The sequence below is a fragment of the Anas platyrhynchos genome, chromosome 35 (genome assembly GCF_047663525.1).
Source record: "Anas platyrhynchos isolate ZD024472 breed Pekin duck chromosome 35, IASCAAS_PekinDuck_T2T, whole genome shotgun sequence".
NCBI lineage: Eukaryota > Metazoa > Chordata > Aves > Anseriformes > Anatidae > Anas > Anas platyrhynchos.
Window position 1 is genome coordinate 204,705 of NC_092623.1, and position 72,089 is coordinate 276,793.

The 72,089-nt window shown below is 44.0% G+C and overlaps 2 protein-coding genes across 4 annotated transcripts; both read right to left on the bottom strand.

Annotated features, from left to right (window-relative positions):
• Window positions 1–13,940: 13,940 nt before the first annotated feature.
• Window positions 13,941–30,123, bottom strand: LOC119714482 (coiled-coil domain-containing protein 138-like). 3 transcript variants are annotated; one of them, XM_072032037.1, is made up of 6 exons: window positions 29,186–30,123; window positions 28,559–28,670; window positions 22,243–27,605; window positions 20,917–21,072; window positions 19,992–20,108; window positions 13,941–19,057 (listed from the first exon to the last, which is right to left on the bottom strand). In XM_072032037.1, exons 3-6 carry the CDS (start codon window positions 22,345–22,347, stop codon window positions 18,833–18,835), a joined length of 603 nt encoding a protein of 200 aa, XP_071888138.1. In that variant the 5' UTR covers window positions 22,348–27,605; window positions 28,559–28,670; window positions 29,186–30,123; the 3' UTR covers window positions 13,941–18,832. The 3 variants fall into 3 exon arrangements, with proteins under 3 accessions (XP_071888138.1, XP_071888139.1, XP_071888137.1); XM_072032038.1 differs by lacking the exon at window positions 29,186–30,123 and having other exon boundaries at window positions 22,243–26,561; window positions 27,430–27,605; window positions 28,559–28,924; XM_072032036.1 differs by lacking the exon at window positions 29,186–30,123 and having other exon boundaries at window positions 28,559–28,926.
• A 148-nt stretch (window positions 30,124–30,271) lies between these two features.
• On the bottom strand, window positions 30,272–35,820 carry LOC140000929 (peptidyl-prolyl cis-trans isomerase-like). Its single transcript, XM_072032039.1, has 2 exons — window positions 35,524–35,820; window positions 30,272–30,845 (listed from the first exon to the last, which is right to left on the bottom strand). Exons 1-2 carry the CDS (start codon window positions 35,596–35,598, stop codon window positions 30,525–30,527), a joined length of 396 nt encoding a protein of 131 aa, XP_071888140.1. The 5' UTR covers window positions 35,599–35,820; the 3' UTR covers window positions 30,272–30,524.
• Between the last annotated feature and the right edge of the window lie 36,269 nt (window positions 35,821–72,089).

Here is a 72,089-nt window from a genome sequence, read left to right on the forward strand (position 1 = left end):
GAACAGTCTTGGGCAGAGTGACCACGAAATGGTGGAGTTCACTATTCTTGGCGGGGCCAGGAAGGGAACCAGTAAAACCACTGTATTGGACTTCCGGAGGGCTGACTTTGGGCTGCTCAGGACACTGGTTAGTGGAGTCCCATGGGAGGCGGTTCTGAAGGGCAGAGGGGTCCAGGAAGGCTGGGCGCTCTTTAAGAGGCAAATCCTAATGGCGCAGGAGCGGTCTATTCCCATGCGCCCAAAGATGAGCCAGCGGGGAAGAAGACCAGCCTGGCTCAACAGAGAATTGTGGCTTGAGCTAAGGAGAAAAAAGAGGGTTTATAATCTTTGGAAAATTGGGCAGGCCACTAAGGAGGACTATAAGGATGTAGCGAGGCTGTGCAGGGACAAGATTAGGAAGGCCAAAGCTCATCTGGAGCTCAATCTGGCTACTGCTGTTAAAGATAACAAAAAACGCTTTTATAAATACATCAACACCAAAAGGAGGAGTAGGGAGAATCTCCATCCTTTACTGGATGCGGGGGGAAACTTAGTTACAAGAGATGAGGAAAAGGCGGAGGTGCTTAATGCCTTCTTTGCCTCAGTCTTTAGCGGCAAAACCGGTTGCTCTCTGGATACCCAGTACCCAGAACTGGTGGAAGGGGACGGGGAGCAGGATGTGGCCCTCACCATCCACGAAGAACTAGTTGGTGACCTGCTACGGCACTTGGATGTGCACAAATCGATGGGGCCGGATGGGATCCACCCGAGGGTACTGAGAGAACTGGCAGAGGAGCTGGCCAAGCCCCTAACCATCATTTATCAGCAGTCCTGGCTATCCGGGGAGGTCCCAGCTGACTGGCGGCTAGCAAATGTGACGCCCATCTACAAGAAGGGCCGGAGGGCAGACCCGGGGAACTACAGGCCGGTCAGTTTGACCTCAGTACCAGGGAAGCTCATGGAGCAGATCCTCTTGGGAGTCATCATGCAGCACTTGAAGGGCAAGCAGGCGATCAGGCCCAGCCAGCATGGGTTTATGGAAGGCAGGTCCTGCTTGACGAACCTGATCTCCTTCTACGACAAAGTGACGCGCTGGATGGACGAGGGAAAGGCTGTGGATGTGGTCTACCTTGACTTCAGCAAGGCTTTTGACACCGTCTCCCACAGCATTCTCCTCAAGAAACTGGCTGCTCTTGGCTTGGACTGGCGCACGCTTCGTTGGGTTAGAAACTGGCTGGATAGCCGGGCCCAAAGAGTTGTGGTAAATGGAGCCAAGTCCAGTTGGAGGCCAGTCACTAGTGGCATCCCCCAGGGCTCGGTGCTGGGGCCGGTCCTCTTTAACATCTTCATCAATGATCTGGATGATGGCATTGAGTGCACCCTCAGTAAGTTTGCAGATGACACCAAGCTAGCTGCGTGTGTCGATCTGCTCGAGGGTAGGAAGGCTCTGCAGGAGGATCTGGATAGGCTGCACCGATGGGCTGAGGTCAACTGTATGAAGTTCAACAAGGCCAAGTGCCGGGTCCTGCACCTGGGGCGCAATAACCCCAAGCAGAGCTACAGGCTGGGAGAGGAATGGTTGGAGAGCTGCCAGGCAGAGAAGGACCTGGGAGTGATGGTGGACAGTCGGCTGAATATGAGCCAGCAGTGTGCTCAGGTGGCCAAGAAGGCCAACGGCATCCTGGCTTGTATCAGAAACACTGTGACCAGCAGGGCTAGGGAGGTGATCGTCCCCCTGTACTCGGCTCTGGTGAGGCCGCACCTCGAGTACTGTGTTCAGTTTTGGGCCCCTCGCTACAAGAAGGACATCGAGGTGCTTGAGCGGGTCCAAAGAAGGGCGACGAAGCTGGTGAGGGGCCTGGAGAGCAAGTCCTATGAGGAGCGGCTGAAGGAGCTGGGCTTGTTCAGCCTAGAGAAGAGGAGGCTCAGGGGTGACCTTATTGCTATGTATAAGTACATTAAAGGAGGCTGTAGAGAGGTGGGGGTTGGCCTGTTCTCTCATGTGCCTGGTGACAGGACGAGGGGGAATGGGCTAAAGTTGCGCCAGGGGAGTTTTAGGTTAGATGTTAGGAAGAATTTCTTTACTGAAAGGGTTGTGAGGCACTGGAACGGGCTGCCCAGGGAGGTGGTGGAGTCACCATCCCTGGAAGTCTTCAAAAGACGTTTAGATGTAGAGCTTAAGGATATGGTTTAGTGGGGACTGTTAGTGTTAGGTTAGAGGTTGGACTCGATGATCTTGAGGTCTCTTCCAACCTAGAAATTCTGTGAAATTCTGTGAAATAGGACCTCAGTATTGTGACCTCAGCATTGTGACCTCAGCTATAGGACCTCAGCAATAAGGCCTCAGCATTTTGACCTCAGCAACAGGACCTCAGCATTGTGACCTCAGCATTGTGACCTCAGCATTGTGACCTCAGCAATAGGACCTCAGCAATAGGACCTCAGCAATAGGACCTCAGCATTGTGACCTCAGCAATAGGACCTCAGAACTGTGACCTCTGCATTGTGACCTCAGCAATAGGACCTCAGTCTTGCGACCTCAGCAATAGGACCTCAGCATAGTGATCTCAGCATTGTGACCTCAGTAATTGGACCTCAGCATGGAGACCTCAGCATGGAGACCTCAGCATGGAGACCTCAGCATTGTGACCTCAGCAATAGGACCTCAGCATTGTGACCTCAGCAACAGGACCTCAGCAACAGGACCTCAGCAATAAGACCTCCGCATTGTGACCTCAGCATTGTGACCTCAGCATTGTGACCTCAGCAATAGGACCTCAGCAATAGGACCTCAGCAATAGGACCTCAGCATTGTGACCTCAGCATTGTGACCTCAGCATTGTGACCTCAGCATTGTGACCTCAGCATTGTGACCTCAGCATTGTGACCTCATCAATAGGACCTCAGCAATAAGACCTCAGCAATAGGACCTCAGCAATAGGACCTCAGTATTGTGACCTCAGCTATAGGACCTCAGCAATAAGGCCTCAGCATTTTGACCTCAGCAATAGGACCTCAGCAATAGGACCTCAGCATTGTGACCTCAGCATTGTGACCTCAGCATTGTGACCTCAGCATTGTGACCTCAGCATTGTGACCTCAGCATTGTGACCTCAGCATTGTGACCTCAGCAATAGGACCTCAGCAATAGGACCTCAGCATTGTGACCTCAGCATTGTGACCTCAGCATTGTGACCTCAGCATTGTGACCTCAGCATTGTGACCTCAGCATTGTGACCTCAGCATTGTGACCTCAGCATTGTGACCTCAGCATTGTGACCTCAGCATTGTGACCTCAGCAATAGGACCTCAGCATTGTGACCTCAGCATTGTGACCTCAGCAATAGGACCTCAGCAATAGGACCTCAGCAATAGGACCTCAGCAATAGGACCTCAGCATTGTGACCTCAGCATTGTGACCTCAGCAATAGGACCTCAGCAATAGGACCTCAGCAATAGGACCTCAGCATTGTGACCTCAGCATTGTGACCTCAGCATTGTGACCTCAGCATTGTGACCTCAGCATTGTGACCTCCGCATTGTGACCTCCGCATTGTGACCTCCGCATTGTGACCTCCGCATTGTGACCTCCGCATTGTGACCTCCGCATTGTGACCTCCGCATTGTGACCTCCGCATTGTGACCTCCGCATTGTGACCTCCGCATTGTGACCTCCGCATTGTGACCTCAGCATTGTGACCTCAGCAATAGGACCTCAGCAATAGGACCTCAGCAATAGGACCTCAGCAACAGGACATCAACAATAGGACCTCAGCATTGTGACCTCAGCATTGTGACCTCAGCATTGTGACCTCAGCAATAGGACCTCAGCAATAGGACCTCAGCAATAGGACCTCAGCAATAGGACCTCAGCAATAGGACCTCAGCAATAGGACCTCAGCAATAGGACCTCAGAACTGTGACCTCTGCATTGTGACCTCAGCAATAGGACCTCAGTCTTGCGACCTCAGCAATAGGACCTCAGCATAGTGATCTCAGCATTGTGACCTCAGTAATTGGACCTCAGCATTGAGACCTCAGCATTGAGACCTCAGCATTGAGACCTCAGCATTGTGACCTCAGCATTGTGACCTCAGCAATAGGACCTCAGCAATAGGACCTCAGCATTGTGACCTCAGCAATAGGACCTCAGCAACAGGACCTCAGCAATAAGACCTCCGCATTGTGACCTCAGCAATAGGACCTCAGCAATAGGACCTCAGCAATAGGACCTCAGCATTGTGACCTCAGCATTGTGACCTCAGCATTGTGACCTCAGCATTGTGACCTCAGCATTGTGACCTCATCAATAGGACCTCAGCAATAAGACCTCAGCAATAGGACCTCAGCATTGTGACCTCAGTATTGTGACCTCAGCTATAGGACCTCAGCATTTTGACCTCAGCATTTTGACCTCAGCAATAGGACCTCAGCAATAGGACCTCAGCAATAGGACCTCAGCATCGTGACCTCAGCAATAGGACCTCAGCAATAGGACCTCAGCGACAGGACATCAACAATAGGACCTCAGCATTGTGACCTCAGCATTGTGACCTCAGCATTGTGACCTCAGAACTGTGACCTCTGCATTGTGACCTCAGCAATAGGACCTCAGCATTGTGACCTCAGCATTGTGACCTCAGCATTGTGACCTCAGCATTGTGACCTCAGCAATAAGACCTCCGCATTGTGACCTCAGCAATAGGACCTCAGCAATAGGACCTCAGCATTGTGACCTCAGCATTGTGACCTCAGCAATAGGACCTCAGCAATAGGACCTCAGCAATAGGACCTCAGCATTGTGACCTCAGCATTGTGACCTCAGCATTGTGACCTCAGCATTGTGACCTCAGCATTGTGACCTCAGCATTGTGACCTCAGCAATAGGACCTCAGCAATAGGACCTCAGCCTTGTGACCTCAGCAATAGGACCTCAGCCTTGTGACCTCAGCATTGTGACCTCAGCATTGTGACCTCAGCATTGTGACCTCAGCATTGTGACCTCAGCATTGTGACCTCAGCATTGTGACCTCAGCAATAGGACCTCAGCAATAGGACCTCAGCAATAGGACCTCAGAATAGTGACCTCTGCATTGTGACCTCTGCATTGTGACCTCTGCATTGTGACCTCAGCTATAGGACCTCAGCATTGTGACCTCAGCAATAAGGCCTCAGCATTTTGACCTCAGCATTTTGACCTCAGCAATAGGACCTCAGCAATAGGACCTCAGCAATAGGACCTCAGCATCGTGATCTCAGCATTGTGACCTCAGCAACAGGACCTCAGCAACAGGACCTCGGCAACAGGACCTCGGCAACAGGACCTCGGCAACAGGACCTCGGCAACAGGACCTCGGCAATAGGACCTCGGCAATAGGACCTCGGCAATAGGACCTCGGCAATAGGACCTCGGCAATAGGACCTCAGTGTTTTAAATATCTCAGGATTCAAATTAGGATTAAATAAAAAAATAGGATTTATTAAAATAATATAAAGAAATAGAGGTAAGCCATCAGCGCTGCGTGCACCGGGAGTCTGCTCCACCAGGACGCACACCAGTTACATCAAGCAGCTGATTTTTATGCGCCTAGACTAATACATATTCATTACTACTTCTAAAAAAAAATAGATTATTATAATTAGGTTCCAGGGTCCAGTCCCTCCTACTGGAGCATGCGCATCAGTCTCCTCTGGGGGTCTCTAGGGGTCTTTCATGCTGAAGGCTTGTAGTCTTCCTCTCACCCTTTGTACTTACTCGGCACTATTCCAAGTTTATGGAACACTCTCTGTACACTCTCCACAGGTCTTGTCTCCCAACCGTCCTTCAGCTTCTTTTTTCTTCCTCTTAATCTCTTGGCCCCCCTGGCCAGATACCAAGGATCCTCATAGTATCCCATAACAGTCACTAGTTGTTATCAGTTGTTCTGAAACTCCCAGACATCAAACACAAACAGCTTTCTTATTTGACGCTTCACGAGTAATTAAAACTTTCTTCCCCAGCCATTCACAGACACATCTATAGCAGTGTTAAGTTAATCTCGAAGAAGACAGGAAAAAAAGGCTGTAACTGTTAGAAATAGAAGTCCGGAATAACAAAAGCAAACAGGTTCATACATTTAGGGAGTGTTTTCTGAAGACGTGATAAATTGACTGGAATGAGGGGGAGACTGGGATACACTGCATCTGTGGTTCAAGAATTAAATTGCCAGTGCAGGGCCCAGAGGCAGACAGGATTCAAACAGAATTGTTCTTTATGGACACGAATTTATGGACACGAATTGGAATTGTTAAAACATTCCTCACAATCCCTTATCTTCTTTTTAATATCCCCAATTCGTGTCTCTTCTGTTATTAATATTTGGATTTCATCAGTTTGTTCTTGGAGGGTCCAATCCTTAAGCATCATAATTGACATATTCCCTTCCTTTTTTAATGAAGTTATTACCAATGTACTATTTATCACCCGGTGTATTGATAATGTAAAACAAGGTATCATACAAGGTACAAATAATAACGTCATTACACCACATAACAATAAAAATAACACTCTTTTAACCCATGGTCCACCAGGCAGCCATGAAAATAAATCCCATTCCATATCCTTCCAGGTTTGTGTTTGCTCGCTCACCTCCCCCCCTCTCCTTCTCTGGGAGGGGAGAGAGAAATGGGAAAGTGAAGCCTGTGAGTTGAGATAACAAGAAAATAATAATAATAATAACAATAATAATGATGATAATATTACTACTAGTAATAATGTATACGAAACAAGTGTTGCACAATGCAATTGCTCACCACCTGCTGTCCGATGCCCAACCCAACCCCGAGCAGTCCGGCCCTCCTCCCAGCCTGCCTGCTGGCAGGACAGTGAGAAGCTGAATTTGGCTTGGTCCTTGGCTTGGTGTAAGCACTGCTCTGTAACAATTAAAAACAATTAAAACATCAGCATATTATTAACATTCTTCTCATCCTAAACCAGAACATAACATTCTATCAGCTACTAGGAAGAAACACCCTTTTTATCAATCTTTAAACAGCAATTACTAAAGCTAAATTTTCCACAGACTTCTCCTTCTTGTGCTAGTAAATAATCCAAAGCTAGGCAATTTTGATACAAAGCAGTTCTCATCATTTATAACTATTTCTATTACAGCTAATAACCTAATTATTCTATTAAGTATATATACTGGGGTCCTATAGTCCCACGATCTGTCTTCTGCCCACGTATCTGGATCATAATAGGCAAACACCTTCAGGGTTGATTCAGGCTTGTGTTACCGTTCGGCCTGTCAGGGTGATCCAGCTCCTGGAAAACGAATCACAAATTTATATAGGTTAAAATAAAGGTTCTTATGTTATTTTCTCAGGACAACCTGACCTTAGTGTGGGAGAAGTCCAGTCGAGGCCCTCTCACTCGGCAGTCAATACCCATAGGGGTTGCCTCCCTCGGTAGACCATACACACCACAGTGGAGGGTCCTGCCCTGGTCTTGCCTTCTCCCTTTCCTCACTTCAAGCTTGTCCCCTTTATTTGGCATCCTTAATTCATGCAGAGCCTCGTTGCCAGAATATTAGTTCTTCCTTAGCTTGAGTTTCAGTTTCCCAGGAGCGGACTCAACCCTCCAAGTTTCAGTAGTTACTGGTCCTTTTATTCTGGATGCATGGGTCCCTTTCTGCGGTTCTCACAGCTGTTTCAGTAGTCAGTAAAACAAGGTACAGTCCCTCACATCGAGGGTTCAGTGATTCTTCCCTCCCGTGGCTGCTTGTTGAAACACTTTCTTTTTTATCTTCTGACAAGTTAAATAACAGTTATCTAATTTGCTTTGCCGTATGGCCCTTTCCAGGTTCCTGTAGCAGGATTCATCTGATAGCCTTTCAGGTTGATACAGATTTGACTACAGATACCAGGGTTTTGGCATTCATCACTAACTCCACAGTTTCCCAGCTGGACAGTCACATTCATTTTTGTTGCATTCCTTCAGGGGCTCATCACCCCAGTCCTTGCAGTCTCTCTGTTGGTTACACGCTTTATTGATATCTATGCACACAAAGTCAGATTCAGTACACATCTTCTTCACACAAGCACTCTCATCACTGCCATCTGAGCAGTCTTCACATTTTACTCTAGCACCGTTGGCAACAGTGCACAGTCAGGCGAAGGCGAGCAGCAGGCAGAGCACCCAGCACCCCGCACCGTCACCTGTGTCACTTATACTACTCCTATTACCCATGCTGTTAGTGTCAGTGGCATCCTCCTTTTCTTTTTGCCACTGACCATTCACCACAAATGGATGAGACACATGATTACTAGTTAGGAAAGAGAGTGGAACGTCTGCTATACGGCTGCAGGCAGTGCCAGCTGCAACCTTAGGTTTGTGAAAGAGCCTGCCGGTGGTCATTTGGCAGTGTAATCTGCGTCTCTGCACTCCTGCCCTGCAATAGAGCTAAGTCGTCATTAGTAATAGTTATAACACCGATCTGGGGACGAATAGTCTTTTTTTGCATTGCAAGATAAACCTTTTATAAAAAGAATGCCAGAGTGAAGCAGCACAGCCGCTGCTGCCGCTGCCTCCATGGTTATGTCAGACAGGCTGCAGGGTCCTGATGTCCGCCCCTCTGCTCTGTGCCGACTCGCCTCACAGTGAGGTCGGCTACCGGTGTCCACTGACGCCTCTGGTCTCCCGTAGCAACTCGATCTCGGATGTTCCGCAATTACTTCAATTTCCCCGCGTTTTGCAGCTTCTGTCAGGTCTATTCTGTGTCTCTCAGAGCCGTCCGTGGCTCCGCAGCGTCTCTCAGGGCTCTCTCCGTCCAGCGGTAGTCCCTCCGTAGTGTCTCGGGTCTCCCAGCACTGCTCTGGTCTCGGCCTGTTCAGGTCTCAGCGAGTCCAGGTCTCGGCCTGTGCGGGCCTCATATGTTGCAGGAAGCATGTCATGTCATGCTCCTGCCTTTTTCTTGTCACAGTCAAAACATTTAAGAGCAAAAATAGGATACACAAGATACACAAGATACACCGGGCCCATATATTAGGCACCACCACTCAAAACTTGGATAAAACAGCACTTCTTCTCAGTCTGTCAAGCACTTCGTTCGTCTCTGCCCACTCCCCTTGCGGAGAGTACGGAACAACGGATCGGAACTCTGCACTCGCTTTGCAGCAACGCTGCGTCTCACTCACACAGCACCATCGCACACGGAGGCCTCCAGCACATCTCATTCATACCACAGGAATATAATTTAGAATGATAACCAACCAAACAAGTATTGTCTCTGACTGTGTTCTTCGTGAAGTGACTTGTAACACTTTGTTTCAAACCCTTACATTTACACAAATACTTTCAACACAAAATACATACATAAAAACACATACAATTATTAACACTCCAGTTAGTATCCCTCCAGCAGCCGAAAACATACCGTTTGTCTGCAGTTTCAGGAGTTTCTTTGCTCCTGCGGTGAGCAGCTGAGAGTGGAGTCCCCTCCGAGCAAAAACGCTCAGGGTGCACCTAGGGGCGTCCACGCTGCAGCCGATCCCGCAGCCGAGCAGAGTGTCTCCTGCCTGGCTCACCAAAATGACTCTCAGAAAGCTGACTCCACAATCAGTAGGATTGTAAAGTAGGTATGTTTACTCAGTGCCGTGCAGCACGGGGCGGGTAGTCCCCCCCAAAGTCGTGCAGGCCTAACGTTGCTTTAGTAAAAAGTTACATATACATAAACATTCCTATACACACACATAACCTGTCCCTTTGTGAACACTCCTCCTTATCTTAGACCCCTTGGTTAAAGTCTGAACCATGAGGTTGTTTTTGATCTGGTTCTCGGGGTCCGAGAGGCTCCTGTTATCTGGTGGTATAAGCGCAGCACAGGCACAAATGGAGCACATATTCATTCTTAATCAATTGCTCTCTAATTTCTAATTCCAATGTTTCAGCTTGCTCTTTTCTGGATCCACGGGTATTCTACTATTAGTGTTCAAAGCCTGACAGACCCCGTCCTCCGTGGATCAAAATACAGGGGGTCTTAAGGGTTCTTTTGGTCATTCTGTCATAAAATACTGGATCATTTTTAATTTACTCTTTAATTTTCTGGGGCCCCTATTGTTCCAATTTCTAATCATTATTCATATTGGACTTTTTGGTCATATATCTGGTAATTTGCTCCCTTTCTGGTCCTTGGTCTTCGATTTTATCTGACCCATCCGGGAATTTTACTAGTGGCAATTCCCACAGCCCTTGGTTGCCCAGTGAGAGTGTCTTGCAGGGGGTTTAGGACCTATCACCCACCCACGTATCCCTCTTCTCACCAGTCCAGCCCCCCCGACAGGAGATTAGAACCAGTGAGAAAACAAAAAGACCTCCACGCTGACTTTAGAAGTCTCAGTTACACTCTCACACACAAAAACTGGCAACCGTACCCTTACCCAACCGGACGGTATCTTACGAATCAGTCGTCTTCGTCCAGACTCCAATCGGACGGTATCCACCAGCGTCTCTGCTGTCTTCGTCTGGGATCGAACCAGACGGTATCCAAACGACTGTCGTCTTCATCCGGTTCGATTCCGGGCACCGGAATCCAACCGAACGGTATCCAAACGACTCTGTCGTCTTCGTCCGGATCTTCGCGCGCAGAATTACGGGCGAAAAACAGCCGGCAACAAGGGAGCTCAAAAAAAATCAAATTCTTTGCTTACCTTTATTCAGGTTCAGGATGGCATTAGTCCCGATCTGACTCAAACAGGAGCCACCAAATGGTGGGGCGCCTCTCCTAGATTAAATCAGAATTCAGGAACTATAACCATCCCGGACGAGCCCCCAAATTGTTATAAATGGCTCAGGATTCAAATTAGGATTAAATAAAAAAAATAGGATTTATTAAAAGAATATAAAGGAATAGAGGTAAGCAAACAGCGCTGGCTGCACCGGGAGTCTCTGCTCCACCAGGATGCACACCAGTTACATCAAGCAGCTGATTTTTATGCGCCTAGACTAATACATATTCATTACTACTTCTAAAAAAATAGATTATTATAATTAGCTTCCGGGGTCCAGTTCCTCCTACTGGAGCATGCGCATCAGTCTCCTCTGGGGGTCTCTAGGGGTCTTTCATGCTGAAGGCTCGTAGTCTTCCTCTCACCCTTTGTACTTACTCGGCACTATTCCAAGTTTATGGAACACTCTCTGTACACTCTCCACAGGTCTTGTCTCCCAACCGTCCTTCAGCTTCTTTTTTCTTCCTCTTAATCTCTTGGCCCCCCTGGCCAGATACCAAGGATCTCATAACAGTCACCAGCAGTCACCAGTTATTATCAGTTGTTCTGAAACTCCCAAACAGGTTGACGACTCACGAGCAATTAAAACATTCTTTCCCAGCTATTTACAGTCATCTACATAACATCTATAGCAGTGTTAAATCAATCTCCAAGAAGACAGAAAAAAAACCTGTAACTGTTAGAACTAGAAGTCAGGAATAACAAAAGCAAACAGGTTCATAAATTTAAGGAGTGTTTTCTGAAGACGTGATAAATTGACTGGAATGAGGGGGAGACTGGGACACACTGCATCTGTGGTTCAAGAACTAAATTGCCAGTGCAGGGCCCAGAGGCAGACAGGATTCAAACAGAATTATTCTTTATGGACACGAATTTATGGACACGAATTGGAATTGTTAAAACATTCCTCACATCAAGAACTATGCTTTCTCTTGACTAAATGGTATTTACATGTAGTACAGTGGAAGATCAAGGAAAACCTGTAAAAGGATTTCCCCAGTGAGAAGCAAGATTTCAGAAACAGGACGTGTACAGAAAATCCACAATAACATCGAGGCAAATACAGTAATGAACTACTACAAAACCAAGGATAAAAAAATTAAAGAATATTTCAAGGTTCATTTCTTAAGATTTATGGCACCACCTGTGAGGTTGCCTTTTAATTAAACAAATTAAAAAATCTGGATTTCTGAGTACACTTTTAGTTTATTTCCGATGAAAAATATGATTTAAATTAGAGTATTTTACAGGAAGTTTTTTGTTGTTTTTTTTTCCCCCAGAGTTCAATTTTGTTCCTAAGAAAAATCAAACAAAACCCTCAGTTTTGTAAATAACTAACTCTAATGTAAGCAACAGTTTAGTGTAAATACCTGCTTTTATAAATGAAACAATCCCATTAAATAATGCACATCAACGGAACTCAGCAGCATTCTACCACTGACATGCTGAAGCTCTTTGTTATAATAAATTAGTAACCAGTAAGCAACAGAAACCTATTCTGTAAAGGTTAACATTCCCCCAAAGTCTTAAATGGCTCAAGACTTTAAACCGTGTGTTGTTTTTTTGTTTTGTTTGTTTGTTTTGATAGAGATGAAAATTGACAAAACTGAAATTTAAGTCACATACAAAACAATTTTCAGAGGACATTTTTACCAAGTAACTCAGTAAAACTGAAGGTCGGGGGAAGAAAAGAAGGGTTTTCTTCTAAGCATTCTCGTCATCTAAATAAATGAGGAATATATGTTCTTTAGGCTAGTTATTTTTTAGTTCATATTCTGAACTACACAGATATATAGGCAAATTGAGAGATTCATCTTACATATCTGTGACAAACATTTTAAACATAATTGCTAACAATGAAAGTCCAGCATTATTTGTATTGGAGCAAACGAACGTCAAAACAGAGATGAGCTTTTAAAAAAAGAGAAAGGTCCCCAAGTTCAGTGATCTAATGGCAATTAACAGAAAAATGGTAGTAAAGGATTACTTTATTTCGGAGAGTTTCTGTAATATAAAACAAATCCTTTCCAAAATCGAAATGTCTAGCTCGCGATTCTGAAGCAATGCAGCCAAAGTATGGAAAAAGCGTTCATTACTGCAGTCTTCCAGGAAAATCTTTAAGTAAACTGTAAAAGAAAATAGTTAAAAAGTTTAATCACAGCACTTGGCTCATGGAAAACTAAATCATTGATTTATAGCTTTTGAGGGTTTTATATGCGCCTCATGCTGTGCAACCATGAGAACAATGTACTAACTGGGTATATTCTAGGCATGTGACGCAAAAATCAGGTAAAACCGCGAACAAAACTCACCCAAGTTCCTAAGAATTCTGATATTACCAGCACTTGTGGTATTAAAACAAGGCCTATTCCCTTGAGAACAAAGGAAAACAGGACACTGAGCAATTTTAAACTCAGATAAAAAAATCTCATCTTCAACATGTTTATTCAATGCTCCTTTTCTTATGATGACATGAGGAGAACACTAAGCTATGCTAAAAAAACTGACAAGGAAATATTTTAAGCTGCTGCAAAATGACGTACGGAAATAGTACATGTAGACACTGATGACTAGACAGCTTTTCATTATCAAAACTGTCACCGTACCGTTTCAAGACAGGCAGAATCGTAATTGAGAGGTCAGAGTTGGATAAGAACACCTGAATATCAAAACAATTCCTGTAAAATGCTGGATAATTTTTAAACATGGCCATATAGTATAATCTTTTCTATTTATCCTGCTCCCCAAAACTTAGTCAATTCAGAATAAAGTAAAATCTGTTCCCTTGTGTTATTTCACTCTTGATTCTAATAGTACAGGCTGATTTAGAGCAACACCATAAAGAACATAAGTACCGATTTAATAGGTCACAGAACTGAACACATTTGTTAGGAATCCAACAAAACAAGTCACTATTCACTGCACTCTGCCCTTAGCGTATAAACACACTTGGTATGCCCCAGGATATAGTTACTTCGAATATGCCATTAAATTAATAGTTATTGTAATATTATTCTACTTTTACTGTAGAAGAAGGAGGTCCTACAATTTATTCCTATAAATATCTAAAAATGCCTTAAATTCCTTTTTGTAGGTGTAAACAAATACCATATTCTGCTTACTTGGGCATTTCTTTGCTGGCTTGTTCTTACTGGTCTCAATAATACTGTATTATTTTATTATTAAAAATACCGGTCTTAAGGTATCTTAAGAAAACTTTATTAATATATATACACACACATATACATACAGATACACTGTAAAATGTTTTAACTGTGAGGTTTATAAAACAATATAAAAAATACGCTGAGGGAATTTTACCATAAAGCAGAAGAGCCAAAGTGGAAATAATACCTCAAGTTTCACAAAGTTCAATCACATGAAAGCAAACTGATAAAGACATGCATTTAAAGAGATTTTTCCTACATTGTTTATCTATTCATTTTATATATTCATTTCAAATAAGCTTTTGCAGAATAGATTTTAAATCATCACAAATGTACAAAATAAGCATATAATTTAAATGCCTGTCTATCTGATGAACTAGAAGAATAAAAACTGTGTATTTTTACATATTTTTCTGCATCATCTCTGCACAGATTTTGTTTTTATTAACTACTGTAGAAAAACTAACTTGGAATCTATCCGGTCAGGATTTGACACAATTTTAAATAATCTGCAAAAGCCTCCCATAGGAGCCATAAAAAATTGCAGCATTTGGTAGTTACATTAACTTAACTTCATTGGTAGACTGTAATGAACAATGAGCAATTTATCACTGTTGACAGAACTCATCTGAAATTTACCCTCAAAGTGATCAGTCACTCACAGCATCAAGTCTCACCAGCTATTGTCATTCAGAAATTTCTGTTTTATAGCTAAAGCTCTGTCACCTCAGAAAATGAAGACTGTCAGGAACACCAGCTTGAAGTTCATGTTTTAACAAATTAACCATTACGGTTTTGCCTCGTTTCTAATTGCATGTGGATCTGCCAGGAGAGCGGACCAACCCAACAGAGTGATGGAGAGTTAGCTCGTGGAAAAGTTACATAAGGACCACAGAAAAAGAACCAGTAACTACACTGAACAGCTTGCTGATGAGCTGCTGTCTCTTACACAGTCACTGGCAAGATTGGAACCATTTGCTGAGTTTAACTGATTCTCGTCGTCAACAGCTGGGCCTGCTAAGAGCCAGTGGTTATAGCACAACGGAGGGCAGGCGAGGTAACAGTCAGTGCAAGGCCCCTCGAGTGTGGATGCCTTCGTGGGTGACCCCGAGTTAAGAGAGCCCAAGGACAGGTCCAGCCCATCACCCAGTACATGTTGACCTCAGGATGGTATCAATTGTTCTTCAGCTTCCTAGATGTGCAAGACCTTCACGCAGCTATGACACAGGATGTACGGGAGGCCACCATCATTCTTAAATGACCATCACAAACATACACACACAAAAAAAAGCAATAAAAAAGGTTAAAAATAGAACAGGATTCCTTATGTCACAGAAGTAAGTTGGACTGAACAGAAGTTTACAAACATCAGAAAAGACCAGAACAAAAACCTACACCTTGGAGGCCAGGAACTACCTTTATAACAAGACAGACTGACAGGATTCTGGATGTGAAACACCTGAACCAAACAGGGATGGGGTACATGAAAAGCTGCGTGCCAGTAAAGATGAACAGCAATAAGACTATTAATTCTAATTTGTCATTAAGATACTACGTATAGATAGGAAACAGATGGTACCAATACCTGAACGGTTACATTTGACATGCAACAAGGTTACAAGCAACATGGCAAAATGTGAACTTGTCACAATTTATCTCCATTATTCTTCCAAATCTAGGCATCCAGCAGATCGAAATGACTACTACTAGATAACAGAACATGTACTGTTAGTGGAATTTTTCTTCAAAGTAATGTCAGATACCATCAACCCTGCTTAGGTTTTTCTTTCCCAGTTACTATACCGATCAAAATTATGATGATTAGAAATACTTTAGTGTAAAAAAAACAAATAGATAAACTAACCACACGGTCTGAAAGGATGAAAACAACATCAGGTAAATCTTTCTGCCACTTATCTCACTACAAAATGCCTTCTAACTCAACGTTGTTCCATCCCAAGTCAAACACGCTTTCTGTTTTTGCCCCTATAGTACATGGTAACAAAATACCCCAAGCCAACAATATACATTTCACAAATAGCAGCAGTCCCTTCTCCTTCCCTTTTCTGTTCCAAAAAACAATGAATACTTTTTATTTTAAGAAAATTAACAAGGATTGTTCCACATGACACTGGAATGGCTCACTACTTGTGTGTTCATCCAGATTGTTATCAACTGATTCTTTGCCTGTGTCACCTGGAAAACCACTGTGAAGGAGACTATTAACCCTTTTATAGGACCACACCACAGTACAACTCATTGAAACATAACCATCCCTTACAGATGTGCCATTTCCAATTACTTTAAAGTGAAAAATGGCTAGGGGTGAGCTGTTCACATTAGGGGGGTAAAAAAAGATAAAAGTTTATTTATTTATTTATTTATTTATTTTATCTCCACCTGCTAACAGGATTTCATGAAATGGCTGCCCTGGCACAGCCTTACTTCAAAAGAAAATTACTCATTGGCAAAACATCAGCAAGGTAAACCAGTGGAATAAACAGAAAAGCTAAACTAAACATCAAAAAAAATCACACCACTAAGAAAGCAACCAGGACAAGATGTAAAGCTTGGATGCTGACAGTGAGAAGAGACGGACAATTCAGAAACATACTTTATATCTCTAATGAATTTAAATGACACAAATGAATGCTAATGCTAGATCAGGTTATTTATAGAGAAGCAGCACGTTATTTTTGATTTGGTATTTATGCTTACCTCACCTACTTTCATCATAACTTTGTATGTATTTTTTTCAATTACTCACTTTTATCGTTGTTCATGGCCATCTCAACTAATGCATTAAGTGCAATAAAAAGGAGACATTTTTCGGATATAGTTAAGTGGCTTAGTATGATAGGCACACATCGGTATTGCAAAAATAAGATCTTTCCTTCATCTGTCTTCAAGTCCACACAAAGGGAACGAAATGCCTGAGTCAGGTAATTCACTGAAAGATAACAGAAAACAGGGAATAAAAATTATGTAATCACAGTTCCATTAGATGATCACAAATACATGAATATTTATCCTAAGAGTTACTGTTGCAGATATATACTAATTATAAAAAAAAAAAATTAAATGGCTGAAAATATTAATTTACTTATTTGTTTAAATGCATCTTCTGCCTATTTTTATTCCTTACAAAAATTGTTGTGAGTGGAAAAAAAGACAAGTTACAACTCACAAATTGAGCAAAATATATTTGCAAATATAACACCTTTCTAATCTCTTCCTTAAGAGAGAAAAGAAATCACAAGCTGCATAGTTTGGGACTATATTGGTTTCAACATCTGGGAAGCCTCTAATAAAGGAGTAAAAGGCTCATTCATCTGAATAACTGCAATTACTGCCATGACAGCAACTATTCACATTCCTTTCCATAAAAAGCTGTAGTTTAAGTTATATATGCATCCACGTTATATATGCATCCACGTTATATATGCATCCATTTTGGAGAACACTAAATTATTCAGAGAATTTAGATTAAGTGAATCAATTCAGTTTTCTTAATTTCATGATGTCAAATCTTCCTCAATATCTTGGAATAGCATTGATCATCTGGAGCACAGAAAATTAAGAGTAAGGGAAAAATTTATCACATAGCAAAAGTTTAATTACAGTGCCATCTGCTGGATATTAGCATCTTGAAGGGAACAGGATATATATGTTTAAACTGAATGTGCTGCTTTGTCATCGCTAGATCATTAGACATGTGGTCAGTGATGAAAATTCATACACGGTAAGTTTCAACATAAATTTAACAGGTAATTTTTTTCCATGTTCTATAGGCTCGCAGTAAAAACCGACCATGAGAAGCTAAACTGATTCATTCTGATCAACAGCTTTCATCTGCTTATAGTTAATCTCTGCAATAAGTACTTTTTTTGTATTGTAATTCATTTGCATCATTTTCATCAAACATTTCTAGAAATGTGAGTTTCAATTTCAGGGTAATCATGCTTCACCAAAATATTCTGACTGAAACTATATGATACTGAAATTGAAAATACACTGATTCTTCCCTCCAACAGCTGAAATACTGTATTTGTTTATTAATGGTGACAGGGTGGTCTTCCAGAATGTTTAAATCCTACTTATTCTAAGTACTACCAGTATAAATACTGCACAGGTCAGTATTTTTGTCATCACTTCAAAGAAAACGTTTTTTGTCTTTTCAGGCCCTGTTTGTCTTTAAAGAAACTGCTGCTGAGAAGAGATACTACGGCATCCTGGAAATTGCACAAGTGGAGTAACTCTCATGAACTGAAGCAAAAGTCACTAAGAACTGCGATATCTCCAGACAAGTACGACCTCGTTTGCTTTTGCCTGTTAACAAAATACATTACTATACTGCATCAGCATATGGTAGCATTCTTCAATGCTGATAATGTTTACGGGTAGCCACTTGCAGTGACAGACTTGGTAGGAGAAAAGGGGAGACAGCAGAGAGGTAAGAGCTAGATAGAGTATGAGCTTTACATTAAACTTTGACAAAGCAATGAAATTCTAGAACTGTTCTGAATTTGCTACTGATTTCAGTTTACTGAGGAGCAATTAGCTGTACCATTATATGCAGTGCAGATCTTGACAAACAAATCACTGCTACGGTGATTGCTTGAGAGAATTACCAACATCTCTTTTCCCCTTTGTCACAAAATACGTTGATCTCACTGACATAAATAAAGCATATTAAAATGACCACACAAATTATGACATGAATAATAGCAAGGTTCATACTTGCTTCCCTATATTATGCTTCATCAGGTGGTAAAATTCAAATAAAACATCCTTTACTACTAAAGCATTACAGATGCTACAGTATCATTGAACTGCTGCATTTTGTACATTTGTTTTTTTGTCTGGGCACATACCTGAAAATAAGATTTAAAAAAAAAAAAAAAGAAAAAGAAAAAGATAATTTAAAAAAGACATAATAAAAACCAGAACTTACTTCGTTTTGCTGTTCTAAGCACAACCAAAGTTGACAGAAACCTCAAAGGCATAGAGGAGCTTTTAAAGAAATGTGCAGGTTTTGGTTTACTCCGTGTAGACTTTTTAGTCCATTTTTGCATGCTTCCCTTTTGTACTGCGCCTTTGAGAATAACTTCTGCAAGTCTCTCCATTGTTGCTGTCATGCTTGCATCCTGTTTCAAACAACGTGCACATTTAGCGTAAACATTAAAATACATGAAAATCCTGTCTGCTAAGTACGTATGTTCCCCTAAGGATTAAATATTAAATAGCAGATGTCATGACCGTGTATTGCAATATAGTCTGTACATGGGATACTACTTTGCGTTCCACAAGCAGTTGAACAACATTAGCACAGGGCCTAGTCAACACACACTTCACAAAGAAACAAGGTAGTCAGGGCCCCTGATATGCTGACATTATTTAATTTGCCTCTGGTTCCAGAATAAAGTCAGTTCAAACTCAGCTTTAATCAGTGCTGCCTACTACACTACCCTCTTTTGTGAAGATGCCTGAAGCTAGGTCCTACAAAAGCGTTTACAGAACTAAAGTCTAAACATGACCCTTAAGAATACTGTACAGGTAAGATGTATTGGACTTTTCAAAAACCGGTGCAGAAATATTACTTCAGAATCAAACTTAATAACAAGCTCATTTAAAATACCTTCTCATTAGCACTGGAACCACCAGCTTAGTTCTATTCAGTTAGACACTGAGTAGAGAACAAAGAAATCAAAATACCTTTGCTACTTTGCCACACGTTGCCATCAATTTCAACAAATCTCATGCATAAAGCGAACAAAAATATATTTCTTTTCCTAGTTCACAAGTTTTGTAAGCACATATGGAAAATACCATTTCTGAGATGCTACACACTACTGCAACAAAGATCACATATGTGTGCAAAAATATGTTTACAGACACGGTGCAAAATATTACAACGAATGTGAGAAAGTTAATTTGGTGAGAATTAGTTTTTCATTTGCTATGTATCTGTGGTAGGCATTTATGCTTTGCAAAGACAGCAAAGTTTCTTTTATATATACTCCCTGAAAATATCTACTTTTCATACTCATTTATAATGCAAAATATCTCTTGGGAATTTACCTGACTACCAGTGTCTATCTGCCTTAGAGACCAGTAGATAAATTGAATCACAGACATATGTAGTTTAGGATCCACAAATGGCATCCACTGGAGCTGTCCAGTGACCATAGGCAAAAGCTGTAAAAATACAGAATGGCAAAGTTACGTGCAGTATACGAACTTACAGTACAAGCTAACCACAAGTAAAAAGCAAACTAAGCAAAACTAAACCAAACTAAAATCAACGTATTCCCGGAGTTTAACAGACTACATGTACAAATACTCACTGGGCAGATCTGGTACAGGTAACAGAATTATATACTGAATTTACATTTTACACAGGTTTACACAAAAAGTGGAAAGACATTGTGTGAGCTCAAGCTCTGAAGTCTAATACCAAGGGCTACAAATTTTAGATAGAATAATAATTAAACAAACAAACAAACAAACAAACAAACAAACAGAAAAAGCAGATTTCCTGAACGCTTCACTGATTTCCAAGCCTCGGTATCCCAAAAAAGCGTTACAAGTATAGCACGGTATCATCTTTTATAAGACATAACTTGAACTTTTAATACCTAGTATCAGCACTAAAATACTTTAAATTAGACGTGTGTGTCTCCTTAGGAAAAAGGAATTACATACAGTATTACAGATAAAACACGAGTTAAATTATCAGCTGAGAAAAGTGACTTAAAATAGAAAGACACGTGGAATCTCAAGGTCAGACTGCACACTACACATTTCCTTAAAAATGATCTGTATAAATATCTGTATGAAAAATTATCTATTACATCTCACTGTTGGAATTAATACTGATGGATTAACTGCTGTTTTCTTTTAATTCATGTATTCAAAGCGTGTGTAAAACAGGCAGACCTGTTACACTCAGAAATAATACAAAGAATCTTAACATTTCAACCTAAACAAATTCAAATGCCTTTACCTTCATACAATTTTCTAGAGTGTAGTTTTCTTTAGCACACTGAGGTTTCTCACTGCCCTCTCTCTCTTCTTGTATTTCTATTTTGCTAAGGTGTTGGTCTGAGATCCAGTCCATAAGAATAGTTAAGGGGTCGTAAACTTTTGAAATCCGTAGTAACTGTAACACATCCACAACATCAGTTATTTCAGTTTTCAAGTCTATGATTTTCTAAACCACAATACCAATAGACTAAAATATACGAGTACATTAGTAATACGCACATGCTTTATTTTGTGCTTAAACAAATGTTTATGAAAGCCTTGGGAAGAGCTTTTCACATACAAAATCACTCTATTTTATAATTCTAACTAAATGGATCATAGGAGAAAGAAAATATTTAATGATCTGTGCATGATCCTCATTTTAATACATTTAATACACTCCTTTGCTTTATTTCATACAATCTACTTAGGCTAAATTTTAACTGTGTAACTAGCATTGTTGGAAGAATAAAGATTTCGTGAAATTGTCATTCTGTCCCTCTGCTACAACTGTACAGAAAAGCTCTGTGAAAGGTATCCAGACGTTCCTGAAGACAAACTACACGAACATCTCTCTAAAACCTTCACAAGTTTTCTTGTATCTACCTTCAGACAACTGTTCTTCTCTTCACTCAGAATTCTAACTACTGATACTGCTCATATATCACTTGCGACTGTGAGAAAAGAATATGGGGCAAACTATAACCGCCATTTAAATATAAGTAGCATACTCTATGGATACAACAAGCATCCTGATCATCATGTAAGTCCTCTATGAATACTTCAGTTTGCACAAAAGAGAAAGAGAAAGAAAGATTTTACTGAGACTAGGAAGCAGATGATTTTAATCATACTCAAGACCATCAGAACTGCAATTCACTGAAGGAGCAACGGTCAAAAGAGTTTAGGCAGCAATTTGCTTGTCAGCATTTAGGTCAGATTTAAGTCAAGTGAGAAGAAAACTTTAACTTTGTATTCTTGTGAACCACTGTCTCAGCGTGCCTTTAAGAACAGAGAAAATACTCCTTTAATTAACACTTTCAAAAATAACTAACTCTAAAGTCTTTAATACTGCAAAAGCTCTGAGAGACTAAATTTCATGTACTAGAAAACGAAGCAGAAAGTATTTACAACCATTCACACAATTCTTGTCTTAAAGAAACAAAATCAGCAATTTTGCAAACAACTTGTTCAAACATTTAAAATTGTTGACTGTAACTTGCAAAGCTACTTATAAACTTGACTGTACTGCTTGACTACTTGACTGTAACTCGTAAAGCTAGTAACAGGAAATAATTAATCTTGCCTGGGTTTTTAGCAATTCGATATTTTCCCTCAGAGAGTTAAGCGATGACCTCAGTTCGTTATTTTCATCAGTCATTTTTCTCAAGGTTTCTCTCAGTTGGCTCATTTTTGTCTCATGCTGCTAGAGAAATATCAAATTTTAAAACGTGATTAACAAGAGAGTCTTTTTAGAAATAATTCTCAACTAAGTTCCATTTCAGTGTTAAAAGATAGGACAAACTTTCAAAGATAAAATTTGTAATTCTTCATGGTCCAATCTGCACATACCACCAGTAGTGAAGAAAGCAACATCCACACCACATATTAAGAAGAAATATAAAGAAAATGGGAGCCATGGTGTACAGCCTATGGATCTTGTTTTTTTTTTTCCAGAAAACACCTAGATCTTCTCATTGATCCTCTTGTACATTCCTCAGTTAAGTCAGGTGTGGGGAAGAATTGTGAATGAAAACAAATGTCAAAGCTTTTGTTTACACTTAGCTCTTTTTTCTTTTAGCATCCATTTTAACCACAAATATGCCCAATTCTCCCTTTTTTGAATCTTTCAAATATTCTAACTATTCACTGCTGATAGTTAAGACGCTTTAGTTCACCTGTACTTAAACACCTGTCCTGCAATGTCCAGGAATGTATCCAATACGTGCTACATTTCATCGAATTGGAAAAAAATAATTGTGAAACTCAAGATAGTAATCTTTTAATATTTGTTATTATTATTAGTCCACAATATAATTTAATACCAGTACATACCATTAAAATATAAGCAAAAACAGACAAAAGAAACCGCAACAAAGGAAAATTGAAGTGACAATTACTCGTAACAGTCAAAAACCTGCGTGCCTTGAAAAAGAAACCAAGGAATATGTCTTTTTTCCCCTTCACTGGAAATTTGAAATATAATTAAATATTTTCCAGCAGATTCTGGAAAAAAAAAAACAACACTGAGGCTTTGAAGCCGAGTATAAAACAAATGTTTTCAGAAAATAACATTCCATTTCTCAGAAACCGTGAGAATCTTCTATGTGAAAATAGCTTTTTGTTCAGAAGTGTTGTCTTCTGCACTAGGAATTCAACCATCCACTACATTTTCTTAAGCCTCACTCTCAGACTGTTATCATGCTGCAAAAAGGACTTAAGCGGTAAATATAGAAATGATCTCATCAACAAAGAAAATGCTACAGATAGGCTCCAAACGGAGTGCTCAATTACTTCCATTGAAAAGGCCAAACCTTTAGAGTTAACCAAGCCTAGGAAAAGCTTGCCCAGCTTGGGATGGAACAGGAGCAAGGTGGCTTGAAATTGACCATAAACTTTCAAAACAGTCAGGGACAGCAGAATTATAAGTGAAAGGTTTTGAGAGGAAAAAAAAAAGAATTAATATTCTCAATTTCTCCAAACCACATTACACAATGCTTTATAAGGCTTGCATATTTGGGGTTTTGACAATAATTTCACAGTTCTTCAGGGATTTGGCAATAATTTCACAGACCACAGGGCTGTTGTAGGTGGTGCCAGGATGTCTAAACCATCCAATTCCATTATCAAATCGGGTACCATCTGTATCATAATAAAGTGCATCACTTCATTCCTGCCAAATGTTTGTCTAGTCTGTTCCGAAGACCTGCAAATACTGGAAGCACCAGTCTTACTGACCTCTCTAACCCAGTGGTTAACTGCTTCATTTTAATCTAGTTTTCCCAAATTTCAACAGTAATCTGTACCTACACATCCCACAATTCATTGCACCATTCTGAACTGGAAACCACACCAAACTCACTAACAACAGTTTGGCACTTTTTATGCTAAATCTTTCATTTGGGGGTTTCAAACACTTTAAAGAAATAAGCATTATATCCAGCAAACATATGATGGCTTAAGAAAACTACAAGCAAGTTAAAATGTATGGGGAGCAATAAGAATCACTAAGTAAGTTATTGTACTTTTTTCATAGTTCCAAGTACTGCCTAAACGTCTTCATCAGCATCTTTTATTGCAGCGAAAGCTGCTTCACATCTGTGAAGCAATTTTTCTCGCTCAACTAGAGCACGTTCTCGTCTCTCAAGTTCCAGTGCATATTTCTCCTGTGCTGAACGCTCCCTCTATACCAAGGAAAAAAAATGTTGAAACGCCTTCGAAACACATGAAATTACCGATTTATAGTGAACTAGAATTCTTTCCTCTGCAGATATGCTTAGGTTTTGTTTTTAATTATAGTGTTACACAATAGCTGACTAATTAGAAGTATCCTAATGGCCATCTACATTCAATTGGATTTGCGGCAGGACTGCTTGGCCTTCCAAAATGCAGAATTCAACTCTGCATGGCTGTTCAAGTAACAGCATAGACAATTAAAAGTAGGATTTTGTTTCCAGAAGTTTTGGATAATGCTATTATCTGTAAGACAAAAGAGTCCAGTGCCCTAAACACTAGATTGCTGTATTGTTTCTTCAGTTAGTGGAAAGCACCTCTAGGAAAGTGGTGAGAAAAAAGATACGCACAATTCTTTTCATCTTGGATGGTGCAAAAGACAGTCCCAGCAGGAAATCTAGCAGAAGCACAGAAGCTGTTACAGAATAAAACCAATGCAGGTTTGGGAGCTCTTTAGTTAGTGGCCCAAGCCTGCTGGTGGATAAACTATTGGGAGTCACCAGCAGCAGAAAAGTAAAGGCAGAAGGGATGGTCTTCACAGAAGATCAAGTCAAGAGGGCAAGTGCTCTTGAATGCCCAGAGTGAAGAGCATAGTTTCAGGTGCTGTCAGGAAAAGCAGTGCTTGCAGGTGTTTCTCTCCATGCCAACACCGCATCACAAGACACAACTCTTGGAATAATAGCACTGTGTTCAAACTCCCTTCAGCAGAGCAAATATCTGATCTAACCACTACCCATGTCATTACCAAGTCAGTGAACTAATTTAGGGGAAGAGGTGGATGATGACAGTGATATAGTTAGTAATTTCTGAATTCTCTGTCAAAAGTGAGAATCTTTGTAACATTACTGATCATTACAAAATGTCTGAGGCCATTACAGTTCCTACCTGGAGATTCTGACGGGCGACTTGCAGTTCGCTATTACTCTGACTTTTACCCAAATGGGATGGTAAGGTGTTATCTGTGGAGAAAAAGAACACACTTTACATTAAAAATATAGTCTTAAATAAATAAAGACTGCTTATCCAAACCAGCGAAAGTGTATTTTAAGCGTTTACAGCGACCAGCATAAAGCAAGACATATTGAAATGAAAAAGTAATCTCCTAAAGAATTACGGAGAAATGCTCAAAGTTTTGTTCCATGACTTGTTTGAATCAATCTATGCACGGACTGAAACATGAGGTAGCCAAAGTTTCCTTTTTGTTATGGCTTCAGGAAAGTGATTAACTGCTGAATAGACCCGGACCTCTCCTATTTCCCGTTGAGTGAAACACTTCAGAACTGCAATTTAACAAATTGCTACTGAGTAAATTAAGAGGAATTTAGTTGTATACAATGAGAATTGATGTACAATAGTCACAGTTTCTCTGTTAAGAATTTAGTTTAGAATAAAGAGAAGCCAGTCCACCATTTAGGGAACCTGAGCACTTTCATTTCTGATAAAGGCTGCCTCACACTCGACTCTAAAAATACTAATAGATACGCCTCTTGCTCGAATATTTAGTCCTACCTAACCGACTACATTAGCAATGAGCGTGAGCACCCATATAGCCCCAATGCAAATTCCTTTTTGTCATTCCTGGTCCTCCCTTGTTCTGTCTTGAAGACCCAAGTGTACATCTTTGGCACAAATGACGATAACACAAACATTACTGCCCATTGTTCCAAACCAGTATTAGTCCGACACTGCCATTATTACAGAGCTGAATTCATTCTTAGGTGGTTAGAAACATATTCGGAGCCTATATTCATAGGTCACATAGGAAGACAGACCTGCCTTCCCATTGACGCTTACCGATGTCCAAACACAAAGAGCTAAACAGGCAGCAGCAAATGAAAACGGATCAGAACAGACTAGAGAACACAGAAAGGATAGAAGTAGGGAAGTATGTGACAGATTCTTAAGAACCAAGCATAACAATACTGCTTCTCAGCAACATGTTACAGCATAAATTGAAACTCCTTACATATTCACTCCTCTTTTGGAGTGATTAGGGCCATACTAGCTGTTCAGTGTTGCTATCTGTCTCTTACTGCAATACGAAGTATTTCTAGAAGAACCTCTGGTACAGACAGTCATGTTTATGCTGAGTTTCAGAGAGTAACGCCTCTTACCAACATCATATTTATGAAGTTCCGCTAGCGATGGTGCTTTACAATCCAGCAACTGCTCCTATTGAACATGAAGGCAACGCATTAATATTTCATCTTGCATGTGGGCCTTTTCAACAACTACATTAACAGACAACTCTTGCCTCCACCACACAAACTACATTACTTAAACTATTAAAGCTGAAAAGCTTCCAGTTATTACGAAGCTTAATGAAACACTCAAACATTTAAAATAGGGAAAAAAAATCAGAATTTGTCTCTTATGGATGGCATGTTCAGCTTGTGAAACCATTTGGTTCAAAGGCAGCATACCCTGTCTAAAACAAACATCTTAAGACTAAGTGTCATTGCTGCTGTGTTACACAAAACTAATACCTGTGCAAAAGTCAGACTGTGCGACTGAAGGCTTTTACGCAGCAATCGAGAGTTAGAGCATTCCTTACTTTCTGCTCTATTTAATCCAAATTTAGAAAACAAACAAGCAGCATAGAGGGCAAGGAAGTCTGAGTTCTCAGGCCTGATACCTTCCTGCCAGTCACACAATAAATAGAGAACTGCTTACCTAGTCTTAACTTCTTGGATGTGACTACTAACATGATTTTCCTGCATTTTTGAAGACTGTCAACCCTGAAACCTTGACAAGTGTACGAAAGCCTGCAGTTGCAGTTTTCTTGAAAGCTAGACCGAAGTGTCAAATGCCAGAGAAATTAACATTTCTTTAAATAGAAGAATAGGAAATCTAGAAAAATAGAATACATTCTAGAAGAATTACATCTAAAGAATATTAATTCCATTAGATTTAATACTCAAGATTCTAAAATAATTTAGCCAGGAAGTTTTACAGAAGATGACACGGGAAAAGTGCTCCTCCAGTCAGACGCTAGAAGCTTCTGAACGTCACAGAACAGAGGTTGGAAATTGGCATTTACCTTCAACTTGTAAACAGCAGGGCTTCCAGGAAACAACTTAGCAGATTTTTCAACCCAGTATTTTGCTCTTTCATCAGTGACGGCATTATTGCACAGTAACTCCGCTATCTTCAGTACTAGATCTTTCTGCATTGGGTTCAACTCCACAGAACGCTAGTTTTCCCCATGCACGCACACTGGAAAAAAAGGCAGGAAAAAAAAGGTAACCTGATCTTGCAATCCACACAGAATGGGAAAGAAAATTATAACTGTCATTGAAAAGACACAGGTATTCAAATTAGACAGATCTATTAGTAAATACTTTTTGAATGAGTTAAGAAAGACCTCAGTTGCTAAATGCATCACTAGTCTACAGCACCCAGATACATCTGCTGCAACTCAAAAGAGCAAAAATTCAGAAAAGAAAGAATTTCCAAGGGAAAAAACGCAGAAGCCAGCTACTCTGCCCCCACCACCAGCTATACGCAGGCAGCTGGACTCTTACGTACCTTTAGTCTAACTCCATATAGACATTTTTGAAGAAATATATAATTAAGTCACACCCTACGACAAGCTGGGATGTATTGGCAGCAAAACTTTTGAGCACATCCTCTCCCTCCCCAAAACCTGAACAAAGGCATTCTGATGGTGAATTTTTCATTGGGCAATCATACAAATAAATGTCAATTATGTTCGCCCTGCCCCATCTCACACCCCCCCAAACAAAACCCCCCAAAAAAGCAATAAATACGAACAACTAGAAAACACCCTAGGTCTAGTCTTCCAGTAGCAACTAGATTACTGCTGTCACCTGAGCCCTTGCTAAGAATCTGTCACTGCTGTCAAATTCCCTAATCCAAAGGGCAATGTAAGATATGGAAAGAATTTAGTAGCAGCTAGCACAAAGACCCAGTCTAGGTCACAAAAGAATCATCTTAAAAAAAAATACTGATGAAGCAAAACACATCAAATGAAGAATCCCCTCTGCAGTACGTCATATACACCTTTGGCAACAGAAAGCATACATATTACACTTTTTCCACAAACATGTTTTCTTCTATGCATTTAAGAAAAGTCCAGAACAGAATGATTTTAAAAGTCCCTTTACAATGGATTAAAGCAGGACATCGGAGGTCGGTGGAGTACTTACCCTGTAACATCCAAAAGCTTTTTCTATGTTGTCCTCAGCTTCATAAATTTGTCCAAGAAATCTGTGTGCTCTCGCATCTCTCTTTTGCACACTGAGGTATGTAGATATATACCTATGGAGCAGGAAAAAAAGGATCAATATTCCTCAATAATACGAGTCCCTCTGTCCTCCCCCGCCCCCCCCCAGTGTCCACGGAAGCGGGGCAGGAATTTAACATGTGATACAGGAAATGCAGTCATGGTTGGTTCCAGATACCTGGTCTGGACCTTAAAGTACAGAACAACATTATTTTTACATGTACAGACGCTACTTATTTGCCACCAAGTATTGGTATTTACTAAAAAAAAAAAAAAAAAAAAAAAAAAAAAGAGAAAGAAACTGTAACTGTAATTACTTCATAATACAATGGAATAAAAGCCATTTCAAACAGCAAGTTTTTCAATATCACGCAACTAATTATCTAAGTTGCTGTTTTATAAAGATTTAAACAGCACTTGATACCCACATCTACTGCTACTGTAAAGCAGCATGATAGTGATCTTGATTTCTCCAGTCTACTTCATATTCACTTAGCTTTTCTAAAGTACTTTAGAGAACAGAATAGCAGAATACAGCAACGCGTATTACCTTTTAGCAAGTTCATACTCCTTTACTTCAAAATACAGCTTAGCGAACTGGAATCCTTTCAACGATTTCTGAACGGAAAACACACAACAAGCACATTTTAGATGTACAACACTTTCAAAGTAATTGCATAGGAAGACCCTTCTGATACTTTTTGAGAGACTGAATTTGATAACTAGTTATCAGCTCCAGTCCGCTCCTCATACCCAAAGTTTTGTTTCTGAAAGATGTGGGATTTGGAAAACAATGCTTTTCCAGTAACTGGCCAAGGCTACCAACGTGAAATCGAGGCGGACGCTGCGCTGAGGGACCGGGGCGGGCGGAGGGGGTTAACGGGAACAACGGCGGGGCCTCGTCCCGTGCTGTGGAGCTGAAACGGGGACGAGCAGGGGAGAGGCTCGCTGTTGGGTTACAGCTCCGTGTAACGCAGGCACGGGTCGAATCTGTGCGCTAGGGGCGTGCAGGGTAATGCTTGTGTAAGCAGCGTTCCCTGGAGAGGCTGAGGGAAGGGTTGCTCTCGCTAGCCTCAGAAGTAAAGCATGATATGAAGATATAGCGCGTGACAGAAACATGTGATGTCTATAGTCATCTCTAACTGCATATATGAACAGCAAGTCGGCTGTTCTGAAAAAAATACTGATAGTCCTGGCGCCGAGCTGTAAGAGAGAAGTTAAAAAGAACTTACCCATGCACGTTCCCCCTCTGCACCACAGCTTCCCAGATAACACTCCAGGAGATGGTTGTCACGAAAAGTTACCAGCCACTTTAACATACCATGTACAAAAACAACGTGGGTCTGGAAGGTAATCTCCCGAGCAAGTATGAACTAAATCCTGTGGCAGACTGCACATAAGAACTGCTCTTTACCTTTCAAAGTACTCAAGTGCCCAAGAGCCTGCAGACAGCACAAAACAGCATCCACCTGACCAGCACCTGCCCAGCTGCCTCAGCTTCCTCACTGCTCATCAGAGGAAGAATGACATTTCAAAGGCCTTCCGTCTACTGACCATCAACATCAATTAGCACGTTCAAAATAAGTACACAACGCGATGCAAATTGCTCTTCAGCAAGCCAAAGTGAAGACAATAGTTATTTTGACAAGACTAAGATTTAATTTGTAAAATTTGACATTCCATACAAATATGTCATAACACAAATACACCCAAAATATGCCAGTGTCTGAACTTATTTAACATGCAAAAAAAATCAATTAGAACACATAAAAAACAACCATAAGCTGCAATTTTACATTTATACATCAGAAGTGTCCTTTTTAAGGAAGTGGAAATAATTAATCAATAACATCTAAATACTGATTTATACTGCTAGAACATCTGTATACTCAAAAGCCAGAATTCTCTATTTGCCCACAGTCTGTAATGACAACTCTTCCACTTACTAACCCGTTGGGAGAACCAAAGGATTCGAGCTTTTTCACAACATCCGTTCCATCTGTCACAAAACCAAACACCACGTGTTTAAAGTCCAAGGCTTCTACTGTTTTGAGTGTTGTGAAGAACTGAGAGTTATTCGTAGCCCGACCCCTATTTGCCATCGACAGCAATCCAGGACCCGTGTGCTTCACTTCAAAGCTCTCTTCTTCAAATGCATCTCCATAAATTGACCGTCCACCTGTTCCATCATGGCTAGTTACATCACCTCCCTTAAAAAAAAAGCACAGCGTTTACTTTCAAGTCCCAAAGAACAAGATCATCACGAACATCGTGATGTTCAAGAACATCGACCAATAGCACAGTTACATTCTTTCCAAAATAAGAGTTTTTGTGCAAAAAACACAGGTAAAACCTCATTCTTAGTTATCACAAGTACTATAGTTACTTGGATATAAGGCTTTCCACCTTCAGCAGATTTGCTCGTGGTAACAAAGCATTACTGGAATGTTCCTCGTTTATCCTGAACACAGCATTTTATCTTTGTTCCACATGGCAACTACTCTAAGCGGGTCATTCCCACTTTCTGCTTCCTGCTTCACTCGGCCCTTACAACTGGCAACCACGATTATCTCTATTCTCACTTAGTCCCTGCAGGCACAAAACTGACCACCCAGAAAAAGTCATGGTACCACTGATCAGAACTTTCCTGCTTTTGTGCAGAAAGTTTAAAGAAAAGAACAAGGAGAGTCATACTTCAGATTCACTTAATACCCAGTCAAGACTGGAGAGTTTTTCACTCTGATGACAAGCCATTTGTATATTGCTATCCATTTCTGAATTTGGAAACAATTGTGCCCTGCCTTGAGGGATGTAGCATTATGCAAAAGCATTCTTGTAGCATGTAAGGAATTCAGTTTATTTTACCTGTTTTAAGTCATTATACCTCCTACTGAATATTTGGAAGACTTTTAGGAACGAAGGGAAGGTATACGTGAGCAGATACCGATCTCCTATGCCTTCAGAAATTATGGGTGATACTTTTTGAGAGACTGAATCTGATAACTAGTTATCAGCTCCAGTCCGCTCCTCATAACCAAAGTTTTGTTTTTGAAAGATGTGGGATTTGGAAAACAATGCTTTTCCTGTAACTGGCCAAGGCTACAAACGTGAAATTGAGGTTACTGGTGAAGCAAGCAACAAGCCTTAATACTTGTGACATTTCACAACCACTTCTTACTGAAGAGTGTAGAAGAAGTAGAAGAAGAGAGTCTGCTACATTTAAAGTACAGCCTGTTTTTTTCCCCCAATGTAACAATGTTGCAAAAAGAACCCCTAAAATCTGACAGAGTAAACAAAAAAGATGGTACTTAGTCCTGGTCTAGTACATATCACTCACAACTGTTTCAAGATAGGTAAAATGTTTTCTTCCCACCTAAGAAATCCCACCTACTCTCAGTTTAGAGCGTGGAAACACAGCAAAAACCATGGAGTTCGGGCCACAGGGTTACTGCGGAGCCTGGAGGAGGTGCAAACGAGGCTGCCACGTTCTGGGATATAACCACACAAGGCAGGCCATACCCCTTGGGGTCAGGGGCTGTTTCCACCCACAGTAGGGCTGCGCATACGGTCAGCGGAGCATGAAAAAACTAGAAGAACTGAATTACAATTTAAAGGAAGTATTGCTGAGAGTGGTCTCCCGAACCCATGGCACAGTCCGAAATCCCAACGGTGTTATCAGGCTAGTTATATAAACTTTTTTTGGGGGGGGAAGAGGGCTTCTCGTCATGAACACAGTAAGGACTGCATTCAGCTACTGAACTGTTACTGCACTGAATAACTACATACAATAATAACAAATAATAACAATCAAAAAGACCTTACCTAGCACTAAACTATAGGCTTGAGGTGAAAGCCGCATTACATTGAAAACAAGAGAGAAAGATGTGGTAGGAAGGTACGCATTTTAAACTCAGACAAGGTATTTTCTTTAGGAAAACCTCCTGACTGTGCCGATTCAGAAAACAGCCAGAAGAACCAAGTTGTTCATTACGAAGCAAACTGCAGTTTCTGTCTTAAACCTAATAACTAAAGTGCATACATAGGTTAGGTGTGTGTCTCCTTTAAATCAGGATAAGGAAGTATTTACATAGGCACAGGTAGAAGCATAGGGAAGAAAGGCTGCCTTGCTGCTTTTCCATCCATCTCAAACACTCATTGAAGAGAGCTGATACAAGTCTTAATAACATAGCCTTTATTGATGACACTGGAAAGATGTTTTGAAGCAACCAGTTTTCCATAAACAGGAAAGGAAATTTTGCTTGCTATGATGTAATTACATAAAATCTGTGTAAGTCACTAGTATAAAAAGGAAAAAACAAACACGTGTAGTTGGTAACACAGTACCATCAGGAATTCCTGAGCAACTGCATTTTCAATAGAAAAGGGAAAAATAAAACAGGTGTGCATGAACAGAACTCAACGGTATAAAACAATCAGGTGTATGTTATAAGGAATTCTGATGACTTGTGAACTCAGTTCTTGAGGATGACTAAAGAAATAGATCCTAGCAGGATCAAACCACATATATTTACACTCACAGTGTAAAAGTAATATTGCCAGTTAATTGAAATATGCATTTCCATTACTGTTCTAGACGTTAAAGAAGCTAAATTTAAACCTCAGGTGTTCACATTTGTAACAAAATTCCTCTTGCATCCTGAATAATTAAGGCAAAGTATGTTATCTTTTGAAAATACCTTGTATATAGTTTCTGCATAAAAATATGAAATAAAAATAAAACTATATATATATATTTAATGGAACACTGTTATGTATGGTCCAGCAGAACAAGGCACAAAAAGTGAATACAATGCAAAAGCATATATAAAAGTTAATGAGTTACTCTGAATGGAATATAGCAAAATTCAAGTAGTTCTGAGCATGCTCATTTCCTGCAGTAGGAATATAGACTTCATACAGATATTTCATGCTAAGTCTGATGTACAGATTCATCATGTAAGCACAAACGATCAGAAGCAGGTCATTTGTACAGTGACTGTATCTAGAAATAAGATACTTTTCAAACCATCTGAAACCAGGCTCCTTAATGAGACTATTTGACCTGAAATCTGGGCATGTTTGTTTTGTTTTGTTTTTCCATGAGGTGAGGTATGTTTGGTTTCTTGCCCTAGACACTTGAAGTTTTATATTCATGCTTAATCTGCACATCAATACTTTCATTAATATAAATGACACGCTGTGTCCGTAACATTGGACACATTTGCAAAGTGTGTCTTTGCCGGTATTCACAAGCATATTCTCCATCTAAAATTCCACAGAGATTACTGTGCACAGTGGCGCACTTGTACCAATTCTACTGCATTATCAGGGTCTGAAACCTTTCAGGTGAGCTGATATTTAATTTAGTCTATAAGTGTGGTCTATTTATCAACAAATAAGTATACATGTACACGTACAGAGAATGGAAAATTTCAAAATATCTCAGTCTGATTGAAAGGCATGCATCATAATCTATTATCTCATTGCAGCCTAAAAGTCCCTCCCCACGAGTAAGATGTATAACATTTCCATAAAGAACAGGGAGAGCAGAAAAGTCTTCACTTCCTTCCCAAAGTTTCAGCTAGTTTCTTCAGTCTTTTCTTCAGCTCTAGAGGAAGCTTCTCATAGCAGGTTTTGCAGACAGGCTTCATATCAAATTCTCATATCAAACTAGAAGCTATTTTTAAATGTGTATTTAAAATCCGAGCTCCCAACATCGGATCAAAAAGCAGGTTTTGTCTGTGAACTCCAAACTACTGGAGGTAGTTAGGCCCAACGACGCAAAACATGAATCAACGGTCTGCATTCGAAATACACTCAAATTGCTACTCCCCACCCCTCCCCCACCCCCAAGTGATCTATGTAAAACTTTAAGTGAATTTCAATGAAAACAGGCCTCCGCGTTTTCGGTCCATCTTTTCAGGTATCACTGACACGCCAGAGCGGACTCACACTTGACACCTTGCGGACAGGGATGAAAAGCAACCTCAAAAGAAACGCTTGCAGCCTTGGCAGACCCTTCCCTCCGAAATCAACACAACAAGGAAACCAGTAACTATTCCCTCGGTGGACTGTGCTACACAGTCAGCTGTAAGCATCGCTCGAAAGTCAAAACTAAACGCGTCCGGTGGCCTTGAGCACAAGAAGAGGAGAGGAAATATTTTGTGTCGAGGCCACCGGGGAGTATCAACACTGTGGGAACGTATCTGTGCACCTGGCGGCGATGCACTTGACGCTGTCTAGCCCAAACAGTGCCCAAGTCGAACCCACAAAGTCACAGGACAGCTTTGCTGCTGCTGCTGCTGCTGCTGGGAAAGGCACCAACCAAAGGCACAGCCCCTGCACGCAGTCCCTACCGGATCACGCTTAGCTCGGGCACATTCACGCCGCTTCAAAGCAACTCCGAGCGGCAGGCCGGGATCTTTCAGGATTAGGGCCCGCTGAATCGCATCAGGCGGCTGAGCGTTTCCCAGCTAAAATGGGCACGGGTGGCGTTTGTCACCCCCGGGCCCGCTGGCTGACAGGGAGCGGAGCTGTGCGCCCCCAGCCCCCCTCGCTCGGCGCTGTCGCTTCAGCGAGCGGCCGGCCAGAAACCTCCACGGCGCCGCACGGAAAGGACACTGAAACTTGAAGGCGGCGCGGTGCTTCGTTTGTGAAGGAAAGTACCTCTCCCTCGCTCCGGCCCCGAGGAAAGCCCTGCTATAAAACCCCTCCTGTCCGTGAGGCGCCGCGGGGCAGGGGCAGGGGCAGGGGCAGCCCCAACCCTCCCCTCACGACGCCGGCCACCCCCCTAGCCCCCCACCCCACCCGGGACCCCACCGGGACCCCACCGGGACCCCCTCCGCCTCCCCCCCCGCCGGCCAAGGGAAGCGGCGAGGCCTCGCTCACCTCTCTCCGAGAAGCCGCAGAGGCCTGCACGGAGGCGACACAGCGCTCCACCTCGGCCTTGCTGCGCCTCAACATGGCGAACGCAGCAGCGCCGAGCCCGGCCGGGCTCCGCTCCGCTCCGCTCCGCTCCCGTGCCGCGCCGCGCCGCCGCAGCGGCACAAACAAACAGCTCCAGGCGGGGCACCGGCCGCGCCCTAGGAACGCCGCGCACGCAGCGCGCTACGCACACTGCGCACACTGCGCACACTGCGCACGCCCCCGCTGAATGCGCAGGAGCCGTTGCCACAGTGCGGGGAGGGGAGGGGCGAGGCTGTGACGCATGCGCGGGGCGGCCGCTGGGGCTCCCTGACAGGGCTTTAGGAACTGAGGTTGCAAAGGGTCCCTCAGAAAGGAGCTGGGAGCAGCCCTGAAGACGCGCAGGCTGCAGAGTTTGAGACACGAGCTGTAACTTATTCTTTTGGATTGATTGATTTAATTTTGTAAGCCGTAAGGCGGTTGCCCCGCGGCTTGCTGGAGGTGTGCCCCTCTCGCTTTTCTGCAAGTTCCAGGCACTTTGCTCAAATGGAGGCCACTGGGCTGTCCCCAAATGGTGTGATATCTCTGTGGACAGGCTGCGTTAAAAATTCATCCCCTCCTCAGTCTCTAGCGTCCCACTGACATGCACAAGTTTCCTGCTGGACCTAAGCACTACCCACATCTCCACAACTCCTCCCGCCTTTATAAAAAAGAAAATAATAATAAAGTATTGATTCAAAGATCGAAGCCGAAATTCCTTTAAGTGGTATATTCTTTATTGCAGCGCTGGATGCACGGGGGATCTCTCCACCTATCGTGCATACCCAAAGCGGAAAGCAGTCTTGAATTTATACAATCAATCTATCAATATTCTACAAGCGCCTATACATATGCATTACCTATCCCCGCCTTCCCTCGCTTCTCATGCTAATTAGCCTTTTGGCACCTTGCGCCTGCGTAGAGCCTCCCAAGAATTGTGGGCAGGGGTCTTTGGGACGTGGGCAGGGGTCTTTGGGAGGAAGACCCCGAGTCTTCCTCACAGTGTACTTTTCACCTTTGGTCAGGAATCTGCTGAATTGGCACGTTTCTTAATTGCGAGAGCTGGTTGTTGCCAATTCTTCCGTTTGTTGTATCTTTATAACGAATTCCAATGTCCAATTTTGAGATTTATAGTCCTTACGTTTGTTTCTCTGTCCGTCTGCCGCTTCCTTATCATGAGTTCCAGTGTCTTGTTTCGAGATATACAGTCCTTGTCTGGGGATTGTCCTTGCCTCCCCAATGCCTCCCCAATACCTCCTTAATCAATCCCCCCTTTTCTTTTCCCATGCAAATTCTTTTGCATCAGATACTTTCATTATTTACAGTAACAAAACAAAGCAGGCATCTAAACAACATGCACACAAATATTCCTAACACTGCTAATGTTATAGAGCAATGAACACTTGTTTCAAACATTGGAAATTGGGCAACCAGGAGGTTAACTTATTCCATATTTCACTAAAACTCCATGAAAGATCATCTTTACTGATCTCATGTAGGACCCTTGTCTGCTTCCATATTTCTTCCAGGTCGGTAGAGATCCTTCCACTCTGATCTACATACATACAACAACTTGTATTTATTACTGTACAGACTCCCCCTTGAGCGGCCAGTAACAAGTCTAGGGCCATCCGATTTTGTAATACTACCTGTGATAAACTAGATATCTCTTCTTGTTGAGCCTTTATAGCATCCAGAGCTTTGTTTTCTAACTTCTCTATAATTGCAGAAATATTAACTATCGCCTTTTCCAATTCACTCACTCCTAACCATGGGATAAACCACCGAACAAAACTATGAAAAGCAGTGTGTCTCTCTATCAATGGATTGTTAATTTTTTGTCTAATTCTCCGGATATGATTTCTCAAATAACCTCGAGGCGCTACATCATGTATGGTCAAATTGGGGACTACTGCTCCAAGAGTGCAAGTTCCCTTCCAATTCTCGGGCAAGACCTTACAGGCTGTATCATTGCATAACCAATACCACCCTTTTCCTTCTGGAACCGTCCAGCTGGTTGAATTTGCCCAACTGCTAGTTGTACTAATATCAATTGTTTGATTACAAGATGTCTGATTTCCCACATAAGTAGTACCCGTATTTATACAATCCTGTTTTCCCATACCCTTAGGCAGGTTACACCTTTGTACACATACATAGTAAGATTCCAATGGCACGAAGCTACTAACTTCTAGTTCCAAAACTTCTTCATATTTTTGACCCCAAGATGTGTTTTCCCACAAATTAGTCCAAGGTAAGTTTGCAGGCAAGGGAATCCTGATTAACGATACACCCTTATTCCCATGCTGTGGCAGATGGGTGCATACCCAACAGTTCGTCTTATTAATCACTTGAGATACAGTTTGTATTAAGGTCAGGTGTAAGTTCTCGTCCCAAACTGCCCACCCCGAATCTGAGAACCACACCCCTGCAATCATTAGGATCTGGAAAACCATAATTTTGTTGGTCCAGTTGGAGTGGTGGTCCATATCCTCGCCAGGGCCTTCTTCACCCTTGAATCGTGGATCCAAGCTGCTTGCTCCTTAATGGCGGTGTGTGTTGTCAGTAATACCTGGTATGGTCCCGTCCACTTTCCTTCCGTTTTTCCTCTAGGGGTTGTCCTGAAAAAGTCTTTATATATATAATCCATGAGCTTAAAAGGGTGGATTGGTTGATCCAACCGTCTAGCCCAGGTCCTGAGAACAAATTTATGTACTTTATTTAATTATTTCTGAAGTTCAGTTATATATGCATATAAATATTCAAATCCTAACTGCGTTCGATCCTCTCCACTAAATAGAAATGGATACGGCCTTCCATATAAGATTTCAAAGGGACTCAAATTCCCTTTTATTCTAGGTTTAACTCAAATTCTAAGCAATGCTAAAGGGAGGGATTGAGGTCATGACAAATTAGATTCTTGTCCGATTTTAGTGTTTAATTAAATGTTTCATTTTTTCTACCTGTCCACTTGCCTGCGGTCTATAAAGAGTATGCAGTTGTCTTTAGAATATCTTTAGAATCTTACTTATCTGTTGTACCACTTGCACACAAAAATGTGAACCTCTCTCAGAAGACATTGCTACTAGAATCCCAAAGCATGGTATTATTTCATTTAACAAGACTTTAACCACTTCTTCTTGCTTTGTTTGTTCGACAGGGAAAGGCTTCAGGCCTTCCTGAAATCATGTCAGTCAGAACCAGTAAATAACAATACCCCCCTTTTCTAGGGAGTTCTGAAAAATCAATTTGCCACAGTTGCCCCGAATAATTTCCTTTACTGATTATTCCAAATTTTATTCTATTCTTGGTATTGGGGTTATTGTGTAAGCAAATGCTACATTGTTGTGTTACTTGTTTTATTGTTGTATATAAATTTTGTTCCACTAATGTCTGACTCAGGCTCTTATGCAATGTGTCAGCTCCCCGATGTGTTTTATTGTGTTCTGTAAGAAGTATGGGCCATATCAAATTAGAGGGTATTATTACACAGTTATCTTTTAAATATACTCATCTATCTGGTTTCATTTTACCTTTCAAATCTTCAATTAATTTTAAGTCTTCTTTTGTATAATTTGGCTTTTTGGTTCATATATATAGTTTGGATTTTACCGTCTGGTATTAAAGACAATGCCTTCACCTCAGTTATTTCAGCTGCCTGTTTAGCCTCCTGATCTGCCAATCGATTTCCAATTTCAAAATCAGAGTTTCCCTTTTGGTGTCCTTGACAATGCATCATAGCTACCTTTTCTGATTGTTTTACAGCCTGTAACAATTTTAAAATTTCTTCAGCATGTTTTCTTTTTGTTTTCCCTGAGCAGTCAGCAATCCATGTTCTTTCCATATCGCTCCATGAGCATGTACCACGCCGAATGCATATTTAGAGTCTGTCCAAATACTTATTTTCCTTCCTGCTGCTAGTTCCAGTGCTCGTGTAAGAGCAATTATCTCTGCTTTCTGGGTGGACGTCCCAGGGGGTAATGGTTTGGACTTGATTACCTGTTGAGTGGTTGTAATGGCGTACCCTGCCTTACGTTGTCCTTGTTTCACAAAGCTGCTCCCATCAGTATACCAAGATTCGTCAGCATCTTCTAAAGGTTCTTCCTTAAGATCGGGTCGACTAGAATACACAGTCTCTATTGTTTCTATACAATCATGAGTTATAGGTTCATCCAGAGTTCCGCTAAGGAAAGAAGCTGGATTTACGACGTTAGTGACCACAATTTCCACATCATCTTGTTCTACTAATATTGCTTGATATTTTAAAAATCTTTGTGGTGAAAGCCAATGATTTCCTTTTTGTTCCAAAACTGTTGAGACCGTATGGGAGACTAACACTGTCATTTTCTGTCCCATTGTAAACTTCCGAGCTTCTTGTATATTGATAACAACAGCTGCAACAGCTCGAAGGCATCCGGGCCATCCTTTACTTACTTCATCTAATTGTTTAGAGAAGTAAGCTACTGCTCGTTTATAGGGACCCAGTCTTTGTGCTAGTACTCCCAAAGCTATCCCTTGTCTCTCATGAGAAAACAACCAAAAGGGTTTCGAGAGATCCGGTAATCCCAAAGCTGGAGCTTGCATCAATTCTTGTTTAAGTTTTTTTAAAGGCGTTTCGTGCTTCTCCAGTCCAGACTAACTTTGACTGATTACTCTTTATCAATTCATATAGAGGCTTTACCAATCGTCCATAATTATAAATCCAAAGGCAACACCAACCTGTCATTCCTAAAAAGGTTTGTAGCTCCTTTACCGTTTGAGGTTCTGGAGTCCGGCAAATGACTTCCTTACGTTCAGTTCCTAGTTCTCGTTGTCCTCCCGAAATTTCAAATCCCAGATAGGTCACACTTTGTTGAGCCAGCTGGACTTTCTGTCAAGAGACTTGATATCCATTTTAAACCCAGAAAATTAAGAAAACTTATAGTCCATTGAATACAGCTCCCTTTAGTCTCGGTAGCTATTAAGAGATCATCTACATATTGTAACAAAGCACCTTCAGTGTCCAGAGGCATCCATGTTTCGAGTTCCCTTGCTAATTGGTTTCCAAAAATAGTGGGGCTATTCTTGAATCCTTGATGTCCACGTAAGCTGCGTCTTTCTGCCTGAATTGGGATTTTCCCATTCAAAGGCAAATAGGTTTTGGCTTTCTGTGGCTAAGCCTAGGCAGAAGAAGGCGTCTTTTAAATCCAGTACGGTAAACCAGACTTGACTATTCTTTAATTTAGTCGGCAAAGTATAAGGGTTTGCCACTACTGGATGTATATCCTCAGTGATTTTACTTATGGCCCTCAAATCCTGAACTAACCTATAGCTTTTTTCATCTGCCTTTTTAATTGGCAATATGGGTGTATTGTATTCTGATTCACATTCAATCAATAATCCATACTGTAAAAATTTATCAATTATCTCTTTAATTCCTTTCCTATCTTCTATCCTCAAAGGATATTACTTAACCTTAACGGGTTTCTCTCCTGGCTTTAATTTAATAATTATTAAGGTCACATTTTTTTGCTCTTCCAGGGACTTCAGTAGCCCAAACTCCTGGACATATTGATCTGTGATCTCTAAAGGTATTTCACTTTTAGGGTCAGTTTGTATGAGTGCCAAGCTTAACACATTTATTAGTTGTTCTTCTCCTATTCTTAATTTCATTTTCCCTTTTTCAACGACAATTTCTGCTCCTAATTGCTCTAATAAATCTCTACCTAAGAGTGCCCATGAAGAGTTAGGCGTATATAAAAATCTGTGTATGCCCCATTGTTTCCCTAACTTGTACTTCAAAGGTTCACAAAAATAAGCCTTTTCGGTTACACCTTGTCCTGGTTTCAGTTAGAATAGAGTTAATTTTTTTCTTAGGATGAGAAGAGTGCTGATAACACCCCGATGTTTTAATTGTTGCAGAGCAGTGCTTATACCAAGCCAAGGACATCTCAGCTTCTTGCTCTGTCCTGCCAACAGGCAGGCTGGGGGTGCAGTAAGAGCTGGGAAGGGACAGACCCAGGACAGGTGACCCAAACTAGCCAAAGGGGTATTCCATACCATCTGACGTCATGCTAAACAATATACAGGGGTGGCTAGCCGGGGGAGGGGGCCTGACTGCTCGGGGTTAGGCTGGGCATTGGTCAGCGGGTGGTAAGCAATTGCATTGTGCATCACTTGTTTGTACATATTATTAGTAGTGGTACTATTATCATCATTGTATTATTACTATTATTATTATTATTATTATTATTTTGTCTTATTAAACTGTCTTTATCTCAACTCACGGGCTTCACTTTCCATTTCTCTCCCCCGTCTCAGAGAGGGAGGGGGAGGGGGAGCGAACGGCTGCGTGGTGTTTAGCTGCCAGCCGGGTTAAACCACAACACACCTTTTACCCTAATATAATAATTCTGTGAAGGCATTAATGCTTGATTTAGAACTGAATACGTTGCCCCATATCAATAAGAAATTTCACTTCCATTCCTCCCCTAGCTTCATTATAATCAGTGGAGGATCCGCTAGGGTAGATTCCCCAGGTCCCCGTTATTCCTGTTGAAATCAGGGACCAATGATTACCCTAGAAAAAGGCTAGTCAATTTGTCCTCCGAAGCCAGGTCCAAACCGTTTTGTTTTATTTATTTATTTCTTTATTTTCATTACATTTCAGAGTTGGTCCAAAAATTCCATAGGGGTTTCTTTTAGACCTTGTTGGAAGCATATTCTCAATTCCCAATTCATCCAGATTTTAGTATTTACTTAGCCGTTCATAATTTTAGGGATGATTAGGGTCTCAGTGGGGTCGGTCAGGGGAATTCAGTTGTCCACAGTTCCCTGAGCGGTCCCATCGGTAATCTGAGCTCGCACATGAACTCAGGTTGTTTTAAGAGTTAACTGTTTTTCTGTTTCCGTAACAACTCTCTCTCGGACCCATCATGATCCATTTGCCCCGAAGGGCTAACACCCATGATTTTAAGATCTCTGCCTAGAGCAGAGGCAGAACTATTAACATTCCTACATCCTCTTTCCCTGCTCATTCAACTTCAAACACCTTTAACACTTTCAACAACCCTTTTAACACTTCCTTTATCTTTCTCCAGCCTCTACTTCTCTAATGCCAACATCAAAGGCTCAGTCAGGGGCCAACTTAATTCCGTACCTTTTCCCACCAAGATGCTGAAACAACATCAGTATACAACATTTCATCCTATTCTCCTTCTCAAAACCAACATTAACTGTAGCAAAACATTAGAGTTTAAAGTTCCATTTAGGGGCCACTTTTCTCCACATTCCAGCTTATAAAGCGGCCACCATTGATTACAATATTTTATCAATGTTTTCCTGTTCACACTTCCACCGGCAGATCCTCCAATATCCTTCCAGTGACTCAAAACACATCCTAACGCACTTTTCTTAGGAATTTCACTGCTTACTCGCCCCCCCATTTTCCAGTTTACACTTTCAGAATACACGTGTTACTTACAAAAGCGTATCACAAAAACGTATCACTCACAAAATTACAGGCACGCAATATCTTTCAGTAGCGATGTCACAAAGCTACTATTACCAGCAATATTGCTAAAATCACAATAACAATAGTCAGAGTCAAATTCCACATGCGATAAGTCAGAAAACCGAACTGTGTAACACCATAACGATATCTTTCTTATAACAATGCCACGAACCTACTATTACCACCAGAAAAATAGCCAAAATCACAGTAACAATAACCAGAGTTAAATACCATACTCCATGAGTCAGAAAACCGAAATAAACAACACAATTCCAGATGGACCTTAAAGTGAGCTCTTTCCTTAAAGTCCCCAAATATACTTATGGTGCTTACCACAAAGTATATACCAAACACTGCCTCGCAGAAGATCACCTTCCGACTTACAGACAGTTCCAGATACAGATGGACCTCAAGGTCCCCAGATATACTTGTGGTACTAACCACAAAGTATATACCAAATACTGTCCTGCAGAAGTCACCTTCCGACTTACTGGACAGTCCCAGATGACCGGTCTACCAGAAAACCAAACCAGAATAAAGAATATACTCACTTACAATGATGGGGTCCTTGTCTGCCTCCGCAGTGATCCGGTGAGTCGAGGAGTCCCTCCGGGAAATCCCGGGGGTACCCTAGGGAGTCCTGTCCCCAGCGGGTCCTGCGGTCCGGCAGAGAGGTAGTCCCATCTGGGGTGCCAGATTGATTCAAAGATCGAAGCCGAAATTCCTTTAAGTGGTATATTCTTTATTGCAGCGCTGGATGCACGGGGGATCTCTCCACCTATCGTGCATACCCAAAGCGGAAAGCAGTCTTGAATTTATACAATCAATCTATCAATATTCTACAAGCGCCTATACATATGCATTACCTATCCCTGCCTTCCCTCGCTTCTCATGCTAATTAGCCTTTTGGCACCTTGCGCCTGCGTAGAGCCTCCCAAGAATTGTGGGCAGGGGTCTTTGGGACGTGGGCAGGGGTCTTTGGGAGGAAGACCCCGAGTCTTCCTCACAGTGTACTTTTCACCTTTGGTCAGGAATCTGCTGAATTGGCACATTTCTTAATTGTGAGAGCTGGTTGTTGCCAATTCTTCCGTTTGTTGTATCTTTATAATGAATTCCAATGTCCAATTTTGAGATTTATAGTCCTTACATTTGTTTCTCTGTCCGTCTGCCGCTTCCTTATCATGAGTTCCAGTGTCTTGTTTCGAGATATACAGTCCATGTCTGGGGATTGTCCTTGCCTCCCCAATGCCTCCCCAATACCTCCTTAATCAGTATCCACCTTGTTTCTGTAAGCAGCAGCCACCTGACACCCTGCCGGAGTTAACCCTCTGTTTTATTATTTGCCCTATTAATGGGGATTTCTTTACACATTGGCTTTAATTCCATAAGAAGAAACAGCATTTTTTTCCCCTCTTCTTTTTAAATGACGAGGATTACAAAGTTTGTCAACACCTGCCAGGCTGAGGATTAAAAGTCTTAGCGCTGGTGCAGAGGAGAACCTGAGAGCTGGCTCGGGAGTCACTGGAGGAAATCTTTGCTTTTCGTGATGTGAAATTGCCTTCATGCAGACCAGGTCAAGCGCCTTGATGCTGGTCAGCATCTCTGTGGAACTGGCACCGTGTTGTCCCCACTGGTTGCAGCACCAGGAGGGTAGCCCGCCCGGCAGGACAGCAGTTGACCATATTCATTGCTAACCTTACAACCAGACCACACTCAGCTTGGCTCACTACATGTTTTGATACCTTGGTGGGAACTGAGCTCAAGATTTGCCGCTGCTGGAGGCAGGAAGGCTTTAGGCTCAGCTCCTTCCCCCTACAGCTACATCCATTGGGCTTTCTGAAGCGCTCCCTACTGTTATTCTAAGCAGGAGCTTCAAAAGGAATCTCTCTTCCTCGTGCATGATTGATCCCATGCAGTAATGTCACGGTTTAACCCGGCCGGCAGTTAAACACCACGCAGCCGTTCGCTCACCCTCCCCCCTCCCTCTCTGGGACGGGGGAGAGAAATGGAAAGTGAAGCCCGTGAGTTGAGATAAAGACAGTTTAATAAGACAGGAAAATAATAATAACAAAATAATAATAACAATAATAATACAATGGTGATAATAGGGAAATAATAATAATATGTACAAACAAGTGATGCACAATGCAATTGCTCACCACTCGCTGACCGATGCCCAGCCTCACCCCGAGCAGTCCGGCCACCTCCCCCCGGCTAGCCACCCCTATATATTGTTTAGCATGACGTCAGATGGTATGGAATACCCCTTTGGCTAGTTTGGGTCACCTGTCCTGGGTCTGTCCCCTCCCAGCTCTTACTGCACCCCCAGCCTGCCCGTTGGCAGGACAGAGCAAAAGGCTGAGATGTCCTTGGCTTAGTATAAGCACTGCTCTGCAACAATTAAAGCATCGGGGTGTTATCAGCACTCTTCTCATCCTAAGCCAAAACACAGCATTCCACCAGCTACTAGGAAGAAAATTAATTCTGTTCTAACTGAAACCAGGACATCTATCCACCCCTTATTCCATACCATTTATGTCATGCTCAGGTTACACTCTTTTCCATACATTCTAATTAGTCACCTATAGTAATCATGGTAGTGATAACATACAGTATAATATACTAATTAACATGGTACAATTCAGTTCATGGGCTATTCTCACCCAGTATTAAATCTCCTTGAGGTACACACCGGACCTCTCCGTTCTTTTGCATCACCCACCAAGTGTATCCCGGTCCCTGAGCGAAAACAATTCCACGAATAGGTTTGCCTTTTCCTGAGGCAGGAGTAGCCCAGACTGTTTTACCCAGCATATTTTTTACATGCACTACAGGAACTTTATCCCCATCTACAGTACGTAACAGGTTTGATTGGGCAGGTCCAGCTCGGTTGGTAGATCCCCTAGTATTGACTAACCAGGTGGCCTTTGCCAAATGCGTATCCCAGTTTTTGAACGTCCCAGCGCCCATTGCTTTCAAGGTAGTCTTTAACAGGCCATTGTATCGTTCAACTTTCCCGGAGGCTGGTGCATGATAGGGGATGTGATACACCCATTCAATACCATGTTCTTTGGCCCAAGTGTCTATAAGGTTGTTTCGGAAGTGAGTCCCATTGTCTGACTCTATTCTTTCTGGGGTGCCATGTCGCCATAGGACTTGCTTTTCAAGGCCCAGGATGGTGTTCCGGGCGGTGGCATGAGGCACAGGATATGTTTCCAGCCATCCGGTGGTTGCTTCCACCATTGTAAGTACGTGGCGCTTGCCATTGCGAGTTTGAGGGAGTGTGATGTAATCAATCTGCCAGGCCTCTCCATATTTATATTTCAGCCACCGTCCTCCATACCAAAGAGGCTTTGACCGTTTGGCTTGCTTGATTGCAGCACATGTTTCACAGTCATGAATAACCTGTGCTATAGCGTCCATGGTCAGGTCCACCCCTCGATCACGAGCCCATCTGTATGTTGCGTCTCTACCTTGATGGCCTGAGGTGTCATGGGCCCATCGGGCTATAAATAATTCACCTTTATGCTGCCAATCCAGGTCCACCTGAGCTACTTCAATCTTAGCAGCCTGATCCACCTGCTGGTTGTTTTGATGTTCTTCAGTAGCCCAATTCTTGGGCACATGAGCATCTACGTGGCGTACTTTCACAGCCAGGTTCTCTACCCGAGCAGCAATATCTTGCCACAATGCAGCAGCCCAGATGGGTTTGCCCCTACGCTGCCAGTTGTTTTGCTTCCATTGCTGTAACCATCCCCACAGGGCATTTGCTACCATCCATGAATCGGTGTAGAGATAGAGAACTGGCCATTTTTCTCGTTCAGCAATGTCTAAAGCCAGCTGAATGGCTTTCACTTCTGCAAACTGACTCGATTCACCTTCTCCCTCAGCAGCTTCTGCAACTCGTCGCGTAGGACTCCATACAGCAGCCTTCCATCTCCGATGCTTCCCCACAATACGACAGGACCCATCAGTGAACAGGGCATATTTCTTTTCATTCTCTGGTAACTGGTTGTACAGCGGGGCTTCTTCAGCACGACCCACCTCCTCCTCTGATGATATCCCAAAGTATTTGCCTTCTGGCCAGTCCATGATCACTTCCAATATTCCTGGGCGACTGGGGTTTCCTATTCGAGCCCGCTGAGTAATCAGTGCAACCCACTTGCTCCATGTAGCATCAGTTGCATGATGCGTAGAGGGGACCCTTCCCTTGAACATCCAGCCTAGTACTGGCAATCGGGGTGCTAGGAGGAGCTGCGCTTCAGTACCGACCACCTCCGAAGCAGATCGAACTCCTTCATATGCTGCCAATATCTCCTTTTCAGTTGGAGTATAGCGGGCCTCAGATCCTCTGTATCCCCGACTCCAAAACCCCAGAGGCCGACCTCGAGTTTCCCCAGGTTCTTTCTGCCAGAGGCTCCAGGTGGGGCCATTCTCCCCGGCTGCAGTGTAGAGCACATTCTTTACATCTGGTCCTGTTTGAACTGGCCCAAGGGCTACTGCATGGACTATTTCCTGCTTGATTTGTTCAAAGGCTTGTCGTTGTTCAGGGCCCCATTCAAACTCATTCTTCTTACAGATCACTTGGTAGAGCGGGTTTACAATCAGACTGTAATTTGGGATGTGCATTCTCCAAAACCCCACAACACCTAGAAAAGTCTGTGTTTCTTTTTTGTTAGTTGGTGGAGACATAGCTGTTATTTTGTTGATCACATCCATTGGGATTTGACGACGTCCATCTTGCCATTTTATTCCTAAAAACTGGATCTCTCGTGCAGGTCCTTTGACTTTATTTTGTTTTATGGCAAAACCGGCTTTCAGAAGGATTTGGACTATTTTCTTCCCTTTCTCGAAAACTTCCTCTGCTGTGTCACCCCACACAATAATGTCATCGATGTACTGCAGGTGTTCAGGAGCTTCCCCCTGCTCTAGCGCAGACTGGATCAGCCCATGGCAAATGCTAGGGCTGTGTTTCCACCCCTGGGGCAGCCGATTCCAAGTATATTGGACTCCCCTCCAAGTGAAGGCAAATTGTGGCCTGCACTCTGCTGCTAGAGGGATGGAGAAAAATGCATTAGCGATATCAATTGTGGCGTACCACTTGGCTGCCCTCGATTCAAGTTCGTACTGAAGTTCCAGCATGTCCGGCACTGCAGCACTCAGTGGTGGCGTCACTTCGTTCAGGCCACGATAGTCCACTGTTAGTCTCCACTCGCCATTAGACTTTCGCACTGGCCATATGGGACTATTGAAAGGTGAATGGGTCTTGCTGATCACTCCTTGGCTCTCCAATTGACGAATTAGCTTATGGATGGGGATCAGGGAGTCTCGGTTAGTGCGATATTGCCGCCGGTGCACAGTTGTGGTAGCGATTGGCATTTGCTGTTCTTCGACCCTCAGCAACCCCACAACAGAAGGGTCCTCTGAGAGACCAGGCAAGATAGATAATTGTTTAATGCCCTCTGTCTCTAAGGCAGCTATACCAAAAGCCCACCGGAACCCTTTTGGGTCCTTGCAATATCCTCTTCTAAGATAGTCTATGCCAAGGATACATGGAGCCTCCGGGCCAGTCACAATGCGGTGCTTTTCCCACTCATTCCCAGTCAGACTCACTTCAGCCTCCAATACAGTCAACTGCTGAGATCCCCCTGTCACTCCACAAATATAGATGGGCTCTGGTCCTTTATAGCTCGATGGCATTATAGTACATTGTGCACCGGTGTCTACTAAAGCCTTATACTTCTGTGCGTGTGACGTGCCAGGCCATCGAATCCACACAGTCCAATAAACTCGATTGTCCCTTTCCTCCCCCTGGCTGGAGGCAGGGCCCCCCTAATCCTGGTCAGAATCTTCTTCGTTTCTGTGTTTGAAGGACTGTCTGCTGGAAGTTGGAGCAGCAAACTTTTCAGAGAATCCCTTTTTCCTGATTGTTTTCTTTTGCAACTCACGTACCCGTGCCTCTAGGGTCGCGGTAGAATTTCCATCCCATTTTCTCATGTCCTCTCCATGGTCTCGTAAGTAAAACCACAGGGTGGCACGGGGTGAGTACCCACCATATCGTCTTCCTTGTGTAGATGAACGCCTACCCCTGATAGCTGAGACACTGCTCTGTACAGGTACAGAGGAGAATAATCTCTCTTCAAGTTGGTGAAACTTTTCAGAAAGTGTTTTCTCCCGGGTGTTCTCTTTCGGTCGTTGGACACTGGTTGGTTCAGGTGGGGAGGAAGATAGATTCTCTTCAAGTTGGTGAACCTTTTCAGAAAGTTTCTCCACAGCTGAGACGCAGGCCTGTAAGGAAGAGGAGAGACTTTCTTCGTACTGCCGGAGTTGTTTAGCCACTTCATCCACTGTGGGTTCCTCATCCTCTTTCCAGGCCATTATTGCCAATGAGCTGGCATATGATGATGGTGCACTCCGTACAAACTTCCGCCACATGGGTCGTGTACACTTGACTTCATCTGGATCTTTGGATGTTTGTCTGAGGTCTGGATCCTCATAAATCACTTCCCGTACGGCTAATTCCCTCAGGTACTGGATTCCCTTCTCCATAGTGGTCCACTTGCCTGGTAGACATAAAAGTTCTTCCTTGAAGGGATACCTTTCCCTCACAGCTGAGAGGAGACGCCTCCAGAGGCTGGTGGATTGTGCTCCATCTGCAATTGCTTTGTCAATGCCGGCGTCTCGAGCAAGGGATCCCAACCGTCTGGCTTCCCTGCCGTCTAATTCCACACAATTGGCTCCAGAGTCCCAGCACCGGAGCAGCCAGGTGACAAGCTGCTCACCTATACAGCGACCAAAATCTTTTCGCACATCTCGTAGCTCGCGCTCGTTTAGGCTTCGGGTAGTTACTGTTGATTTTTCGACATCCTCATCTTCCTCCTCCCGAATCCTTGATGGCCCAGCATCGTCGTCATCCTCGTCATCTCTATACCTAGTTTTGGCAGAAGCCTCACCTGGATTGGCAGAAGACTCTCTGCGTTCTAAACGACCTGACTCTCTATACCATTTTTTCACCTTCTCTACAGGGGCAGCTTGCACTGCTACTGCTCGTTTCTCTGACTTTGTTACAGGGTCTGCCACAGAGGTTGGAATACCCTCTGCAGGGTCAACTTGCACTGCTACAGCTCGTTTCTCTGACACAGCCACAGGAGCTGGAGCGGCTGCAGGAGCTGGAGCAGTTGCAGGAACCGGAGCTGTAGCGGCTTCAGGAGCTGGAGCTGGAGCAGTTGCAGGAGCTGGAGCTGGAGCGGCTGCAGGAGCTGGAGCTGGAGCAGTTGCAGGAACTGGGACTGGAGTAGCAGCCGGAGCTGGAACTGGAGCGGGTGCAGGAGCTGGAGCTGGAGCGGCTGCAGGAGCTGGGACTGGAGTGGCTGCAGGAACTGGGACTGGAGCGGCTGCAGGAACTGGGACTGGAGCAGCTGCAGAATCCACCGTAGGGGTCACAGTGGCCGTTGGATCTGTCACAGGGCTTGGAGTGGCCGCAGGGTCTGTCACTAAGTTGATAGCAGTATCAATGGCAGCTCGATAGGCATGAGCCAGGCCCCAGCACGTTACAATGATTTGTGTTACTTTGGAACTGCCAGAATCATGACACCTTTTTTTCAAGCATTCTGCCAGTTTTTGAGGATTTTGCCATTGTTCAGGGGTGAATTTCCAACACACTGGGGGTGCCAACTGCTCTAGATGCCTGCCCATATCCACCCATACTCCCTGCCACCCACAACTATCCTGCCTCCGGGCAGATCTCCGGATGAGCTTCCTAAGTAATTGTTTAACTTTAAGCAGAACCTGAAGTGCATTCATGAGGCAGAACAACAAGACTATGGTGGTCTGAGTATCCCAAGAATATTCAGTATCTTGGAGAGCTATTGTGACAAGCTCAGGGGATAAGAGGGTGGTGAAGGAGGAAGGCAGAGTGATCCAGGAGGATACAGGGGTGGTGAAGGAGAAAGGGAGAGTAAGCAAGTAAGGAAAAATATCCTCCCCTTTCCCCTCCACAGATTGACTCCCTAATGGAAAAAAACAATAGGAATAATTGCTAATAGTTTCCAAGATACAGTTTCCAAAGTACAGAGTCGACGATGTTACTGAATACAAATAACAAGTTAGAGTCATGACCAGATATCTTATCGTCTCATAAGCCATTGCTACAACACACAGTACCATAATGATCTGAAACCAGGGCCCGGAGAGGATAAACAACACGACAGAGAGCAAATACGGAAAATAATGTACAATAATACTCAATTTGGAAAACAGGCGCAGCAGAGTTGAGATTAAAGCAATCAGCATTATGACAAGTGACTATTAAGCAGGTCTAATCCTTACACCAGTTTTAGTTTAACACACTCTGGTCAGATCTGCCGTTATCTCAACCTTTCGGGCCCCACGTTGGGCGCCAAAAAGACTGTCGTGGTTTAACCCGGCCGGCAGTTAAACACCACGCAGCCGTTCGCTCACCCTCCCCCCTCCCTCTCTGGGACGGGGGAGAGAAATGGAAAGTGAAGCCCGTGAGTTGAGATAAAGACAGTTTAATAAGATGGAAAATAATAATAACAATAATAATAATAATAATAATGATACAACAGTGATAATACGAAAGTACTAATAGTATGTACAAACAAGTGATGCACAATGCAATTGCACACCACTCGCTGACCGATGCCCAGCCTAACCCCGAGCAGTCCGGCCCCCTCCCCCCGGCTAGCCACCCCTATATATTGTTTAGCATGACGTCAGATGGTATGGATTACCCCTTTGGCTAGTTTGGGTCACCTGTCCTGGGTCTGTCCCCTCCCAGCTCTTACTGCACCCCCAGCCTGCCCATTGGCAGGACAGAGCAAAAGGCTGAGATGTCCTTGGCTTAGTATAAGCACTGCTCTGCAACAATTAAAGCATTGGGGTGTGATCAGCACTCTTCTCATCCTAAGCCAAAACACAGCATTCCACCAGCTACTAGGAAGAAAATTAATTCTGTTCTAACTGAAACCAGGACACCTCAGCAATAGGACCTCAGCAATAGGACCTCAGCAATAGGACCTCAGAATTGTGACCTCAGCAATAGGACCTCAGCATTGTGACCTCAGCAATAGGACCTCAGCACTGTGACCTCAGCAATAGGACCTCAGCAATAGGACCTCAGCAATAGGACCTCCGCATTGTGACCTCAGCATTGTGACCTCAGCAGTAGGACATCAGCAATAGGACCTCAGCACTGTGACCTCAGCAATAGGACCTCAGCATTGTGACCTCAGCAATAGGACCTCAGCAATAGGACCTCAGCAATAGGACCTCAGCATTGTGACCTCAGCAATAGGACCTCAGCAATAGGACCTCAGCATTGTGACCTCAGCATTGTGACCTCAGCAAAAGAACCTCAGCAATAGGACCTCAGCATTGTGACCTCAGCATTGTGACCTCAGCAATAGGACCTCAGCAATAGGACCTCAGCATTGTGACCTCAGCAATAGGACCTCAGCTTTGTGACCTCAGCAATAGGACCTCAGCAACAGGACCTCAGCATTGTGACCTCAGCAATAGGACCTCAGCAATAGGACCTCAGCAATAGGACCTCCGCATTCTGACCTCAGCATTGAGACCTCAGCAGTAGGACCTCAGCAATAGGACCTCAGCCTTGTGACCTCAGCCTTGTGACCTCAGCAATAGGACCTCATGCAAAACAGGACCTCAGCATTGTGACCTCAGCATTGTGACATCAGCAAAAGAACCTCAGCAATAGGACCTCAGCAATAGGACCTCAGCAATAGGACCTCAGCAATAGGACCTCAGCAAAAGGACCTCAGCATTGTGACCTCAGCATTGTGACCTCAGCAATAGGACCTCAGCAATAGGACCTCAGCCTTGTGACCTCAGCAATAGGAACTCAGCAATAGGACCTCAGCAATAGGACCTCAGCATTGTGACCTCAGCAATAGGACCTCAGCAATAGGACCTCAGCAATAGTACCTCCGCATTCTGACCTCAGCATTGAGACCTCAGCAGTAGGACCTCAGCAATAGGACCTCAGCCTTGTGACCTCAGCCTTGTGACCTCAGCAATAGGACCTCAGCAACAGGACCTCAGCATTGTGACCTCAGCATTGTGACCTCAGCAATACGACCTCAGCAATAGGACCTCAGCAATAGGACCTCAGAAATAGGACCTCAGCAATAGGACCTCAGCATTGTGACCTCAGCAATAGGACCTCAGCACTGTGACCTCAGCAATAGGACCTCAGCAATAGGACCTCAGCCTTGTGACCTCAGCAATAGGAACTCAGCAATAGGACCTCAGCAATAGGACCTCAGCATTGTGACCTCAGCATTGTGACTTCAGCAATAGGACATAAGCATTGTGACATCAGCAATAGGACCTCAGCAATAGGACCTCAGCCTTGTGACCTCAGCAATAAGACCTCAGCAATAGGACCTCAGCAATAGTACCTCAGCATTGTGACCTCAGCCTTGTGACCACAGCAATAGGACCTCAGCAAGAGGACCTCAGCATTGTGACCTCAGCAATACGACCTCAGCAATAGGACCTCAGCAATAGGACCTCAGCAATAGGACCTCAGCAATAGGACCTCAGCATTGTGACCTCAGCAATAGGACCTCAGCACTGTGACCTCAGCAATAGGACCTCAGCAATAGGACCTCAGCCTTGTGACCTCAGCAATAGGACCTCAGCAATAGGACCTCAGCAATAGGACCTCAGCATTGTGACCTCAGCATTGTGACTTCAGCAATAGGACCTAAGCATTGTGACATCAGCAATAGGACCTCAGCAATAGGACCTCAGCCTTGTGACATCAGTCATAAGACCTCAGAAATAGGACCTCAGCAATAGGACCTCAGCATTTTCACCTCAGCAATAGGACCTCAGCAGTAGGACCTCAGCAATAAGACCTCAGTATTGTGACCTCAGCAATAGGACCTCAGCAATAGGACCTCAGCATTGTGACCTCAGGAATAAGACCTCAGCATTGTGACCTCAGCATTGTGACCTCAGCAATAGGACCTCAGCAATACGACCTAAGCAATAGGACCTCAGCATTGTGACCTCAGCAATAAGACCTCAGCATTGTGACCTCAGCAATAGGACCTAAACAATAGGACCTCAGCAATAGGACCTAAACAATAGGACCTCAGCAATAGGACCTCAGCATTGTGACCTCAGCATTGTAACCTGAGCAATAGGACATCAGCAATAGGACCTCAGCATTGTGACCTCAGCATTGTGACCTCAGGAATAGGACCTCAGCATTGTGACCTCAGAATTGTGACCTCAGGAATAGGACCTCAGCAATAGGACCTCAGCATTGTGAACTCAGCATTGTGACCTCAGCATTGTGACCTCAGTAATAGGACCTCAGCATTGTGACCTCAGCATTGTGATCTCAGCATTGTGACCTCAGCAATAGGACCTCAGCAATAGGACCTCAGCATTGTGACCTCAGCAATAGGACCTCAGGAATAGGAACTCAGCATTGTGACCTCAGCAATGTGGCCTCAGGAATAGGACCTCAGCATTGTGACCTCAGCATTGTGACCTCAGCAATAGGACCTCAGCAATAGGACCTCAGCAATAGGACCTCAGCAATAGGACCTCAGCATTGTGACCTCAGCAATAGGACCTCAGCAATAGGACCTCAGCAATAGGACATCAGCAATAGGACCTCAGCATTGTGACCTCAGCAATAAGAGCTCAGCATTGTGACCTCAGCAATAGGACCTCAGCATTTTGACCTCAGCAATAGGACCTCAGCAATAGGACATCAGCAAAAGGACCTCAGCAATAGGACCTAAGCAATAGGACCTCAGCATTGTGACCTCTGCAATAAGACCTCAGTATTGTGACCTCAGCAATAGGACCTCAGCATTTTGACCTCAGCAATAGGACCTAAACAATAGGACCTCAGCAATAGGACCCCAGCATTGTGACCTCAGCTTTGTGACCTCAGAAGTAGGACATCAGCAATAGGACCTCAGCAATAGGACTTCAGAATTGTGACCTCAGCATTGTGACCTCAGCATTGTGACCTCAGCATTGTGACCTCAGCATTTTGACCTCAGCAATAGGACCTCAGCAATAGGACCTCAGCAATAGGACCTCAGCATTGTGACATCAGTTATAAGACCTCAGAAATAGGACCTCAGCAATAGGACCTCAGCATTTTCACCTCAGCAATAGGACCTCAGCAGTAGGACCTCAGCAATAAGACCTCAGTATTGTGACCTCAGCAATAGGACCTCAGCAATAGGACCTCAGCATTGTGACCTCAGGAATAAGACCTCAGCATTGTGACCTCAGCAATAGGACCTCAGCAATAGGACCTAAGCAATAGGACCTAAGCAATAGGACCTCAGCATTGTGACCTCAGCAATAAGACCTCAGCATTGTGACCTCAGCAATAGGACCTCAGCATTTTGACCTCAGCAATAGGACCTAAACAATAGGACCTCAGCAATAGGACCTCAGCATTGTGACCTCAGCATTGTGACCTGAGCAATAGGACCTCAGCAATAGGACCTCAGCATTGTGACCTCAGCAATAGGAACTCAGCATTTTGAACTCAGCAATAGGACCTCAGGAATAGGACCTCAGAATTGTGACGTCAGCAATAGGACCTCAGCATTGTGACCTCAGCAATAGGACCTCAGCAATAGGACCTCAGAATTGTGACCTCAGCATTGTGACCTCAGCAATAGGACCTCAGCAATAGGACTTCAGAATTGTGACCTCAGCAATAGGACCTCAGCAATAGGAGCTCAGCATTGTGACCTCAGTAATAGGACCTCAGCAATAGGACCTCAGCAATAGGACTTCAGCAATAGGACCTCAGCAATAGGACCTCAGCATTGTGACATCAGCAATAAGACCTCAGCATTGTGACCTCAGCAATAGAACCTTAGCATGGTGATCTCAGCAATAGTACCTCAGCAATAGGACCTTAGCAATCGTACCTCAGCAATAGGACCTCAGCATTGTGACCTCAGCAATAGGACCTCAGCAATAGGACCTCGGAATTGTGACCTCAGCAATAGGACCTCAGCATTGTGACCTCAGCATAGTGACCTCAGCAATAGGACCTCAGCATTGTGACCTCAGCAATAGGACCTCAGCAATAGGACCTCAGAAATAGGACCTAAGCAATAGGAACTCAGCAATAGGACCTCAGAATTGTGACCTCAGCAATAGGGCATCAGCAATAGGACCTCATCATTGTGACCTCAGCAATAGGACCTCAGCAATAGGACATCAGCATTGTGACCTCCGCAATAGGACCTCAGGAATAGGACCTCAGCAATAGGACCTCAGCATTGTGAACTCAGCATTGTGACCTCAGCATTGTGACCTCAGTAATAGGACCTCAGCAATACGACCTCAGCATTGTGACCTCAGCAATAGGACCTCAGCATTGTGACCTCAGCAATAGGACCTCAGAAATATCACCTCAGCAATAGGACCTCAGCATTGTGACCTCAGCAATAGGACCTCAGCAATAGGACCTCAGCAATAGGACCTCAGCAATAGGCCCTCAGCATTGTGACCTCAGCAATAGGATATCAGCAATAGGACCTCAGCAATAGGACCTCAGCAATAGGACCTCAGCATTGTGACCTAAGCATTGTGACCTCAGCAATACGACCTCAGCAATAGGACCTCAGCGTTGTGACCTCAGCATTGTGACCTCAGCAATAGGACCTCAGCATTATGACCTCAGCAATAGGACCTCAGAAATAGCACCTCAGCAATAGGACCTCAGCATTGTGACCTCAGCAATAGGACCTCAGCAATAGGACCTAAGCAATAGGACCTCAGCAATAGGACCTCAGCACTGTGACCTCAGCAATAGGACCTCAGCAATAGGACCTCAGCAATAGGACCTCAGTCTTGTGACCTCAGCAATAGGACATCAGCAATACGACCTCAGCAATAGGACCTCAGCGTTGTGACCTCAGCATTGTGACCTCAGCAATAGGACCTCAGCAATAGGACCTCAGCAATAGGACCTCAGCATTGTGACCTCAGCAATAGGACCTCAGCAATAGGACCTCAGCTTTGTGACCTCAGCAATAAGACCTCAGCAATAGGACCTCAACAATAGTACCTCAGCATTGTGACCTCAGCCTTCTGACCACAGCAATAGGACCTCAGCATTGTGACCTCAGCAATTGGACCTCAGCAATAGCACCTCAGCAATAGGACCTCAGCATTGTGACCTCAGCAATAGGACGTCAGCAATAGTACCTCAGCATTGTGACCTCAGCATTGTGACCTCAGCAGTGTGACCTCAGCAATAGGACCTCAGCAATAGGACCTCAGCAATAGGACCTCAGCAATACGACCTCAGCATTGTGCCCTCAGCAATAGGACATCAGCATTGTGACCTCAGCAATGGGACCTCAGCAATAGGACCTCAGCAATAGGACCTCAGCATTGTGACCTCAGCATTGTGACCTCAGTAATAGGACCTCAGAAATAGCACCTCAGCAATAGGACCTCAGCATTGTGACCTCAGCAATAGGACCTCAGCAATAGGACCTCAGCAATAGGACCTCAGCGTTGTGACCTCAGCATTGTGACCTCAGCAATAGGACGTCAGAAATAGCACATCAGCAATAGGACCTCAGCATTGTGACCTCAGCAATAGGACCTCAGCAATAGGACCTCAGAAATAGCACCTCAGCAATAGGACCTCAGCATTGTGACCTCAGCAATAGGACCTCAGCAATAGGACCTCAGCAATTGTGACCTCAGCAATAGGACCTCAGCACTGTGACTTCAGCAATAGGACCTCAGCAATAGGACCTCAGTCTTGTGACCTCAGCATTGTGACCTCAGCAATAGGACCTCAGCAATAGCACCTCAGCAATAGGACCTCAGCAATAGGACCTCAGCATTGTGACCTCAGCAATAGGACGTCAGCAATAGTACCTCAGCATTTTGACCTCAGCATTGTGACCTCAGCAGTGTGACCTCAGCAATAGGACCTCAGCAATAGGACCTCAGCAATACGACCTCAGCATTGTGCCCTCAGCAATAGGACATCAGCATTGTGACCTCAGCAATGGGACCTCAGCAATAGGACCTCAGCAATAGGACCTCAGCATTGTGACCTCAGCATTGTGACCTCAGTAATAGGACCTCAGAAATAGCACCTCAGCAATAGGACCTCAGCATTGTGACCTCAGCAATAGGACCTCAGCAATAGGACCTCAGCAATAGGACCTCAGCGTTGTGACCTCAGCATTGTGACCTCAGCAATAGGACGTCAGAAATAGCACATCAGCAATAGGACCTCAGTATTGTGACCTCAGCAATAGGACCTCAGCAATAGGACCTCAGAAATAGCACCTCAGCAATAGGACCTCAGCATTGTGACCTCAGCAATAGGACCTCAGCAATAGGACCTCAGAATTGTGACCTCAGCATTGTGACCTCAGCAATAGGACCTCAGCAATAGGACTTCAGAATTGTGACCTCAGCAATAGGACCTCAGCAATAGGAGCTCAGCATTGTGACCTCAGTAATAGGACCTCAGCAATAGGACCTCAGCAATAGGACTTCAGCAATAGGACCTCAGCAATAGGACCTCAGCATTGTGACATCAGCAATAAGACCTCAGCATTGTGACCTCAGCAATAGAACCTTAGCATGGTGATCTCAGCAATAGTACCTCAGCAATAGGACCTTAGCAATCGTACCTCAGCAATAGGACCTCAGCATTGTGACCTCAGCAATAGGACCTCAGCAATAGGACCTCGGAATTGTGACCTCAGCAATAGGACCTCAGCATTGTGACCTCAGCATAGTGACCTCAGCAATAGGACCTCAGCATTGTGACCTCAGCAATAGGACCTCAGTAATAGGACCTCAGAAATAGGACCTAAGCAATAGGAACTCAGCAATAGGACCTCAGAATTGTGACCTCAGCAATAGGGCATCAGCAATAGGACCTCATCATTGTGACCTCAGCAATAGGACCTCAGCAATAGGACATCAGCATTGTGACCTCCGCAATAGGACCTCAGGAATAGGACCTCAGCAATAGGACCTCAGCATTGTGAACTCAGCATTGTGACCTCAGCATTGTGACCTCAGTAATAGGACCTCAGCAATACGACCTCAGCATTGTGACCTCAGCAATAGGACCTCAGCATTGTGACCTCAGCAATAGGACCTCAGAAATATCACCTCAGCAATAGGACCTCAGCATTGTGACCTCAGCAATAGGACCTCAGCAATAGGACCTCAGCAATAGGACCTCAGCAATAGGCCCTCAGCATTGTGACCTCAGCAATAGGATATCAGCAATAGGACCTCAGCAATAGGACCTCAGCAATAGGACCTCAGCATTGTGACCTAAGCATTGTGACCTCAGCAATACGACCTCAGCAATAGGACCTCAGCGTTGTGACCTCAGCATTGTGACCTCAGCAATAGGACCTCAGAAATAGCACCTCAGCAATAGGACCTCAGCATTATGACCTTAGCAATAGGACCTCAGAAATAGCACCTCAGCAATAGGACCTCAGCATTGTGACCTCAGCAATAGGACCTCAGCAATAGGACCTAAGCAATAGGACCTCAGCAATAGGACCTCAGCACTGTGACCTCAGCAATAGGACCTCAGCAATAGGACCTCAGCAATAGGACCTCAGTCTTGTGACCTCAGCAATAGGACATCAGCAATACGACCTCAGCAATAGGACCTCAGCGTTGTGACCTCAGCATTGTGACCTCAGCAATAGGACCTCAGCAATAGGACCTCAGCAATAGGACCTCAGCATTGTGACCTCAGCAATAGGACCTCAGCAATAGGACCTCAGCTTTGTGACCTCAGCAATAAGACCTCAGCAATAGGACCTCAACAATAGTACCTCAGCATTGTGACCTCAGCCTTCTGACCACAGCAATAGGACCTCAGCATTGTGACCTCAGCAATTGGACCTCAGCAATAGCACCTCAGCAATAGGACCTCAGCATTGTGACCTCAGCAATAGGACGTCAGCAATAGTACCTCAGCATTGTGACCTCAGCATTGTGACCTCAGCAGTGTGACCTCAGCAATAGGACCTCAGCAATAGGACCTCAGCAATAGGACCTCAGCAATACGACCTCAGCATTGTGCCCTCAGCAATAGGACATCAGCATTGTGACCTCAGCAATGGGACCTCAGCAATAGGACCTCAGCAATAGGACCTCAGCATTGTGACCTCAGCATTGTGACCTCAGTAATAGGACCTCAGAAATAGCACCTCAGCCATAGGACCTCAGCATTGTGACCTCAGCAATAGGACCTCAGCAATAGGACCTCAGCAATAGGACCTCAGCGTTGTGACCTCAGCATTGTGACCTCAGCAATAGGACGTCAGAAATAGCACATCAGCAATAGGACCTCAGCATTGTGACCTCAGCAATAGGACCTCAGCAATAGGACCTCAGAAATAGCACCTCAGCAATAGGACCTCAGCATTGTGACCTCAGCAATAGGACCTCAGCAATAGGACCTCAGCAATTGTGACCTCAGCAATAGGACCTCAGCACTGTGACTTCAGCAATAGGACCTCAGCAATAGGACCTCAGTCTTGTGACCTCAGCAATAGGACATCAGCAATAGGACCTCAGCAATAGGGCCTCAGCGTTGTGACCTCAGCATTGTGACCTCAGCAATAGGACCTCAGCAATAGCACCTCAGCAATAGCACCTCAGCATTGTGACCTCAGCAATTGGACCTCAGCAATAGCACCTCAGCAATAGGACCTCAGCATTGTGACCTCAGCAATAGGACGTCAGCAATAGTACCTCAGCATTTTGACCTCAGCATTGTGACCTCAGCAGTGTGACCTCAGCAATAGGACCTCAGCAATAGGACCTCAGCAATAGGACCTCAGCAATACGACCTCAGCATTGTGCCCTCAGCAATAGGACATCAGCATTGTGACCTCAGCAATGGGACCTCAGCAATAGGACCTCAGCAATAGGACCTCAGCATTGTGACCTCAGCATTGTGACCTCAGTAATAGGACCTCAGAAATAGCACCTCAGCAATAGGACCTCAGCATTGTGACCTCAGCAATAGGACCTCAGCAATAGGACCTCAGCAATAGGACCTCAGCGTTGTGACCTCAGCATTGTGACCTCAGCAATAGGACGTCAGAAATAGCACATCAGCAATAGGACCTCAGCATTGTGACCTCAGCAATAGGACCTCAGCAATAGGACCTCAGAAATAGCACCTCAGCAATAGGACCTCAGCATTGTGACCTCAGCAATAGGACCTCAGCAATAGGACCTCAGCAATAGGACCTCAGCACTGTGACCTCAGCAATAGGACCTCAGCAATAGGACCTCAGTCTTGTGACCTCAGCAATAGGACATCAGCAATAGGACCTCAGCAATAGGGCCTCAGCGTTGTGACCTCAGCAATAGGACCTCAGCAATAGGACCTCATGTCGCGTTAAAGGGGTGTAGCTGATTAACCGTTACGGGCCCGGTTGGATTCAGAGTACTGAACCAGTCGGACATTCACCAAAACTGGGGGTCCGTTCGGACATTCACCAAAAACGTAATAACCGCCTGGGTGTCCGCTCAGACATTCACCAAAAACGTATTAACCACCTGGGGGTCCGTTCAGACATTCACCAACAATGCATTAACCGTCTGGGGGTCTGGTTAGATTCAGAACACTGAACTATCACGGATAACCACCCTCACCCTAGTTGCATTAATGAGAGCTATCACAATGCAATCAAGTATGGTTTATTACAGCAACAGATAATCAGGTTCTTTTGGATTGCCGGTGATAGTGACTATCTGCAAAAGCAAGCTAGTATGCATGAAATACACAGGTGACACAGGTGTTACAGATGTTATACAGGTGTTATAGGTGTTATAGATGTTACAGGTGTTACAGGTGTTACAGGTGCGCAGCCTAGAAATAAACGCATTAAAAGGATCAAAGACTCTATAGAGATTTATAAGCAAATATTCAGATCTCACCCAAAGGCGTCCCAATGGGGGGGGAAGAGAGGCTCAGCCCGTCGACTGATCCCAGGAGTCAGGAGGTCCTAAGGATGTTGTATGTCCTCGGGATGGTATCTCCCCTGACGATGGTATCTTCCCTTAACATCCCCTCTCTCTTGGGCCAATTTATATTATTTTCTATCTTTTAGGTGGAGCTTGAGTGGCTCTAGTCAAGCATATCTTAGTTATGATTGGTGTAAAGTTTTCCCGTCTCCGTTTAAAGTAATAGGCTCCGAGAAATTCAGAGCGCATGCTCAGTGAGGGGTGGTCGCACCTTGGAGGCGGGTAGCTTTTGGGATGGAGGTGTGTTTTGGTATTATAATGATATTATAATGAGCAAAAAGTACACTAGGGTACAGCATTTGTCAAAACATGACAGGTCTTTGGCTTAGGGTGGCAAAAAGTACAGCTTTGTGCACAAGAACAATCGAGGCCCCACCTGATTACAGAGCCTAGCCGTGGTGTCTCCACTCCACTCCACGCTCCGTGGTGTTCCTTAGAGCTAGCACACCAAGTTTCCCCAGCGCGATAGCATCTAAGGTTGGGAGCCTAGGGAATGCAGTTATGCCCTACCCTGAAAGCCTCTTCAATGCTGCACCTTTTCCTTAAAAACATGAATGTTAGTTTTATTTTCCTAGTTACTTCAGGCATTTACACCACATAATCCACCCCGTGACTATAGTCACTCAAGCTTCACGATGGTTGGAATATGTCGGGGATATCACATACATTCTCGGATTGAGGTTTATCGAGTGTATGTACATTGTGTAGTGATGCTAAACGTTTCATCATAAACCAGAGTTTAACATACAAACTAATTGTCAGTATAAAACACAATACAGTGAGTATTAGCAGAACAATAACAGGGTGAAGCATCTTGTTGAAGATTCCCTTGGCAGCTGGCGACCATCCAAACAAAGTGTCCCACCATCGGTGTCTCTCATCTCTCTGCACTCTTTCCATCACTCGATGTATTTCTTGTGCATCATGGTGGACAGTAATCAGAGTCTTTTGTCCATTTTCTCGGACTTGTGTCATCAGCTGCTTCAGGTCCTCATGTACCAGCAATTTCTTCACCAAGGTGAGGTTCATTCCAATAGGAGTAGGCAGCAGTTCATGAAGCAGAATATAATTAGATGCAATAAGTTGATAAGAAGTGACAGGAGCTGAGTATTTAAAATCACATCCTAGAATTTTGGTAAAATTGCAAACACAAACATTAGAGTGATTACTGGTATCTACCACTGTATCATCTACGACTATAGAATCACAATGAGTTCTCATACAAACACAACCTTTCCCAATATATACAAGTACAGTTTTAAGGGTTTCATTAGGATGTATCTCAAAGTGGCAAATATTTTGCTCAGTGTCAAGACAAATGTCTTGAGATTCCAGCGTATTACTTTATGCATTTACATCAATTGTTTACCACTTTCCTCCCTTTTGATGGGCCCATACTTTATGCTCTTTAGGATAAAGTGTAGTTCCATTATGATTGAGTCCTAATGCAATGATTGGATATACATTGTATATGGTGGCATTACTTATAGTAAGTATAAAGGCAACAATTTGATCATTTTAATGGGTAAAGTTGACTAATTGCCACCAAGCTTGAAATTCTTTTTCAAATTCTGAAGCATTATCCCAAATCAATTTTCAAATTTCAGTGGGCAAAGTTCCTCCTTCTCCCTCTCTAATAATAGCTGCTGCTACAGATTGTATCCATAACTGCGCTTGGATACAGCTCAAGGCAAGGGAGGTATTGCCTTGGGCTTTTCCAAGGGCATTTACAATTAATTGATGATCATTTTCCTCAATTTGTTCCCAATGGGGCAAAACATCTGATAGAAGCCATTGATTTGCTCCTAAAGCCAATAAGGATGATTTTATTGGTTGTTCCAATTTCCTTAGGTCATCTGTAGTAGCAGTTACTCTACTCATTAAGACCTCAGCATCAATGCTATTTAATATACCTAATCCTGTCCCTAATAACCCAGTTGCATCCTGTGGCCCTTTTTTAGGGACCAACTAGGGTCAAAGAGAATTTGTTGTTGTCCCATATTTTTAATTATGTAAGGACCTGTGTTGAAGATGGAAGGAGTTAGACCAATGGGAGGCTGAGTCGGTTCGTTTTCAAATATCTGCAGGGGCAGAGGCTTCTTATCCTTTGACCATGAATTCAAATAGTAATTCTGTGCCTCTGTAACCCCAAAGACAGCACACAATTATAAGTTTGGTGAAAGTAAAATTGTACCAGCAATCAAAATTTGGTTCAGTTATTTTAGTTATTTGGCAACCAATTTGTATTGTTTGTCCAGACATGGCTTAAAGTTCAGCCATTCTTAGAGAATCATTCCAACTCCATTCATCTTTTGAAAATATTTTGTTTCCATGTAGAACTAAAGTAGAGAGATTTAGGTCCTTTCTGTTTTGAGATGTTCCAGTGACTGTGCTATACTGTGACAATACATGGTTAAATGCCACGGTGAAACACCTCAGCTCCATGCACAGCCACAGTAGCTAAGTTTCCTTTAAGGTCTGTAATTGCATCAAGGTCAGGGTAAAGCATAGCATCATTAATCCAAACTGTTGATTCGTCATCTTCCAGCTGTCCATATACAGTTCGCTCAGGGTTCCTGTGAACACAAAAGAAAATAAAATATGCTCGGTTGTATTCAACCGGCAGGGTTAGAAAGAGGGTGAAATAGCAATCTTTGATTTCCCATGCATAGAAATATTTGGGAGTAGTTAGCACTATTGCTACTGTTAGAAACACAGAGGGCTTTCACTATCTCTGCCATGTTTGGAACTGTGGCAGTCAAAGGTATAGTGTTAGCGTTCAGCTGTCTGTAATCCACTGTAAAATGCCATTGCCTGGTTGGTTTCTTTACCGGCCACACTGGTGAATTGTAAGGTGAATGGGTCCTTTTAATAATGTCTCTTTTTTCCAATTCTGTTACCACCCCGTCAATCCCCATAAGTGCTGCTGCTGACAACAGATATTGCCGATCATTAATGATTTTAGCAGGGGATGAGGGTATGGATGTTTGTAACAGGCTCAGTCTCATGATGCCTGAATCCTTTGATGTGTCGCGAAACTCCACGCAGTTCCATCAGGGAGTTTCCACATACGACCATGCAGTATGTCAAATCCTAAAGTATTAGTATATGCAGCACCAACTAATACTTCTACCCTGGTTAATTTTTGTTCCTCTGGCAACCAGAGTGAAATTTTTTGCAGTGGGGCATTGTTTTTCCACACCATTGATTCCCGTGAATTTAACCCTGCATTGACCAGGTGTTATGCTCAGGGTTTGTGCTGTCTCATGTGTAATTACTGATATTTGGGTCCCAGTGTCAATAAGAAAATTTACCAATATTTTTGGGGGTTCAACAGGAATGGCAATGATAGGGTCAATATGTTCATTAGAGAGCCATTGAATTGCTAATACCCGCTGAGCAGGGTGGCTCATTGCCCTCCCCGGGGATAAGAGTTTTTTTGCCGACACCACAACTCACCTCGTTCCCTATTAGGTTTCAACCTCTCTTTGAATTTGGGATATCTGGGATTTTTAGTATGGATTTGGCGGACTTGCCGAGAGTGGTCTTGGGATTTAATACTGGATGAATTAATCCAGCGCATTCGGTGTCCGTACTTATCTATGTCTTGTACCAATTTACTCCAGGTGGGAATAGGGGAGTTAGGATTTCGCATACAACCACTATCATCATCCCTACAAGCAGCTAGTATGTGATCTTGGGTGTTTGCTACAAACATCTTAAGACAATCAGGGAGTCCACGGATGAGAGGGGTTAACCAAATTGGATCAATAGGAGCTAACATCGGGGATTTCCTTAATTCATCTCTTTTATATATCGCCTGAATGCAGGCTGCTTTCTGTACTGCTACAGCCAGGTCAGCTCCTGATGTGGTGGTTAAAAATACTCCAGGTCTCCAAAAGCCTCCTACTTCTTCCTCACTCAACATCATTCGATCTCCTCCTTTAAGAGAAACTCGACACACATACTCAACTTCTGATTCCCCTGATCGCCTTGAGAACTTCTCCTGTATTTTAACCAACTCTGTCTTGTGACCTCAGCAATAGGACCTCAGCGTTGTGACCTCAGCATTGTGATCTCAGCATTGTGACCTCAACAACAGGACCTCAGCAATAGGACATCAGCAATAGGACCTCAGCAATAGGACCTCAGCATTGTTACCTCAGCATTGTGACCTCAGCAATAGGACCTCAGCATTGTGACCTCAGCAATAGGACCTCAGCAATAGGACCTCAGAAATAGGACCTAAGCAATAGGAACTCAGCAATAGGACCTCAGAATTGTGACCTCAGCAATAGGGCCTCAGCAATAGGACCTCAGCATTGTGACCTCTGCAATAAGACCTCAGCAATAGGACCTCAGCAATAGGACCTCAGCATTGTGACCTCTGCATTGTGACCTCAGCAATAGGACCTCAGCAATAGGACCTCAGCATTGTGACCTCAGCATTGTGACCTCAGCAATAGGACCTCAGCACTGTGACCTCATCAATGGGACCTCAGCAATAGGACCTCAGCCTTGTGACCTCAGCAATAGGACCTCAGCAATAGGACCTCAGCATCGTGATCTCAGCATTGTGACCTTCAGCATCGTGACCTCAGCATCGTGATCTCAGCATTGTGACCTCAGCAATAGGACCTCAGCAATAGGACCTCAGCAATAGGACCTCAGCAATAGGACCTCAGCGTTGTGACCTCATCATTGTGACCTCAGCAATAGGACCTCAGCAATAGGACCTCAGCACTGTGACCTCAGCAGTAGGACCTCAGCAAAAGGACCTCAGCATTGTGACCTCAGCAATAGGACCTCAGCAATAGCACCTCAGCAATAGGACCTCAGCATTGTGACCTCAGCAATAGGACCTCAGCAATACCACCTCAGCAATAGGACGTCAGCAACAGGACCTCAGCATTGTGACCTAAGCATTGTGACCTCAACAATACAACCTCAGCAATAGGACCTCAGCGTTTTGACCTCAGCATTGTGACCTCAGCAATAGGACCTCAGAAATAGCACCTCAGCAATAGGACCTCAGCATTGTGACCTCAGCAATAGGACCTCAGCAATAGGACCTCAGAAATAGCACCTCAGGAATAGGATATCAGCAATAGGACCTCAGCAATAGGACGTCAGTCTTGTGACCTCAGCAATAGGACCTCAGCAATAGGACCTCAGCACTGTGACCTCAGCAATAGGATATCAGCAATAGGACCTCAGCAATAGGACCTCAGCAATAGGACGTCAGTCTTGTGACCTCAGCAATAGGACATCAGCAATAGGACATCACCAATAGGACCTCAGCGTTGTGACCTCAGCATTGTGACCTCAGCAATAGGACCTCAGCAATACCACCTCAGCAATAGGACCTCAGCATTGTGACCTCAAAATAGGACCTCAGCAATAGGACCTCAGCATTGTGACCTCAGCAATGGGACCTCAGAAATAGGACCTCAGCAATAGGACCTCAGAATTGTGACCTCAGCATTGTGACCTCAGAAATAGGACCTCAGCATTAGGACCTAAGCAATAGGACCTCAGCAATAGCACCTCAGCATTGTGACCTCAGCAGTGGGACCTCAGCAATAGGACCTCAGCATTGTGACCTCAGCAATAGGACATCAGCATTGTGACCTCTGCATTGTGACCTAAGCAATAGGGCCTCAGCAATAGGACCTCAGCAATAGGACCTCAGCCTTGTGACCTCAGCAGTAGGACCTCAGCATTGTGACCTCAGCATTGTGACCTCAGCAATAGGACCTAAGCATTGCGACCTCAGCAATAGGACCTCAGCAATAGGACCTCAGCATTGTGACCTCAGCAATAGGACCTCAGCATTGTGACCTCAGCAATAGGACCTCAGCATTGTGACCTCAGCATTGTGACCTCAGCAATAGGACCTCAGCATTGTGACCTCAGAATTGTAACCTCAGCAATAGGACCTCAGAAATAGAACCTCAGCATTGTGACCTCAGCAATAGGACCTTAGCAGTGTGACCTCAGCAATAGGACCTCAGCAATAGGACCTCAGCATTGTGACCTCAGCATTGTGACCTCAGCATTGTGACCTCAGCAATAGGACCTCAGCAACAGGACCTCAGCATTGTGACCTCAGCAATAGGACCTCAGCAATAGGACCTCAGCCTTGTGACCTCAGCAATAGGAACTCAGCAATAGGAGCTCAGCATTGTGACCTCAGCATTGTGACCTCAGCAATAGGACCTAAGCATTGTGACCTCAGCATTGTGACCTCAGCAATAGGACCACAGCACTGTGACCTCAGCAATAGGACCTCAGCAATAGGACCTCAGCCTTGTGACCTCAGCATTAGGACCTCAGCAATAGGACATCAGCATCGTGATCTCAGCATTGTGACCTTCAGCATCGTGACCTCAGCATCGTGATCTCAGCATTGTGACCTCAGCAATAGGACCTCAGCATTGTGACCTCAGCATTGTGACCTCAGCACTGTGACTTCAGCAATAGGACCTCAGCAATAGGACCTCAGCATTGTGACCTCAGCGTTGTGACCTCAGCATTGTGACCTCAGCAATAGGACCTCAGCAATAGGACCTCAGCACTGTGACCTCAGCAATAGGACCTCAGCAACAGGACCTCAGCATTGTGACCTCAGCAATAGGACCTCAGCAATAGGACCTCAGCAATAGGACTTCAGCAATAGGACCTCAGCATTGTGACCTCAGCAATAGGACCTCAGCAATAGGACCTCAGCATTGTGACCTCAGCAGTAGGACCTCAGAAATAGCACCTCAGCAATAGGACCTCAGCATTGTGACCTCAGCAATAGGACCTCAGCAATAGGACCTCAGAAATAGCACCTCAGCAATAGGACCTCAGCAAAAGGACCTCAGCATTGTGACCTCAGCACTGTGACCTCAGCATTGTGACCTCAGCATTGTGACCTCAGCAATTGGAACTCAGCAATAGGACCTCAGCAATAGGACCTCAGCATTGTGACCTCAGCAATAGGACCTCAGCATTGTGACCTCAGCAATAGGACCTCTGCAATAGGACCTCAGCTATAAGACCTAAGAATTTTGACCTCAGCAATAGGACCTCAGCAATAGGACCTCAGCAATAGGACCTCAGCATTGTGACCTCAGCATTAAGACCTCAGCATTGTGACCTCTGCCTTGTGACCTCGGCAATAGGACCTCAGCATTATGACATCAGCAATAGGACCTCAGCATTGTGACCTCAGCAATAGGACATCAGCAATAGGACCTCAGCATTGTGACCTCCGCAATAGGACCCCCGCAATTTGACCTCAGCAACAGGACCTCAGCATTGTGACCTCAGCATTGTGACCTCAGCAACAGGACCTCAGCAATAGGACCTCAGCATTCTGATCTCAGCATTGTAACCTCACCAATAGGACCTCAGCCTTGTGACCTCAGCAATAGGACCTCAGCATTGTGACCTCAGCAATACGACCTCAGCAACAGGACCTCAGCATTGTGACCTCCGCAATAGGACCCCAGCAATAGGACCTCAGCAATAGGACCTCAGCATTGTGACCTCTGCATTGTGACCTCAGCAATAGGACCTCAGCAATAGCACTTCAGCATTGTGACCTCAGCAATAGGACCTCAGCAATAGGACCTCAGCATTGTGACCTCAGCATTGTGACCTCAGCAATAGGACCTCAGCACTGTGACCTCATCAATAGGACCTCAGCAATAGGACCTCAGCCTTGTGACCTCAGCAATAGGACCTCAGCAATAGGACCTCAGCATCGTGATCTCAGCATTGTGACCTCAGCATCGTGACCTCAGCATCGTGATCTCAGCATTGTGACCTCAGCAATAGGACCTCAGCATTGTGACCTCAGCAAGAGGACCTCAGCACTGTGACCTCAGCAATAGGACCTCAGCAATAGGACCTCAGTCTTGTGACCTCAGCAATAGGACATCAGCAATAGGACCTCAGCAATAGGACCTCAGCATTTTGACCTCAGCCTTGTGACCACAGAAATAGGACCTCAGCATTGTGACCTCAGCAATACGACCTCAGCAAGAGGACCTCAGCATTGTGATCTCAACATTGTGACCTCAGCAACAGGACCTCAGCAATAGGACATCAGCAATAGGACCTCAGCAATAGGACCAAAGCATGGTTACCATAGCATTGTGACCTCAGCAATAGGACCTCAGCATTGTGACCTCAGCAATAGGACCTCAGCAATAGGACCTCAGAAATAGGACCTAAGCAATAGGAACTCAGCAATAGGACCTCAGAATTGTGACCTCAGCAATAGGGCCTCAGCAATAGGACCTCAGCGTTGTGACCTCCGCAATAGGACCTCAACAATAGGACCTCAGCGTTGTGACCTCCGCAATAGGACCTCAGCAATAGGACCTCAGCAATAGGACCTCAGCATTGTGACCTCTGCATTGTGACCTCAGCAATAGGACCTCAGCAATAGGACTTCAGCAATAGGACCTCAGTAATAGGACCTCAGCAATAGGACCTCAGCATTGTGACCTCAGCATTGTGACATCAGCAATAGGACCTAAGCACTGTGACCTCATCAATAGGACCTCAGCAATAGGACCTCAGCCTTGTGACCTCAGCAATAGGACCTCAGCAATAGGACCTCAGCATCGTGATCTCAGCATTGTGACCTCAGCATCGTGACCTCAGCATCGTGATCTCAGCATTGTGACCTCAGCAATAGGACCTCAGCATTGTGACCTCAGCAAGAGGACCTCAGCACTGTAACCTCAGCAATAGGACCTCAGCAATAGGACCTCAGTCTTGTGACCTAAGCAATAGGACCTCAGCGTTGTGACCTCAGCATTGTGATCTCAGCATTGTGACCTCAGCAACAGGACCTCAGCAATAGGACATCAGCAATAGGACCTCAGCAATAGGACCTCAGCATTGTTACCTCTGCATTGTGACCTCAGCAATAGGACATCAGCATTGTGACCTCAGCAATAGGACCTCAGCAATAGGACCTCAGAAATAGGACCTAAGCAATAGGAACTCAGCAATAGGACCTCGGAATTGTGACCTCAGCAATAGGGCCTCAGCAATAGGACCTCAGCATTGTGACCTCCGCAATAGGACCTCAGCAATAGGACCTCAGCAATAGGACCTCAGCATTGTGACCTCAGCATTGTGACCTCAGCAATAGGACCTCAGCACTGTGACCTCATCAATAGGACCTCAGCAATAGGACCTCAGCCTTGTGACCTCAGTAATAGGACCTCATCAATAGGACCTCAGCATCGTGATCTCAGCATTGTGACCTTCAGCATCGTGACCTCAGCATCGTGATCTCAGCATTGTGACCTCAGCAATAGGACCTCAGCATTGTGACCTCAGCATTGTGACCTCAGAACTGTGACTTCAGCAATAGGACCTCAGCAATAGGACCTCAGTCTTGTGACCTCAGCCTTAGGACATCAGTAATAGGACCTCAGCAATAGGACCTCAGCGTTGTGACCTCAGCATTGTGACCTCAGCAATAGGACCTCAGCAATAGGACCTCAGCAAGAGGACCTCAGCACTGTGACCTCAGCAATAGGACCTCAGCAATAGGACCTCAGTCTTGTGACCTCAGCAATAGGACATCAGCAATAGGACATCAGCAATAGGACCTCAGCATTTTGACCTCAGCCTTGTGACCACAGAAATAGGACCTCAGCATTGTGACCTCAGCAATAGGACCTCAGCAAGAGGACCTCAGCATTGTGATCTCAACATTGTGACCTCAGCAACAGGACCTCAGCAATAGGACATCAGCAATAGGACCTCAGCAATAGGACCTCAGCATGGTTACCATAGCATTGTGACCTCAGCAATAGGACCTCAGCAATAGGACCTCAGAAATAGGACCTAAGCAATAGGAACTCAGCAATAGGACCTCAGAATTGTGACCTCAGCAATAGGGCCTCAGCAATAG

Coding starts and splice junctions, on each gene's coding strand:
- LOC140000929 (XM_072032039.1), bottom strand. CDS start 35,598: ATGTTGAGGCGCAGCAAGGCCGAGGTGGAGCGCTGTGTCGCCTCCGTG. Junction 30,846..35,523: donor CTGCGGCTTCTCGGAGAGAG/GTGAGCGAGGCC, acceptor TTTTTTTTTAAG/GGAGGTGATGTAACTAGCCA.
- LOC119714482 (XM_072032037.1), bottom strand. CDS start 22,347: ATGAGCCAACTGAGAGAAACCTTGAGAAAAATGACTGATGAAAATAAC. Junction 21,073..22,242: donor TCGAATTGCTAAAAACCCAG/GCAAGATTAATT, acceptor GATGTGTTACAG/TTACTACGGATTTCAAAAGT. Junction 20,109..20,916: donor CTCTAGAAAATTGTATGAAG/GTAAAGGCATTT, acceptor GTATTTTTACAG/CTTTTGCCTATGGTCACTGG.